The sequence below is a fragment of the Rattus rattus genome, chromosome 14 (genome assembly GCF_011064425.1).
Source record: "Rattus rattus isolate New Zealand chromosome 14, Rrattus_CSIRO_v1, whole genome shotgun sequence".
NCBI lineage: Eukaryota > Metazoa > Chordata > Mammalia > Rodentia > Muridae > Rattus > Rattus rattus.
In genome coordinates, this window is record NC_046167.1 from 18,193,604 (window position 1) to 18,264,758 (window position 71,155).

The 71,155-nt window shown below is 44.6% G+C and overlaps 3 protein-coding genes across 4 annotated transcripts; 1 reads left to right on the plus strand and 2 right to left on the minus strand.

Annotated features, from left to right (window-relative positions):
* Positions 1-7,326: 7,326 nt before the first annotated feature.
* On the minus strand, positions 7,327-36,581 carry Net1 (neuroepithelial cell transforming 1). 2 transcript variants are annotated; one of them, XM_032884628.1, is made up of 12 exons: positions 36,321-36,581; positions 31,333-31,399; positions 28,622-28,681; positions 13,361-13,468; positions 12,821-12,988; positions 12,427-12,489; positions 12,028-12,124; positions 11,824-11,900; positions 11,000-11,257; positions 10,501-10,671; positions 9,503-9,689; positions 7,327-9,156 (listed from the first exon to the last, which is right to left on the minus strand). In XM_032884628.1, the coding sequence occupies exons 1-12, from the start codon at positions 36,446-36,448 to the stop codon at positions 8,756-8,758; spliced, it is 1,785 nt and encodes a 594-aa protein (XP_032740519.1). In that variant the 5' UTR covers positions 36,449-36,581; the 3' UTR covers positions 7,327-8,755. The 2 variants fall into 2 exon arrangements, with proteins under 2 accessions (XP_032740519.1, XP_032740520.1); XM_032884629.1 differs by lacking the exons at positions 28,622-28,681; positions 31,333-31,399; positions 36,321-36,581 and adding an exon at positions 17,338-17,609.
* A 5,815-nt stretch (positions 36,582-42,396) lies between these two features.
* On the plus strand, positions 42,397-54,107 carry Tubal3 (tubulin alpha like 3). Its single transcript, XM_032885142.1, has 4 exons — positions 42,397-42,496; positions 45,406-45,649; positions 51,283-51,431; positions 52,995-54,107. Exons 1-4 carry the CDS (start codon positions 42,494-42,496, stop codon positions 53,937-53,939), a joined length of 1,341 nt encoding a protein of 446 aa, XP_032741033.1. The 5' UTR covers positions 42,397-42,493; the 3' UTR covers positions 53,940-54,107.
* A 7,832-nt stretch (positions 54,108-61,939) lies between these two features.
* On the minus strand, positions 61,940-62,856 carry Ucn3 (urocortin 3). Its single transcript, XM_032884970.1, has one exon. It carries the CDS (start codon positions 62,854-62,856, stop codon positions 62,362-62,364), a length of 495 nt encoding a protein of 164 aa, XP_032740861.1. The 3' UTR covers positions 61,940-62,361.
* Between the last annotated feature and the right edge of the window lie 8,299 nt (positions 62,857-71,155).

A 71,155-nucleotide genomic window follows, 5' to 3' on the forward strand; every position in this document is an offset into this window, starting at 1 on the left:
TGCATTGTTTTTGGGCATTGTGGGTTAGGAGGACCAGAGCGATTCACTTTTGGAGAGAGGTAGGCAGCAAAGAAGCAGAAAGGGGAGTTGGGGGGGGTGAGAGGAGGGCAGGGAAAAAGAGTCTCTCTCTAATAGGTAGCCAACTTGGCTTCAGTAGCTGACTTGACACACAACTGAGTTTATTGCGTTCACCAGATTGGCCTGTGAGGGTGTCAGAGGGCCATTTTCTTTATTGCTAATTGATGTGGGTGGGCCCAGCACACTTTGGGTAATACCATCTCTGGGCAGGTGGGTCTGGGATGTATAAGAAAGGTAGCCAGAGGGAGCAAGTCACGAAGCAACATTCCTCTCTCTCCCTTGCTTCAGTACCTGCTTCTAGGTTCCTGTCTTGAGTTCTTGCCCTGACTTCCTTTCGTGATGGACTGTAAACTATATGCTGAAATAGGCCCTCTCCTCTTTAAGTTGCCTTGGTCACAGCAACAGAAAATAAACCAGGGACATCCACTTGGCAGGACTCAGAGGCAGACCTCCTGCCTCTTAGGAGCTGTACGTTCAGGGACAAACTGACTCTCTTCAAGGTCTGCCCCCATTATAACATGAAAACAGAATGATTGGGAAATTTTAGCTCAGGTTAGTTGCCTGTGTTTCCTGAGACATAGGATTTGGCTACAGAGGATTTGGGCCTCAGGCTTTAGGCCATGAGCAACACCCAGCAGATATGTGGCCTGTTCCTCTGTTCCGTGTCTCAGGTGACTAGGCCTCTGTCTCATCCTGAATTTTACTTCTTATTCATTTCCTCTCATTCAGCCTGGGTATTAGGAGACTTTCTACAGTTCTGCCCCCACAGGTACCACAGTCTGGTATGGTCTTTAGGATGTATATCTAACCAACACCACGAAAGCTTGGTGGCTAAAAGTAATGGGAAACGCACTGTTTATCTAAGGCAATTTAGAGCGGTTCCATTCTGTCTTAGTTTGGGCATATTCAATCCAACACACATTTCAACAGCTTCCATAAGCAGCTGAGAAACCAGCACATGGGGTGACACTGGCCCCAAGGCTTGACTGGGCCTCCTCACGGACTCTCTGCTAAAGGCCTTGGCTTCTCCTAACACAGACCTGTCTATAAGGCAGCTCGAGTGTTTTCGGTGACACAAAGGTTTCCTTCAAAATAGAGAATTAAAACATTAAAACAAGAATATCAACTTTTTTTTTAATGATCTGGCTTCAGGAATCATACTGTCAGTTCACCATGTGCTACTGGCCTTATTCAAATGTGTTAGCCCCAGTGCATTGTGGGTATGCATACGTCTCTAGATACAGGATTCTTGGGGGTGGGGCATTGTGAAGGCTGGCTGTGCAGGGTCATCTCAGATATAAAAAGTTAAGTCTCTAATCAGCTTGCTATTTATGATATAAAGCCCTGTTGAAGCTACAGCTAAAAAGTCATACAGCCTTCGCCATTTGTTCAGGGAGCAACTCTGAATGCATTCGCTACGTCAGGAAAAATATGGAGTTGGAGATTCAGAAAGACTTGTAGGTCAGTAGAAGCAAAGCCTCACCTGAGAAGAAAGATCAATGGAGACCATGACAGGGTGAGACTGGACCAGCACAGGCAGTGACCAGCTCTGCAGAGCAAGCACTCAGGGAATGTTGTTTCAGAGAGAAAGGCTCAGCTGGGTGCTGAGGGATGGGCAGGAGCTCACTGGCCGGTGGGAAAACCACATAGATGGTTTTCCAGGCTGGAGCGACAGAAGGAGAAAAACGATAGGACCATTACCACCCTGTCCCGAGCCTTGCTAGAGTTACCCATCTCTAACTCTAGAATCATCTCAAACAATAAATTCCTCATCCCGTGAAGCAGGCAGCTGCCCTTGTCTGTTATGGCAAACGAGAAGTTCATCAGAAAGCCCTGGAGCGATTCCACGGTGTTGGGCCTGCCGCCTGTCATGTTAGCACAGTGGAGGATGACGGAAACAGTTTCCATGGTGGAAATGACTGTCTCATGCTCCTTGGCTCGAGGCAAATGTAGTTCCAGCATTTGGGACCCCTCCCCACTTGCCCTCAGAGAGGGAGTGCGTGCGTGTGTATTTATAGGCACAGGTATTATTTCCCTTTGTTTTGGAAGAGGCCTCTGCTGGCTGGGATCACTGGAGGTCTGAAAAGAACACGCGGCGACCACAGGCCCCCTGGGTCTAGAGAGTTGAAAAGCTGTTTTGGGTTTCAGCCACCTCAGAGATGCATTTCTACATGCCTTTGCTTGGATGGAAAAATGACATGTGCTCTCGTTCTAATGTTTAATCTGTGAGTCTCGCAAGGCTTGCCCTGTGGCCTGCTTCCTTGCTGCCTTAGCTTATATGTCCTGTCAGGGCAGTATCTCCAGTAAACATCTTCCTTCTGACCTGTGTACTGAGGGCCCTTACCACACATGTGAGACGAGACAGAGAAGGAGACGGAAATGCACGCCGTGGCCCAGCCCATGCCTGCTTCCCTAATGTCTGAAGCTCACCTGCTTCCTTCTCCCTCATGGTTTGCTTACGCTGCTCCTCTATCTCTTATTCTTTACCAAATATCCCCAGCATAGGGAGCTGAGTGCTGAGCTCACCCCTGGCAGTCCCCCAGGATAGACTTGCTCAGGCCTGAGACTTGGGTGGGGAGGAATGGGGACCAGCAGGCCCGCACTCCACGCTCGGCAGCAGTAAACAATGTCAGATAACAGAGGCCCCTTTTCCAGCCCCGAAGCACTCATTTCGCAGGTGTGCAGGGAGGCCTGATCCTGATGCCAACCTCCTGAGTCACATCCAACCGACAGATGAGGTTTGGAGTGCCGAGAGGCCTGGTGGGAAGAGAGAGAGACATTCAACCACAGACAAGAAGCTTGATGGCCGATGACATCACAGTGTAGGCCTTCTGTGGTGTGAGAGGCCTGAGTTGCTGATCTAGTCCAGTCCCAAAGGGTGCTTGAGGCCTCAGAGAGATGTCTGCTCCCCTCTCCCCTCACAAGCACGGAAGAGAAAGGAGACACAAAAGCAGACATAAAAGTTGAGAGAACAGGTCAGCCAGGAACAGACTAACTTCTGTCAGATTTGACTGGAGGAGGTTAAAGGGGGGTCACAAGGCTCCTCACCCGGATGGGGTGCTGTTCTGAGACTCAGAAAATCTATTGCCTCTCCTCCCCTGGTTGTTCTGTCCTCTTGCCTTGAAGAACAAGTCCAGGCAGATCTCTGTACATGGACGGAATCCAGCGCCCGCCGGCTGCTGTTCTTTCAAATGCTGTGTTTGGCCTGGGTTTGGCACCAGGGCCCCCGATCCTCTGGACAGAGAGTTCTCTTGGGAGCCATGGGAGAGCGAAGGCTGTGCCCCAGATATCCAGCAGGAGAAGCTCAGACCTTCTTGCTGAGAACTGACACTCAGTCTCTGCCTACAGACCAGCAAGCAAGTCAGTGAGCTTCAGGCTTAACGAATCGATCTTTTCTCAGAAAGATAGGTGGAATGACAGAAGGAAGACATTTAGCACCAGTCTCTGCACACACAGGCATACACATGTGCATGTGTGCGTGTGCACACACAGTTTGAAGGAATTGGTTTGTTCACTTCCGTCAGTCACTCTTGCCATGGCAGGATACCCATACGTAATCCCATGTGGAGACATCTTGAAAACCAGCCTAGGCATCAGATCTGACTGTACTTCGTGAACAGACTCCAGGGTGATAAGAAGCACATTGGTGTTCTCTGGAGTCTTGTGACGCAGTACAAATGAATTAAGTAAATGTATAAGCCATAGGGCGTCTAGACAATATTATTCAGCACTAGAGAGAAGTGATCTCGCAAGGTAAGACAGCACACACGGAAGCATGAATTGTGTGGCACCGGAGACCAAAGCCAACTGGGAAAAACTGCTGAGAGGTTTCAAACATATTGTATGGAAGAAGAGACGGAACTACGGAGGAAACAGATGAGTGATGGTTGGGAAAGGGAAGGGGACCAAGCAGAAAAGGGGTTGTTCTGGGACAGTGACAGTGCTCTACATGATTCTCGCACTTGTCAAAGCCCTTTACTGAGTAGCCTCTCCTGTAAACCATGGCCTCTAGGTAATGAAGTAAGTATAGCAATGAGGGAAAGCAAACCTACCTCCATGGTGCCCGAGGAGGCTGTGCCTGTGCGTGAAGAGGAGCATATGGGAATTCCCAGCACTGCTTGTGCGCGCCTGTGTGTAGGCCAGAGTCGGCTTCCAGCATTGTCTCTCGGGAATGGTCCACCTTTTTACAAAGTGGGACCCGGGGATCACCAGAGAGGCTAGGCTAGCATCATAGATCACTGTACACCACCACACCTGTCCTTTTGTGATATAAATGCAGATGTCCCTTGTGGGAGTGGGTTCTCTCCCGCCACGCCGGTCTCAGGGATCAAATTCAGGTCTTTAAGCTTGGCAGCTGAAGCCTTTGCCAACTGAGCCCACGAGCTTTTAACTAACGACCTGACTCACCTTATAAAGGCCTTTCCCCCGCTTTAGTGCTATCAAACTGGCAATTAAGTTTCAGCATACAAATGCCAGGAGATAAGTTCATAAAGGGGGCTAAGAAAAGGTGCTGAGGAGAATATGCAGGAACAAAAGACGAGAACGTTTTTCACAGCGGAGCAAGTACAGCTGCTGGGAGACTGCAGCCCAGGGTCTGGCCATGGAAGGTGTAAGCTTTGGCCATGGAAGGCATGTTAAGTTACCACTTAGCGGGAGCTGGAGAGTTGAGATGCAGGAGTCGGGGGACACCGACACGAGTGGGTTGGAAGTGTAGTTGAGAAAGCTCAACATGGCGGGGACTGAGGGAGACGGAAGAGAAGACAGGCAGCACCGAGTCCTGGGTGGCGGCAGCAGAGGCAGGAAGTAGGCTTGTTCTTTAGGGCTTGTGCCCAGGATGGGGCTCACTTAGGCCATTTGCTGGTTGTCTATTTGGATACCAGAGTAGGGTAGGGAGGAGACCCCACAATGAAAGGGAAAGTTGGCAAAGACCATAGGGCAGCACAGGCTATGGAGAAGACAGGGTCTGGAGGGGAGACAGGCGGCAGAACCCTGGGGTTTCTTCAGTTTGGTCTTCGCCAGTGGCCAGTGGGAACTGGGAACCTTACCTTACCAGGCTCGTTGACTGATAGTGAAAGACCCTCGAGCCAGCCAAATGGGAAAGGGCAGGGTCTTACTGAAACCCCTCGGTTTCATTTCAAGAGCTTGATTTAGTTCCAAATAAGGTTGGTTCAGGCACTGTAACTGTTGGATGGGTCTGAAGTCTTCCAGAGCCTGCCCATTTCCCTCTTACCTACCCACCTCCATCTTCTGCCTCAGAGTCAGCCCCCCGCCCCCCGCCCCCTCTTACCTGTGTCATGTCCTTTATTTATGATCTACATTGAGGTCCATCATCCATGGTTACTAGACGGTGGTACGTTACATCTTCACCTAACGAGGTAGGCTTCTGCTGGGCACAACCCTCCCTTCCTATCTTCCTTACCGAGCGATGGTTTGCACAGGAAACGGCAGGAGAGATGCTTGATTATTTTCTTTCACTAAACAGCTATGGAACCAATAAATCAGTCCACTGAAATATTTAATAGGGAATAAAATGTTTAACTAAGGCTTTGATTTACTTTTCTTGTATGTGTATGTATGTGCACATTCGTGTTTGAGCACACGTCCGCCATAGCGCGTGTGTGGAGATCAGGTGACAACTTGTGGAAGTCGGTTCTCTCCCCCATCACGTGCATCAGGTGGTTGGGCTTGGTAGCAGACGCCTCTCTATCCACGGAGCCATTTCCTTGGTCCAAAGTTCATTTTTAAAAGACTCAAGAAGCTATGGGCTTTGAAGTGTTGTAACTCATTGTAAGTTTATCCTGATAGGTGTTTCAAGATCTTTTAAATTGTCTTCTCCATGACAGTTACTACTCTCGGAAGTTACCAAACTGGCTCATAGGAGGCCAGGGAGAGAATTAGGCTCTCTTCAGATCCACATTTATCACCTCCAAGCAGCCCATCCTCTGTATAAAAGCAGAGGGAGGACATTTTGACAGGACTCAGAAAGCTACCATTTTGAATCCAGGACTTGGGGTCTCAAATTCAGTTTTACAAAATGAGAAAAGTATTATTTCTATTTTTCAAGGTTATCTTGGAGAAAATTTCATCTACAACACTCGAATGTGTCACAAATGTGTTAACAGTCACAGGTTTGACTGTGGAAGATGATATATTTGAAACAATTATTTGAAAGTGAGGTAGAACGATGCTTTGAGAACCCACAGGAAAAACAAATTCTTAGTTTCTAGGTTGCAGAACCCTACCAGGACAGACTTGGGCAGATCTGAACTTGAGATCAGAGGGATTTTGGAGAATGCCTAAGGCTCTGAAGTTGTGTAGATGTGTACATATGGCTACACTTCTTCCCGGAGAAATGGTCCAAGACTTTTACTAGAGTTTAGAAGGTGCTACGTGTGGGCTGGGTGTGGTGGCACACATCTGTAACCCTAGCACTTGGGAGGCAGAGCCAAGAGGGTCCATCATGAACTTGAAGGCAATATGAGTTAGAGTGAGTACTTAGCCAGCCAGGGCTACTTAAAAGAAAGACTGTCTTAGAAAACCATTTTGTACAGTTAAATAAAGTGGCCTGATGCGACCATAAAAATTCATGGTCAACTCTGTTCCCTTCCAACATCTGGACACAGTGAGATGGTGCAGGTGAGGCCCAGGAACTTTTACTTTTTAAGGCATCACAAATCGGTGGTGATGCCCAAACAGCCCAACAGAAACGCTGCTCCTGAGGATCGTTCACCTCACGGCACGACTGTTTTCTCCCCCGAGAAACCAAGCATCACTCCATTGCCACATCTAAACCACTTGCTTTTGTAACTCTGGAAGCTGAACAAAGCCACTGAGAGAAATTAAACTCCGCATGGGAACGTTAGGTAGACAGGACCACTGTCCTGTTTTCTGGTGTTGCAGATCACGATGCTGGGTAAGGCACACTTCTGAATCTGAATTTTCAAAGTGAGGAGGCTGAGATACCGACCTCCCAGTCTGGATTTAGCCACATTAATGAAGATGTTTGCTATTTGCTCTACTTCCGCATCCAGGAGACAGCCATATGGTCGGCTGTCTGCAATACAATGGTGACTTCTGATTACAGCACGTCCTTCAAAGATCACATGACTTGTAAGAATTAAACTACGGCCATTTCTTATGCACCAACCAATCTCAGAAGGGTAATTAAAGGTGTGCACTATTTCCCCCCTTAGCTAAGCCCTCATGTCCCAGTAGACGGCCCCCCAAAAAACCACCAGGCGAGAAGTGTTTTGGGTTATTATGTGTGTGCTTTTTTTTTAATTGTATAATTCGTTTATACAAAGAAATCATTTGATTGATTTATTTACAGCCTTTTCCAATTTTCAGTTCCACTGGAGATATATTTCACATAATGGTTAACAATGACTTGAACTGATCACCAGTACAACCCTGGGCTGACATGGGGCCTCTGTCCTCCCCCCTTTAAAGAGCATGACCCCATTTCTAATGCAAACATTTTGCAGTGACGAATCACGAGCTTTCTTGAATGAAGAAAACCAACCAGAATTAACCAAATTTCCAACACGCCGTGTGGCTTCTTCTCAAATTTAGCATTTGCAGGTATGAGAAACCAAAGCAAACAGAGTTCACATTCCCCCTGGCCTTCTCCAACTTCCTACATACCCTCAGGTCAGGCTGCTCCTAGCTCCGCTCCTCTGGTTCAGCCAGACAATTTTAGACAAGTTACTCTTCCCTTCCCTTTACTATCCCAGTCTCCTGCCTTCTCTCTTGCTTTTCAGACAACACAAAAACTTGCACCCACCCTTCCTGTGGTTGGTTTCAGTAGTCTAGAATACACTAAGTCATTCCGTGGGACTTTACCACCCTGACATGATACACTGTAAAAACTGCTCTTTTCTTAATTGGCTCAAACAATATGGCTTGGTTTCACTTGATAAAATTAATATCACACACACACACACACACACACACACACACAAAATCAGGAGGAAAAACTTCAAGGATATGCCAATTTAAAAAGGCATCAACGTAAAAAAATAAAAGCAAATACTAAAAACTACTTTACAATAAAAAAAAATTAAATAGTTGGCAGAATGAATGAATGGAGGAGGAGACCCGTGTGAGACTGACACGGTGTCCGTTCGTCCGTTCCAGTTGAGAAAAGGGGAAGACAACAGGCTTTACGCTTGTTCTCCAAGGAGGCAGCGCTCCCTGTAAATATGAAATATTTCAAACTCAGACCGCTCCCATGTAGACTGCAGGTGTCATTATTAAAATTCCGCACTCCACCTGAGCTTTAACAAAGAACGCTGACAGAATTTCAGCATTTGCAAGGTTTAAGCTTGGCAAACACTGGCATTTGGTGGAAAGTCACGGTCTACCCAGCATGGACGACACCGGCTCTGCCATATTTCTTCTGATAAAAGCCACCATCCATGAAAACACCCCTTCAAAGTCTTCACTCTAACAGTAACCTGTGTATCTTTAGCTGCCATTAACAACAACGACAATGACGACAACGCAGACGAGGACGTGGGGGTTGGGGGGGAGGAAGGGAGAGGGAGAAGGAGAGGATGAGAGAGAGACCCAATCCATGGACATATTACATCTGGTACAGAGTAGCCCTCGACGCTCCCGTTACAAGAAAACTGTACACATTTATAAATAAACAGCTCCCACCGGGGAATACACACACTCATACCAAAGTCTCTTTCTTTTTGCCACCCGACTGCGCCTTGTCCCTTGCTCTTCGCAGGCCATGCTGAGGCCGATGTGCCTTTGCGTTCCTGGTGTCCTCCGCGGTCTGTACACTCCCACACTGCAGCACACTTTCGTGGTCTACCTGCATAACACCAGGAAGCACGCATGACCGTCGCTGGGCTCTGAGGTTCCCAGCGGAAGGGTTGTTCTCCTCACACTCTTCGTGCAGGTCTGGCAAGCCCTGCAGCTCGAGGGGGCTGGCGGCCCGCTGGAAAGGGGCGATGGCCGAGCGAATGCAGTTGAACCACTGCTGCTTGTGGAACACATCGTTGGCTTGCAGTGTGTGGGACTGGCCTGGAGAAGGGTCCTGGAAGCGCACTCTAAAGATATTTTTAGCTGAAGGGAGGAAAGAAGAAATCAAGACTAAGGTGGTCATGAAGCCTTAAGCAGAGTTCCAGCACTTACGACTAGACATACACTGTCCAGACAGCTGCTGGCCAGAGTCCCTGACCAACTCATGCTGTGCCAGGCACGACTAGGGAACAGTTTGCTTTCCAAGTTCTAAGGGTTGACTCTAATCTCATTTAGGGATGTTTGTTTCTTCTCTTCAGTGTTGGTTTTCAAGATGGGGTCTCATTCTGAAGCCCAGGTTAGCTTCAAATGTGTGGCCACTCTGCTTCACCCCTTTCCTCCCGGGCTAATCTGGCTCCCTTGAGTAAACTACCCTAGAGTGCGCCCTTACCTTTGTCTGAGTTGCCGAAGGCCCCTCGGAAGGAGCCGCCCATGCGCACATCCCCGTCCTGCAGGTCTTCCAGCACCAGCTCCTGTACTGGGATGGGCTGGCGGTAAACCTGGTAGGAGTGGCGCTCATTTCGGGTGACGGGCCGAGTCAAAACCAAGATGTCTTGAAATAAGAAAATGTATAGTTTCTGCAGAAATGAAGGGGAAAAAAACCCAAAAGTTCTTAAATAAGGGGTTTAATTGCTGAAGTAGATTTGACATTAGACTTAGATTCTAAGTTCTTTATAAATGGCATAAAACGGTGATCTCATGGCTTTGACATGGAGCAGTGAAGCTCAGGCCACCCAAAGCTCTTCTCTCTCTCCTGTCCGGCCACAGGCCAGCGTTAGGCAACAGCTGAGTGAATGCCATGGATCCGGAAGACCCGGCGTCAGCAGGACTGCGCACTGCAGCTTCCACAGGGAGCACTGCGAGCTGCTACACAGGGCACAGTTCCGTTGTGTCTACAGGTCCAAGCCTTCACAGAACAGTTAGGCTCTGTGACAGAAATCAGATAGGCTGCATTTCAACTTTCTCTTAAACAACCCCGACTTACAAATGGAGCTGTTGGAAAGCGCACAGAAACCAGAAATAGCATTCCCGACTCCTTAATTCCAGAAGGTTCTTTTGTAATGAATATTTAAAAAAATAAAGTTGCTCTTATTTAACCCGCTGTAAAACATGAGTGGTACTGGAACCTCTGGCCCTGCTACCAGACACCATTCCCAAGGCAAGAGCTCATGAGACGGGAGCCAGCCACAGGCAGGCCTACGGATCGCGAGCAGAAAGGACGACTGCTAGTGGAGAGGTTTAAGTCTTCTTTGCTGGTCACACAGACAAGCATTAACCTGCTGCTGCAGGCTGCAGGCTCATTTTTAACAACTGCCTCATTGTTTATTCGCAGGACGTGAGATGGGAATGGGAAGCAGTGGTTTCCCTTCAGTTCGTGTGGAAACTCACATGGCCACTTTTATTCTTCAGCTCCCCATGACACAGCAGCACCTTGCTCGCCTCGATCCTGGGGTCCTTCTGCTTCTCATCCAGGTACTCCAGTTTGTCGATGTAATACTGACACTCGGATTCGCCTTTCTTCAAGTTGATATCAGAAAGAACTTCTTGTATTATCAAAATCTAGAAATGATAAAGACAGAAGGGTAAGGCCAGATGGAGCAGCTGCTGCCGATCTGCCCATCCTCCTTCCCCCTCCCCGCCTCCCTCCTGAGCGAACCTCACACAGAAGGACAGAATCTAAACCTCGAATGGACTCAGAGTCGCCCAGCCCGTCTCTTCACTATACCTGTGAACAGCCATACTGGGTGACTAGTTCAGGGCTGCCAGCCAGTGGAAAGAACTAGATAAAAACCCAGTCTTTTGATGACGTGAGGTTTAAAAGTACCACTGTATGCTTTTCTAAGGTCACCCATGATAAACTTGCAAGACCCTTTATGGGTTCACTTACTGCTTTCTCCAGAAGCTGAACATCGAGGTGGTCTTTGGGCGTATGTCTAAGGATTTCTTTTAACAGCAAGGGGTACTTGACGAGGCGACTTCGAGGAATATCTAGGAAACTCCAAAGATCTAGCTTTCGACTGAAGGGAGACTCCAGACAGCGCTGGAGGAAGTCTTGGACTCGTGGGTCCTGTTTCTTCTGATCCAGAAGAGCCTTGGCCGCCAGCTGGTTGCTACAGTAGCCTCTGTAGGCGTTCAGGCCTGGTAACTGGGGTGCAAAGACAGAGCATGACGCATCCTGACGTGACCGGGTGCACAGTAAGCCATGAGCACAAACCACAAAAGACAGCCTGACCCCACGTGTGTAACCGGCTGTGGAGTTCTCCTGGCTCAACTGAGGACTCGTGGCCTCACTAAGACGTTATTATCTGTGCTGCTTCTATCATATGTCACACCCTGATGCTGTGGGCCTGCGCGTTCTCTTGTCTGAGGTCATAAACACAGAAATGGCCTTCATTACCGAGTCCCCAGGAATCCTTCAACAGGGCCTGGCATACAGCAAGTCTTCAAGCATTTATTTACATGAAGACTGCATCAGATGCTAAGTACCATAGCACCATGGACAGTCTGCTGAAGCAGGGACATTATTTGCAAGCAGATCTGTAACACAATACAGTTCTGTATTTTTTTTACAAGACTGTAAGTTCTTATCATCATAACTTTGCTGGACTTTAATGTTTCATTGCTCTTAGAGACTGGTGGCAGACAAGGCTGGTGTGAGTGACACTGTAGGCCGCAGCACTGCTGGTTACACAGGATGACTTACTCACGTACCCAATTCACGAGAATGTGACCGATCTGTTCCACGGTCCCATCAGGCTTGGTTGCTTCTCCTATTCTTGCTAACAGATCTGAGGGCACAAGAGAGAGAGAGCAGTGACACACTGACAGGAGAGGACTGGCCAGAGTGATATCATCGTTAATGTAAAATGATTGTTCCTGCTTTTGAGACAAATGGAAAGGAAGGGTAAAACTGACCTTCGTGCAGGGGGATGTAAGCATCCAGGTCTCCAAATATATGTGTGAGCTCCTCTTCTGACATGATGGACAGCTTTAACATGGGGTCATGGTAGGCCTGTCAGAGGGAAGAGACACATCACGCAGAGAACGAGCAAGGGAAACACTTGGGCAAACTGTCCTTGAGCACACCCTAGTAAGTACACATCGAGGACACAGCTTTTGGAGAAATGCTGTAATTTATGCTCACTCCTAAAAGTTTACTAATGGTCACACTTGAAAAGCTGTGTTTCAGTCTCAAGCCTAAGATGTAGCCATCAGTAAACCTCTGCTGCTTTCTACTTCCAAGGTTAGGGAGGCTCCCTTTAGAAGCTGTGAGACGTCATCTGTAAGGCTGGCACATGGTGAGCGACTACTGACCTTTCTAGCGAGCTTGAGATCCTCGATTAAGTCCTGTTCTCCTCGGGACAATTCATATATTGCCTAAAACATCCAGTAACAACACAAGTCAGACATGAAGTTCATGTAATTGACATTTGCAGTGCCTAATTAAGAGACTTGGTCTGAAAATTCTAATTCAGGATGGAATCTAAAGTAAGCTTGAGTTGCTGAATCTGACGACCACCACCACCCATTATGAATTGTTATAGACTGGGTGGCTGGGAATAGTTGCTCAAATAAAAACAATCAAATAAAAACAATCACGTGTTAGTTTCCTATTCCTCTGGCAAGATATAAATTTTAAAACTTTTTTTTCTCTCTCAGTATAACTCAATAATACTGTTCGGGTACTTGGGAACCGAGTGCTGCGTACCTCCTGTCGTTTGATCTCTCGAGTGGTCAAGGACTCCTTCATACTGATGTCTAGCATCTCCGACCATAGTGCACTGCTTCTTCTCTTGGTGGGTGTGGGGACTGTGGCCCTGCTGAATGACTTCTGGGTAGAGGCTGGAGATCTGTGGTCACCACGAAGGGTAAAGGACTAGAGAGGCAAACCAAGGAGATGGTGAGATTTGGAGGCTGCAATAATTACCTACATTTAAACAATGCATCCTAAAAAATTAAGCCACATTTCTGAAGATTTCTCAATGTATAAAGCAATCATTTAAGTTTAATCTAACAGTAAAAATACTCAGTAACTCCAGTTAGCTGTGGGGAATGTAGATGAGAGGAGGAGCCTTTGACACAGGATCCGATGAACACGGCTTGTACAAACACTACCCGTAAAGCATTCCCCACTCAGATCCCCAAACCAAACACCATGTCTAACAACGCAAACATGTTTGTACAGCTCAAAGGAGACAAATCTCCAGCGTCTATAAAACATGCCCTAATGCATCCCTCCCGCTCTCACCTGTATGGTCTGACCAAAGCGCCTGACTGCTCCATTTCTTACGGGAGAGATTAAGTTTGCCAAGGATGTGACCCGACCTAGGGGCCGAACTCTTTTATTGCTTGGCTCCTGGGAAAACAAAACCAGATGATAATAAATATGGGTTGAGGTGTAACGATTTCATACAAGCCCAGACAACGTTAAACCTCTTACCAAACATGTTCGTAGCAGACAGGGAACTACAAAAATGATTGTTGTTCTTCATGCTAAACTGGAACAATAGCAAATAACAACAGCTTAAGAAAACCAATGTTTCGTCTCTGTCCCAGTATTGTGTATTTCCTTAACTACTTCAGTTGGAGAATAACCTTTAAGCATGTCCAATACTGAAATGGGTCAAGAAATGGGCAGAGGGGAGATTCAAAGGACTCCTTGGTTCTGACAGGCCTAGAACCCGGGCTCTACATCTTGTGATGGCACAGCCAGGGCCTCTCCTGTCAGGGCTCAGAACCAGTACAGCTTTGAAAACAGCAATAGCCCAGCAAAGGAGCACTTAGCATCCTTGGATCTCAGAGCTTCACAGAGCTGGTATGAGCTACACAGGACACACAGTTCCTGAAATGAAGAACTCCAAGTCAAGTGCATCCACAAGGGGAGTGCACACTGTGTGCACTTGGTGCACGTGATAAGATGTGAGGTAAATGATGAGGGTTGGAAGGATATATAACTTAATATTGCATTAGAGACCACCCAAGCTGGGTGGGGGTGCACACCTCTAATCCCAACACTTGGGAGACAGAGTCACGTAGATCTCTTTGAGTTCAAGGCAGAAGGCAAACCAGGATTACATAGAGAAACCCTATCTCAAAAAGAGATCACCATTAAATTAAAAAGTAACAGAAAAATATGCTTTCCCCTAAAAATTCTGACAAGACCAAAATTACTTTAAAAGAGAAGGGCAAGGGCACCAAATAAAAATAACCCTCATATAATTTAAGAACAAAGTGGGAAAAAAATGACAAAGTTAAGTAGAAGCTTCAATGAGTCCAACAGCCCAGGAAGCTTTTAAGCTCCTGATTGTGTGTGCGTGTGCACACACACCCACACACCCACCAGGAAGGAATGGTGATGACTGAAGACTTCAAAGAGAATCCAAAACTTTGGAGGCTTTAAGGACAGAGTTATAAACCACTCCCTCCATCCTCCAACTAACTAACTGGGAAGCAAAACTTCAACTATAAACCACAATGAGCTGTCCAAGAGGCCTGAGACACGCAGTAAAATGGCAGATGCTGTCTGACGAGGGCACGTGTGAGTGCCTCCAGCACACATCTGTGCAGACTGAGTGACACACCCGTGTGCAGGGGCAGCTTGGGGCATTCCTTTCCATTTAGTAAAGACAGCACAAAGCGTCTCCTGTGAATGGAGATAGAATTACCTCACGAAGCAAGCCTTGCAGCATGAACTAGACACAGAGCAGCTGCCTGACTCTCGTGTTCGGAAGCAGAGGTTGGCACCTCGTCCCTGTTCAAACACAAGTTTCACTTCCCAGTAAATCACCAAATATTTAATATCCATTTGAAGGTCTTTAGAAAGGTGCACCGCCCACGAGTTAGAAAGTAAAAGTCAGGGTACCTAATATAGTGTGTGCACTTGGCAGGTTAAACCGAGGCTTGGCAACAGTTCCAGGCCAGCCTGACCTAGCCTGGGCTACCCAGTGTGAGTTGAGAAAAGCAAAACCAAACCAAACCAAAAACTAAACTAAACCAAACCAAAATATACAAACAAAAATGGCTAACATGGTAGAACCACCGTTGGGAACTCCTTTTCAAATAATGAAAAAGGTAAAAATGGCCTACTGTCAGTTTCAGGATACAGACGATGTAGAAGAAAAGATCATACTTTTTTTTTTTTTTGGCGGAGAAGTGAAACGGATTAGGCACTCAAGAGTCAGCAAAAAGGTAGGAGCAAAATCTGTATCTTTGGGAATGTGGCTTACAATTTGAGCTATGTAAATTATAAGCAAGGGGTTGGGGATTTAGCTCAGTGGTAGAGCGCTTGCCTAGGAAGCGCAAAGCCCTGGGTTCGGTCCCCAGCTCCGAAAAAGAAAAAAAAAAAAAAAAATTATAAGCAAAAGTGGTCCTTCTACAGGTCCAAGCGAACCACCCAGCTATCTGATGTACTAAGGACACGAGCATCTGTATCACAAGGCTGTTGTTACACCCACATGCACCTCTCCGGGACAGGACTCAGCAGGGATATTTGGAGGTGATGAAAGCCCGCCCCACACTCCCCCGCAGGCTCAGACACCCTCCCCAGCCCCCGCCCCGCCAGGCCCAGCTTAATTCTGTAATGGTGGCAGGGGTGATTAGCTTAGAGTGCTGGAAGGCTGTTAGAGTCCCTCCTAAAGACAAGCAGCAGATCTGGGAGAATAAACAACGAGTGCTAACGAGGCTCACCCTCAAGGAGCGTCCACTGCAGGGTGATGAGGGTCAGGGTTCACTTGGAAGGGGAAAGCCGCTCAGGAGGCTCTGCTGTTTGCTGAGTTAATCTTTAATCAGACTACCTTAGTTCACTGGCCAGGGCGTCCATCACATGAGGGAATGAATCTGCCTAACCCTGGGCTTCTCATGGTTCACCCCCACTAACTCTGTGTCCTAGGACATTGCCAGAATATCTATAAGCAGAGAGTTAAGTCTACCTTAAAGCTTTACTGGGATGCATCTTATTGATAAACCCAGCAGCTGGATGAAACTCTTGGGGGAATTTAGCATTTTGTAGCTTTTTTCCCCTAATGATGTCATTCATTACAGGGCATTTTGTAGAGTCAATTGAATCATGATACTTTTTTTTTTATTCCTTTTGGATTGCTCATATATAATCTCTCACTTGGCAACAACTTTAAAAACAGGAAAACAAGAATAAAAAAAGTTTTTTTTTCCTTGAGAAAGATAAAGACAAGTTTTGATCACCAAGTATTCTCTTCTTTTACACTCAGGTCATTAGGGCTGTGTTACCAGTTCTGAAGCCAGGACTCCGTTCCTGGTTATTTGAATGCTCCAAGTAAAGGGACCAGGAAAACAGCCCATGTCTCATACTAACAAAAATGCACATCCTTGATGGCCTAAGAGATAGCTCCTTTGGGTATTTCACTCACAGAATTGTATGAAGAAGCATTCTCTACCCAGACAATGCTTATTCATTTTATAACATGTAAGAAAAAGCGAACCCAAACAAATAACAGAATTCAGTATCAACCCCCACACAAAGATGGCAGCCTATGTATGTAGAACAAACATTCCCTGAGGCATGTGATTAAACTGCTCATGGTTAATTAAAATGGACAATTACATATATCTCCCCTTCCCCCCCAAAATCACCACTATCAAAAGATCTGGTAGGCTGAAACCATAACCATTTCTACCACGGAAGCGACCAGGCACAGGACACACCTCAGCACCAAACAACTAACAAATTACATAAAATTTCATAAAATAATTTTTTCATAAATGTTTATAAAGATTTGAGAAAGCCAAAACGACTTCAAGCAAAGCCAGGCAGGCAGAGGGTGAGTGTTCTGAACTCAAATCCCCCTTCGGAAGAAAAGAGGGCAAGCTTAAGTACGGGGAAAGCAAAGTGAACACGTATCCCAGGTCGGACTTTACTCACTTGTTCTTACTTCTCCTTCCTCCCTTAAACAGTCCCCAAGACTTAGTAACACCAGTTAGAAAAAAACCACAACCATACCGAACACGAGAAACGTTTACTTAGAGACTCAAATATATTTAAAATCGCCTTTGTATGTAACTTTTCAAAATTTAGCTATGCTATATAAAAAAAATTTGCTTAAACTTAGACCACAGTTCCTAAACACATTTCAGCCTTGCTTATAATAGTTATACATTTTAGGACGTAATACGGTTAAAAGTTTAAAAGTGAAGTTGCAAAGTCTTAGAAGTTCTGCGGAGTTGGAAAACATTCCTTTGGTCTGCTCTTACCTCCTGCTCCCTGAAGGGCTGGTTATTAACATCTAAGACCCGGATCGTCCTTTTAATGGGCAGGAGACCTCCGATCTCATCATGCGCCACCATGCTTTACAAGTGTCCCTTCAAGTCTTTCGGGTTAGTCCACATGCGAGTCAGCCCTGCAGGGCAACACCGCCAAGACGCCGGGCTTTTCTTCTGAGTGCTCAGCCTGGCCCGGCAGCCATGCGCCCATGCCTCCCGCTCGCGGTGGAGCGCTGTGCTTCTGCAAAGGCAGCGAGCACGCACGCAGACCTCAGGAGCCCGGGGCGGGGCCAGGACCCACGTGACTCCCGATAACAGCCGAGGGGCGCACCTAGGCTGCTCCGTAGCTGTGAGCAGCGCCTGTCCCTCCCAATAAAAAAAGCACTGGAACTTGCACTGGAAGAGCTGAAGCCCACAGGAGGCCGAGTGAACGCCAGAGGAACACACCTCAGTTGCTTCTCTAGCACTTAGTTACAGATCCTTTTCTCTAAAATTAGTGCCTTGGAGAGGACTGAGTATGGGATAAAAACAGCAAAGACTTCTTCTGGGTTAAAAAATTATGTAGTAAAAAGAGCCCAGTTAAGCACATCGGCTTAAGCACAGCTGCAAAATTACCTACCTCTTAAAACAAGGTTCCTATCGGGGCAGAGGGTGGGGGACAGAGGAGTAACGGGGGAGAGGCATATGTGAAAATGTCACAGTAAATCTGTTACTTTGTGCACTGAAAAACTAAAGTAGTTACTGCTTCCCTCCCCACCTTTCACAAAAAATTCGAGGACTGACGGAAGCACAGTGGCATCTTCAGTTCACTCTATTCTGGACTGCCCTGTCTGGGCAAAGCTAGCCTGCGCTAGTTCAAATTTTTAGGCTCAGTATGCTGGTCACCAGACATTTCTGTTTTAAAAAATTAACAATTCACAATTTGGTGTGAGACATTTTATGCCATAAAAACACACATCAGGATCCTTCCCTAAACTTATCTTGATGTGGTCTTAACGGGGTCAACGACCTGCATACAAAACGTTGCATTTTATAGGGGAAGAACAAGCCCACCCCCCAGGGAAAGTCACCCAGCAGGTAAGTTGCAGACTTTGCAAAAACGGAACTCCCTCCTGTGTGTTCTGCACAGTAGGTCCATCTTAACAGTGTGCTGATATGAGATGCTGGTAAACTGCAAGGCTATTGTGAAGTATTTACAAGCATAAACTAAGCCCTGTATGGAAAAGGCACAACTGTAGATACTTGGCTGATAAAATGTAGGCTTATAGCCGAGATCCTAGTGTGTAATGGCAGGCTATATGGGGAGGCAGGGAAAAGGAAGCTTTTGCAAGTTCCAAGTAAGCTGTGCAGCTAGCTAGCAAGTGCCACTCGGGGCCACCCTCCCGCCTGACACAGGGACAAGTCTAAAGGCGTGATTCCCTGGGCCTCCGATGCCTCTTGCTTCACAGGATTGAGTAAGAAGCACAAGGATGAGGAGACGGACTCCTGCAAGGCCGCAGGCTGTGACAGTGCAGACGCCTGTTGCTAATGTGGGGTTGGAGGTATTGAAGGTGGTTAAAAGGTGACTGGGAAAACAGGCAAATCTCACAAGGCATAAAGTTTTGCCTCAGGTTGGGGCAGTGGGGAAGGAAAGGACACACGCAAGATGCCAAGGATTTTAAACATATAATAACTTTCACAAGCAGAACAATGATTTTGCAAGAAAATACTAAATTTCTTCTTGACACACTGCATTTGAAGCAACAAGAACACACAAGTGAAGTCATTTGGGAGGGGTATGGAGAAGACATTTGCATGGATTTTCTTAGGAAAAATCTGAATGAAAACACAGTTTAAGGGGTACAATTCTGGAGGAATGACCACCAGGGGAAAGAGAATTCTGCAAACTAAAGAGAGAGAAAGCAAGAAAGAGGGGAAGAGGGAAGGGAAAGATCTGCAGGTCTTTACTGAGCACCTCAAGATCTGTCAGTTGGACAGAGGCAAATCCTGGGAGGGGACAATCAGTGGCAAACAGTGAGATGAGACTAAAGCACGACTTACTAATGTACAGCCTAGTGCCACCTTGTCCAGGGAAGGCCACTGCTGTCTACTGTCTATGACTACCAGTGTGGTTTTCCTGAGAGGGGGGCCTGTAAGACACTATGTGGACCAGGCTCTGAGTCTGTCTTCTGAGTGCTGGGCCTCAGGCCTGTGCTAACCCATTCAGGCACCTGCGAGCATCTCACAGGAGGGAGCATCTTACTGTTTTGAACTTTGAACTTTTTGAGTTGCTATATTCTGTCAATCACCTGTTACTTGGTTACACCTAGGTGACATGTGATGTGCTTAGCCTTAAAGATGGATGACTCTTTGTATAAGAAGCCTCTTTACAGCACTACTCGGAGGAACCTGGACGCTGTGGACTTTCAGGTAAGATCAAAGGTCTGCTTAAGTTCTTCGAGATAATACGAGTAAATAGTGTACGCCAGGACCCATTGAGTCGTCTGGCACAGTTAACTTCCTCAGTTAAAAACCAACGCAAGTGAGGCCAGTACTATGGCCACACAGTCTCAGGGAAGAGAGGACGAAGTGCAGTAGGAGTTAGGAAAGAGGCTGGGTCTCTTACCCAATGTTTTCTCGAAATTGTTTTTCCACTTAGCTCTGTGTGAAGTATGGCCAAGATAAGGAGGGGAAGGGATAGTTTTCATTTCCTTCTTTCAGCTGGGACCCCAGGGGGAAAGGTGGAGTCTGTGTGAAGCAAATGGGAGCTAACAAACAAACAAACAAACAAACAAACAAACAAACAAACACAAAAACCTCTGGCTGACCACCACTGAACTCTTAGTTTCCTTTCAAATGTGTAGGCTTATGGTCCAACCACGAACTCACAACTCCTCAATGTCCTACAGGCACACTGTGGACAGGTACAGGGTCAGCTGGCACAGACCGTTGACCCAGCTCTTCAGTTTACTCAAAGGAAACTGAAAGGGAGAGGGGAAGAGCAGGAGAGCGACTACGGACCTACCCTGTGCTACAGCTCCATGCATGTGACTTTAATAATGTCACAAAATACTGCGCCCATCACCTTAAAGATGGAGAAAGACTGGAATTTAAGAAATGTATTTAAAGGAGAGAGCTCAATGTGTTTACCTTTGTTGTGGTGTATCTTTCAGACAAGGGACTAGGCAGGAAACCCTTCGCATATGTTTTGGCCCCTACACAGTACCTAGAAAGCAGTGTTCAGCAGAACTAGGTTTCAAGTCTAACCTCCTGAGTCCTGTGCTCATTTAGTTACTGACTGCCAGTGTCTGATAGTGAAGGAGACCAGGGCAGCGGCTGGGCCTTTAGGTGACTTCAGATAGGCACAGAGATAATTCCCATTGTTTAATGCTAGGGGAGGCCTTATTTCAACCAGTGGCCATGCCTGACGAGGCTCTCAACGGCAAGTCAGTCACAGCTCTTGACTGATGGCACCGTGGGGGTGATTAGCTGGTTGAATTTCCATTGTGTGGGGAATAAGATATGAAAAATTAAAACTTATCTTTCACTTATCTAAAAATAACACAGCGTGGCAAACTGGATCAAGTTTCTGATAAAACTGCTGGTTTTCAAGGTCAGATTTAGTTATTTATTCTTTGCTCTGCCTTGGTGGAGAGGGCAAGAGAAAGGTCACATTGTGTCCTCTGTCTACCAAAAGGGGACTGTTAGGTTATCCTTACATCATTCCCACATTTAATGCGAAAAACTCAACCTACATTTAACGTGAAGTAAACTCAACCTGAAAGTAACCACCACTTTTTGCTGTAGGTACTGTTTCCATTTTCTTTTATCAGGTAAGTTGGCAAGTAGGCTCAGGACTGTCAAAGACCAACTAAGTTCTCTGCTGCCCTCTACAGGAAATATTGTGGAATGCAGGGACAATCTACTCTCAACATGGTAATCATGTTTGTCTAGGTTGCTGTATAGATGATTACATAAACAAACTTTTCAGTTGAAGAAAAACATAGATGACAGTTAAAATTTATACCTCTGGCCCTCATGTAGCTAGTTAATAAACTAAATATATATTTAAATATTGTGTAGTGCATGAAATAGTTTCCACAGGTCACAAATACTTCAGGACCTTTTCTAAATGCAAGGAACTGTTCTATTTTTAAAACTCTAGAGTTAAAAATCACAAACATGTATTATTTGTCTAACTAAAATAGATAAGTTATAAATAACATTTAAAATGTTACTAAAAAGGGAAGTACCATTAAAGAAACGGGAACTTTTGAGAAACCAGCTCTTCAGAGGATGAATAAGCTACAAACAAAAAAGGGCAGATGCATTATGAAAGAATTAGTAACGAAGTTATTTGTGGATTTGTTTTCAAAAAGTTACTGGATTACAAGAGTGTGTGTACTCAAGCTTTAGTAAGCACTTTGGTTTAGAAAAGAGCTTAGCTGAGATCAATTAAGTGCTATGGAACAAGAGTCCAAAAGGTGACGTTTGCATCTTGTTCTCTGTAATAACAACAAATAATAATAATAAACCCAGATAAAATGGGTACTGCTGTCTGTGGTGACTTTGTCTCAAATACACAGGATAATAACAATTTCCGGTAAAATGTATTATTTGTCTTGAAATCTTTTATTATTGTTGTTGTTGTTATTATTATTATTATTGCATGTGTGATATTTATGTGTGTAGATATAACTCAGAGGATGACTTTAGGGCCTGGTTCTCTCCTTCCACTGTGGGTTCTCTGGTGCCTAGCTTGTATGGCCAAGGCCTTTACCTCCCGAGTCATCTTGCCGGCCCACATCGCTTCCAGTGTATGCGGATGCTGACTCCTCCCATTCCCTCTGAACCTGCACTGGCCCGGGCTGGGCTGCTGCGTCTTCGGCTCACTTCCCTCTCCCCTCACTGACTTCAGTCTCGGCTTCTGCACAGCGTCACGCCTCACCTCGCCTCACCCCCATGTATGGCTTGCCTCCCACTGTGCTCATTAGACGCTGCTGTGTGCAATTTGCGCTTAGGCTGTGAGAACAGGTGACTCCGAGGACATCCCTGACCGGAGCCCTCAGGAGCTGTGGTAATAAGCGGCCCTCTTTAGAGCTCTTGAGAAGACAACGTCACGGTGCATTTACATGGCTCTTCAGTGTGTCCCAGCAAGGGCAGCTCTGCCCAGGGTGGAAAGTGGCTTAATTACACACATCACATGTTCAGTCTCCTGGTTCACTGTCCCATCTATCACCTGAGGACACATCTCAAGATAGGCCATCTGTCCGTGAGAGCTCATTCCACGGAGGGGTCCCAGGCTAGGTCACCTCCACTATGCCTGGCCTTACCGACAGGACACACAGGTGGAAAGGACTCCAGGGCCGGACTGAGATGAGGGCTCTGCTAACGCAGAGGCAAGGCCACGGTTTTATAAACAGTGCTAACAAATGAGCAGTAGGGGAAACCGTGGTTTTTAAGAACTGCTTTACATTTTAAAAATTTAATTAATTTTTATTAATAGAATTAATTTTTACCATTAATTTTTAAAAGCCCTGAAAAAATATTCAGCGGATTCTTCTTAATGTTTTCTGAACTGTGGTGACAACAGCCAATTTCAGCATCCTTGTCGTCTGAATCCTTACGTTTAGGCTAAGATCAGAAGCAGTACTGCACACCAGGAACAGACACTGAGAACAGCCATCAGGCAAGGAGGACTGTGGGTGTGGTGGCCTCCACCATACACACTCAACCTAAGAGCTTCTTGTGGGGCTGTGGTGAATGACAGCAGAGCGCAGTAAACGGATGTGGTGTTTCTTACTCTGTCCACTGTACAGAATGCCCAATCTCCTTTGGCGCCCGGCCTATGACTATTAATCTGGTCTGTGTTCTTGGAACCTTCACTGGATGACCACAAGAAGCAGTCGGTTTTTTTATGAGGGAAGTCCATATTCTCTTTCATGTTCTGAGGTTGTTAACTGTTTGTTAATTGTTTTGTTGCTGGCCATAGCTCTGCAATGACCCCGACAGTCCATAAAACATTATGTTAGTCTACCATGCCAATGACATCAATATTAAAAAAGCTAAGTAAACAGGAAGTATTCTGGATGCCTTAGGAAATCAAATACAAGCCATAAAAATTCAGAGGTTACCACACTGGGGAGTTTTAATAGAGCTGATGGCCGGAGGCTTTCTGGACTCTCTCCTTTGAAGGACAGGCAGTCCTAAACTGCACCACGAGTACTAGAACACAGCAACAGGCAGGGCCCAACATTTTCTGAAGGGCGCATTCATTCTGCTGCATCTGGGAATTCTCTCATCTGATGAGACGGCCTGAAAGGCTGACTATCGAGTACTTTCAGAGTCTTGAGGTTTGAGTGGGACTCTGGGCAACAGAAATCTCTGTAGCAGGCCATGATTTAAGCTGCCTGCTGCGTGTAACCTTGCACAGCTGATCCAGTCTGATGTGCTAATGGCAGACAAGAATGCTGTGTGATACCTCTGGCAATGTCAGGACGTTTCAGAATGCAGAGCCCAAGGATGTTAGAGCAAGGTTAACGCCTCCCATGATAGAAAACTGCTGCTGAAAACAGCCCCTGGTGTGCTGGCGAACCAAATACGGACTCAAGAGCCTCTTACAAATAGCATGTCACGACATCAGAGCTGCCTCACATGAGCAGTGTCAGGCAGAGTCAAACTAGAGATTGGGCAAGTGTCAGAGCAATCTAAGGATCGATGGAACTGGGCCACTTGGAATCATGTTTAAGCAAGAGTACAGGACACCAATAAATTATATTAATTCATAATCCTGATGGCCACGTTACCTGATATACTGATATTTTAACTGTAATTGGTAGTAAGGCAGCCATTCTCTACAACGAATTGACAGAAGATAAATGGATTAGCTTCACGTGTTGCTGTGAGCAGACAATGGATCACTACCACATTATATACATTGAGAATGCTTCCTAAGAGATGGGTTAAAAAATATACTTCTGGGGTTGGGGATTTAGCTCAATGGTAGAGTGCTTGCCTAGCAAGCACAAGGCCCTGGGTTCGGTCCCCAGCTCCGAAAAAAAAAAAAAAAATATATATATATATATACTTCCAGGAGACAGGGCAGTAAGGTGCACACTCAGCTGTGGGGGGGTTGGGGAGGATGAGGCACAAGGGCAGACTTCCAGGCTCCTGAGTAGCAGCAAACACTTTAGTTAATTGTCAGTGGCTTGAAGAGCCTTAGTGAAAAGCTAGAAATAGGAATCTGTGAAGTAGGCGGATGGACGAATGCATGACAACAGTCACAAAATAAGAGGCCTTTGCTTCATGTTAATCAGAGCTGGGAAATAGGAGGAGTCTGTAACAGACAAATTTAGCTTTTATAGGTCCTAGGTCTGATGCAGTGATCTGATGCTAAACACTGGACATACAGCACCAGTCCAAGCAGTGGCATTAGCTTATTCCCTTAGGGAAATGTCTGCCAGGTTTGCCTGTGCTGGAGCATGTGCTGTAAGCTCCTTCGTTTTTAGTTTTGAATATGTTCTCCCGTGTGTGTATGTCATTTAGTCATCCTGTCTACTGCTCAGTAAGCGGTGGGACTTATGCTACTGGATCCACTCTGTTAGTGTCTTCTTGTTGAGATGCTGCAGATGATGTTTACAGGATACTGGTTTATTGTCTTTCTCGAGTCTTCTTTAGCTTTGGGATCAAGCTGTGCCTTCAGAGTGAGTTAGGGAGCAGTCCCTTTTGCTTTCGGTTGTTTTTGGTTTTTTCCTGGCGAGTTAGAGGTCATGGTAATTCTTGTTCAGGGCTTTGGTTCAGTTGTGTACTGGTCACAGGCATATCTAGCTTTCTCACGGCCCTTTGGGTTGGTCTGTCTCTAGGCATCTGCCACTGGTCTAGGTGGGGTTTCTTATGGTGCTGCTGTAACAATGCTTTACTTTTATATTGTTAATTGGAAGCCACATTCTTTTCTTATATTTATCATGTTAGTCATTTGAGCCTTCCTTTTTGCTTGCTCAGGCTATACAAAAGTTTGTCAGCTCCATTAAACTTTTCCAAGAAATGAATTTCGGATTCACTGATTTTCTCTGTGGCTTTTCACTTGCACTTTCATTCCTCTGCCACTTTTCTGCATCCTCCCTTCCTTCTGTTAGCGTTACACTGACACTGACTTTCTTTTGCTAGACCCTTGAAGTGAAGTTGGGTGGTAGCCCTAAATTTTCCACTCCCCTGCCTCTGTCTCTCTCAGTACTGGAAGCCAGGCTGTGCCACCACGGTCACTGTGCTTTCCTTCTCACGGGCCTCATGCACTTCACGTCCCCAGTGACCTGTCCTCCAGTGCACTGCTGGCTTTCGAGAACAGTGGACTCTTTCAGACACTTGTGCATTTTCTACTTCCCCCTGTTAACTGCTTTCTTGTTTTACTTTACTAAGACCAGAAAAAAACGGTTTGTGTTATTGCAGCCTTATGAAGTTTATTAAGGCTTATTCTCCAGTCTAACGCATGGGGACCTGAAAAATGTTCTCTGTGCGTTTGAGGAAGACGTGGATTCTGTTACCTTTGGATCAGATCCAAGTGGTTTACGTGCTGTTTAAGTATTTGATTTTTTTGGTTTGTTTGTTTGTTTGTTTGTGTACCTATGCCAAAGTTGGGAAAAATCTAAAAAGTCATAAAATACATGTAAATAAGAATGCAGGTATGTGCTTGTCATCACAAGCTGATGGCCACCTATGAAGTTATAATGTTTTTTGGAAGGTAAATATACAGAACTGGCAAACTGAACCTTGTAACTCTGTAATTATAGCTCCAGTGACCTACACTCCAGACTAAACACAGGCCTTCCTGACCTAGAGAAGTAAACTGACAGACAATGTTTAGTGTAGACATACATGCATGCATGCATATATACAGTGGCTACTCTGAAAGGGTTAGTTAGTGGATCATGATAGCCTATGTAATCCTACTGTACAGAGATTCATATGTTGTCAAATGTATACATGTAAAAAATTGCCTTGGTGACATTTAAATAGCTGGCTACTTTTTAAGTTTTTATGGTAAGAAAAATGTTCCTGTATGCTAAAAAGCACAAATATAATATATATCTAGCAATCTAAGCTAATCTTCACTTATAGACTGTGGGCTAGCAATGGTTTCTTAGAACCTTAGTCTTGGACTTAGCTTTTTGTTTCTGACCGAGAACCTTGATTTTCTGTGTCTATCTCCAGATTTTCTTTACTTCAGCACTGGCACCAGCAGCTGGCTTCACTTTATGGGACTGGTCACAGGGAAATAATATTTGATACTTTACAAGACAGCAGGTAAAGCTCAGGCTCGCAGGCAGATGGCGTGCACAAGCATTTACCAATGGGCTGGTTAACTCAGTAGCTTTCCCGTGTGGGTTACAGACAACCACCTTCAACCACTCACATGCGTGCCTAGGAATATCACCAAATTACCCACACGGTTCAAGACGCCACTGATCAAAAGAGGCATTTACAGTGCTAGGTCGAAAGCTGCCAACTCTTTATTTTCACTCCTGATACCTTAAAAATTTCTCATTTGTGTATTATTTCATTATGCTTAATCCAAAAATGGCAGAGGGCGCCAATACTCAGAATGTAGTCCCTGCTATACCTTTAAACTGGTAAAGAGCCGAGTGACGTTCTGAAGCCCTCTGTGTTTTTTGTAACCACCTCTTCTACTTACAGAACCCTTTCATGAAGACACAGTTCAGCATTGCTCACCCTGGAGCCTTTCTCAGTAACAAAGATCGAAGGCCACTTTCCACTTCACGTCAAAAGGCAAAGGCAAGTTTACAGCTGGGGAAATGTAGAGGTGAGACATGCCTTTGAAGGAACAAACATGCATCTATATGAACTGTTTACGTGTGATACAGAAGGCTCTTCACACACACACGCACACACACACGCACGCACACACACGCACACACACACAGACACACACAGGCACACACACAGGCACACACACAGGCACACACACGCACGCACACACTATAGACAGTGCTATGTTTTACTGAAAGAAGCATGTAATGAACAGTCAGTTATAGGACAAAACTGGCGACAATTTCTAATATGAAATTCTAAATATGAGACGTCCAAAACCACATCACATAACCCAGTGATCACACCATCCCACCATCTATTTAAGGACCCTGGTCTTCTTTCATTCATCTGACCTTTATTACTTCATACATTCGTCTGTCAAGTGTTTTTCTGATTACTTACACGTCAGGGTATGTGGCTAGCTTACTGAACATAAAGATAAATAAAGTAAAACAGTAAAATAGGACAAACATTATACACATTGATTACCTTTAGAAAGAGCAAAAGCAGGAGGCTGCTGGAAGAATACCATTTTTAGTGTTTTTCTTGAGAGATAATTTCGAGAATGTCAGACTCTAACCCAATGTTTTTCTGTTCTGGCTACTTAAACAAAATCATTTGACTAGAGAGAAAGAGACCACACCCTGCACAGGTCCCACACCACTGTCTGTTGCCCAGCATTTACCAACTGAGGAAAACTGCTAATCCAAGGACAGCAGCTTTGGACCCAAGAACAGCTTGAATAAGAGAGCACCTAGTATTTTATATAACTGTGAATGCTTTGCTGCAGGCCACGTATTTGAGGCCATCTGACTTGTAGGCTTGCTTAGTTTTTGTAATAAAGGAAATAAAACAAAACAAAACCCCAAGTGACCCGGTATTTAATGTTTGGGAGGTTTCACAGGGAAGTTTGGACTCTGGTGAATCTTGAGCGCACCGGTGGGCCAGAGCCAACAGAGCCTGGCCCTCTGGGAAGGGTGTGGTGCTCTTAGGACCGGCCCTGCAGCTACCAGCTTTTTGTTTGCATAGGTCAAGGCCTTGGCTCCTGCCTATCACAGCTCATCAGGGTTTTGAGAATGGTTCTCCTTTTATTCTCACAAGAAGCAGAACCACAAAAAGATACTATGACCAAGGCAAGCTGAGAGAGATGGAGGTGTGGGGGTGAGAGAGCGCACTACTGGGCCTGATATGGGAGGTGGTATACCTTAACAAGGCCACACCTCCTAATCCTTCCAAACTGTCCACTGGGGACCAAACATGGAAATCTGTGAACCTGTGGGGGCCATTCTCATTCAAGCCACCACAGAGGGCATCTGGAGCCCGTTTTATACATCTCTGCTCAGTTTTATACTTAAAAAACAAACAAACAAACACCTGGAATGAACCTCTCTGCCTCCTGAACCCCAGATTCCTTGCTCCCACAGCATAGGAATAAGATGTTGTTTGTATTTAATACGGTAGCAGGGCTCACCTTCAAATCAAGGCTGCTAAGGCTTACAACATCATCATCTTTCTCTCGTCGTTTTCTTTTCTGTAAGAAAAAAAAAAAGATTGGCTCATCCATAAGCTATGTTACTGCATCAAACAAAGATTCCCTTCAACTGGCAAACCACTCTGAGGAGCTGGGGCACTTAGACTGATGGCTGCTCTCATTGGACGGGGTTCTGGTCCCAGCACCTAGGTCAGCAGCTCACAATCTCCTGGGCATCCAGTGCCTTCTTCTCCCCTCTGTGGGCACATGGATACGCATAGGCGCACACATAATTAAGATAACTATTTTTAAAAAAATCACTTCACAAATTATTTTGAATAGGGAGATTTACAAATTGCCTCTGGAATATGTGTGGCCTAAACGGTCCCTCTGACTGACTGCTCTCCCGCTAAAAACCTTACTCATGTGACATTTGCAGATTATGTTATGAAGCCAAGAAGAAAATGTTTTATACAGAAACACAGCAGGTTTCTAAAAAGGAACGTTTATCAAGGGGTGAGGGAAGTCTTTCTTCGGGGAAAAATCCTTTTCTCATAGCCTAAACTCAGGTTTATTGCCTAAAGCAGGATTTATCAAATGCAAGAGGACCCACCATGTCCTGGAATAATACTGAGTAATCAATCAGTTCTGCTCGGGGCCAGTGCTGGCAGAACTACTGGATAGACACCCTCAATAGCACCTTATCTTTCCGCACCTTAAAATTACACATTCTACTGTTGCAAATACCCAAAACTGACCATCTAAGGCTCTTTCCTAGTTCTTGACCCCAGGAGAAGGGCTTGGAGTGCAATTAGAATTGAGCAGAGTAGTTAAGAGAGAAAAGAAAAAGGCCTCGATAGATGGAGGGGGAATGACAGAGCCAGGCAGCACAGAAAACAGAGCAAGCCAGAGCAGACAAAGCAAGCCACCGTGAAAACGAGAGGAACTCTGTGAAGGTACGAAAGCTATCTAACCCCCCTGCACAAAGGAGAAGCAAAAGGTAATGTAAGTGGAAAAACAAAAAAATCTCAAGTTCAAATCCTACAAAAATCACCCCTTAGGAGCTGGAGAGGCAGCTCGGCTGTAAAGAGCACTTGTTGCTCCTGCAGGGACCCAGGTTTGATTCCCAGCAGCCACAAAATGATTTGTAACTACCCATAACTCCAGTTCCAGTGAATCCATAAATACCCTCCTCTGACCTCCATGGGCACCGAGCAGGAATGTGGTACATATACACATGCAAACAAAACACACGTAAAACAAAATGAATAAACATAATTAAAAAATTATAAACAATCCCTCAAATCTAAAATTATTCTAAGAAAAAAACAAAACAAAACCAAAAAACAAAGAAACAAAAACCCTCTACTAGGGAATGGGCAAACCAGAAGGAAACATTCAAGCAGCAAAAAGTGAAACACAGAATTCCCAACTGCGAAGACGATATAGTAATAACAGAACACTCTAAGTCGGGACTGAGAAGACACTCCATAACTCAAGTCACAGAGGTAAGCAACCTTCACTGATTGGGAGGTCATGTTAACCGGACGATGGTGGTGCGCTTGGGAGGCAGAGGCATATCTGTGGGTTTGAGGCCAGCCTGGTGTAATGGTTTGTATATGCTTGGCCCAGGAAGTGGCACTACTGAGACAGAAGTTGGTACCATGGACTGGGGTACTGCTGTGATAGGCCTGACCACGCTTTTGTTTGGAGGAATGTGGATTTGGGATTTTGGAAAGCAGTAGAATGCTTTAAGCTGGGCTTAATGGGATTCCTAGTAGGAATATGGAAGGCTTTGTTGCTGAGAGTGATTAGAAGTGTGCAGACCTGGAGATGCAGAGTTTGGAGTTTGCCCAGCTGGTTTCTTGTCTTGCTTTGGGGATTACAGTTAAGTGACTGGATGGGGGCCAGAAACTTCTATAGAACTATGGGGACTTTGAAAGTAGAACTAAATGTATTTTGCATTTTACTATGTTTAGGTATGGCCCCCATTGACTCATGTTTGAACAAGCCTATGGGGGCCAGGAAGTGAAATGTGATGGTTTGTATATGCTCTGCCCAGGGGGTGGGACTACTACAAGGTTTGGTCCTGTTGGAGTAGGTGTGGCCTTGTTGGAGTAGGTGTGTCACTGTGGGTGTGGGCTTTAAGACCCCCATCCTAGCTGCCTGGAAGTGAGTATTCCGCTAGCAGCCTTCAGATGAAGATGTAGAACTCTCAGCTCCTCCTGCACCATGTCTGCCTGGATGCTGCCCTGCTTCCCCCTTGATGATAATGGAATGAACCTCTGAACCTGTAAGCCAGCCCCAATTAAATGTTGTCCTTATAAGAGTTGCCTTGGTCATGGTGTCTGTTCACAGCAGTAAAACCCTAACTAAGACACCTGATCTGCAGAGCGAGATCCAGGGCAGCCAGTGCTACACAGAGGAAACCCTACCTTGAAAAACCAGAGGAAAAAAAAGGCCATGTTAAAAAAGATACAGAAAAGAATGAACACGGTGATCATGACTTTGCAAAGCCAGCTAACCCCAACCCCTAAATATTTCCATCTGGGGAACCTGCAAACAACTTGTACGGAATCTAGAGCAACACATATGGAGTTCTCACATGGGTTGGGAGAGTCTGCAGATGGACACACCTGCATAGGAAGGAGAGAACTTATAAACAAGGGTTGACCTAAGGATTGCAGATGAAAACCCAGGCGACCACTCACCAAAGTGAAGTCCCAGTGCGGGCCAGGGGTTAGAAATGTGAAGGAGCTGCCTCTCCGAAGGGAGCATCTATGGACAGAAGAGTCAGACAAAGAGATTGACTTCAAAATAGTAAGAGAATTGACAGGTAAAAGCCATAATTTTTACAGTCTTAGTCTCAAAACTAGTTAAAATAGTGACCCGATGTCAGCACCTAGAGAGAGCAAGGTCTTTCCTGATAAACCAAAATATAACAGGGTACACGCCATCCCCGAATCTTTATACCGAAGAGAGACTATATATATAAAATTAGTGAAGAGATCACTATTAAAAAACACAGTTCATCTTATGAGTATATACATAACTCAACAATATAAAATCTATTAATGTATATAGTAGCCTTGATAATTATTAATAATAAAAAACTAATGAACTTGGTATAACTCAAAACTTACAGCTAATATTTAAAATAAGTAAAAAAGACATTAATTCAATAAAACCCAGATTCTGTTATTTACATTAATGTAAATCAGTTAAAAATCAGTTCGTCTGATTTTTAAAAACTGGAGTTAACCCAACCTCTTGTGTTAACCTTTGTTAACCTTTCTAAAATATAGGCCTGTATATTTACAAAAATATAAATGTCTGCATTTACAAAATATGTAAAAAAAAATCGAAACGGCATAGGTTATAACCATGCGCTCTACGGTTAACCCCTTAGGCGTATAGAATGTGGAACGGTTTTTTCCCAACGTGGATAAACGACAGCCAAAGGAAAGCAGAAACAGCGGGAGCACGCTGAGGCTGGGAGGTAGTTACCAGCACTGGCCTGTTGGCAGGTTCAGCGGTAAAGGGAGGAGGAGCTGTATAATGGGACGGAAGTGAGGAGGCGCCAGTATAACCGGGTGGAGCTGTCGGAAGCTAATGGTGGGTTGACTAGAAGAGAACATGAAGCGATATCCACTGTGGCTAGAGATAAAGTGTGTATCTGGCTTTTTCTGGTTGATTCTAAGATGCTAGGGTGGGGTTGGAGATCTAGCACATCAGTTAAGACCACTTCCTACTCTTTTAGGAACTTGGGCGCCACCTGGTGGCTCACAACAACCTTAACTCTAACTTTAGGGATCTGATGCCCGGTTTTTGGCCTTCATGGGCACTAGTCACACATATAGTGTATATACATACATGCAAGAAAAATACTCACAAATTTCATTAAAAATAAATCTTAAACAATTTAATATTCAGGACAAAAATGTAAAGTAGACAGTTGCTAATAAAATTCTAGCTATTTTACATCAACTTTTATACAAGTTATTATTTAGCTTCTTGGCCAGGTCCATGGTCCATATGTAAGTCTGACCCTTACCTTGGCCTTCATGCATGATCTTCCTTTACCATACATTACATTACAGATGTATGTATATATCATAACACTACAGATGGCAAAATTACAAGCTTTTCGAAGTTGAAGAGAAAGCAGAAGTGTGTATTTCAACAAAGACAATAAAGAAAAACTGGCTATGAGAAAGGCCTCATCAAAAACAGTAGAACTGGTTGTTAAGACAGCTGTATAAAACACCCGCCACCAAATCTGCCACCGTCTGATTTCTAGGGTCCACATGGTGAAAGAAACACACACATGCCTGTACCTGCTCCCCCAAAACCGACCAAATAAACGTGAAATAGAAATTTTTCTTTCAGAGAATATACTTTGGTCATATTCTTTCCCCTTTCGCAGTTCCTCCTAGATCCTTCCCACCTCCCCACCCACCCATTCCTGATCTCCCCCCACCTCAAACAAATGGGAAAAACAACAAACCCAAAAATCAAAAACAAATTAAAAAAAAAAAAAGACAGTAAGGCAAAAAATACTAAAACAAACTCATTTATGTGCAGGATACACACATCAAAACAACCAATCAAGCAGACAAAAGCATGGTGTCTAGTTTTGTGTGGACCAGCTACTTCTGGTGTGGAGGTCTGAGTAAGAGCGGTCTCTATCTGAAGTAGAAATTGCTGGGCTCTTTGGAGACTCATTGCGTCATGTGATATTTTCTGGAAACTGTCTTATGAGAGGATGTTTTTGCCGAAGCATACATTCGAGACGATGTTTCGCTGAGAATAGGACACATGGTGTTTTTCTGGAAGCTGCCTGGGAAAAGGGCATGTGATGTGCTGGAGCAGACGCTAGAGAGGACACATGATGTTTGGAAAGTGTAATTATAACCCAAAAACTGACGCTCTGGCATTGGTTCACCTTGCCTTCTTCACTGATTGTCATGACTTCAGAGAGAAACGCAACAAAGAACTTCTCACGATATTCCTGGCCTTGGGCTGATTGGTGACTGGCAAAGCCTCATGTTTTTTTTTTCTGGATCAAACTGCCCTTGTTGATTCGTGAGGGGCATTTGCCAGTGGATCGGGCTACCACTGCTGATTCATATGAACTGAGATGCTCATATCCTGACAACGAAGACTGGAATTGCCCCTTCTGAACAGGTCCACATCTCCCTTTGCCTTATTAACCTTTCCTTTCCATTACCTCTGGTGGGTGGTGGGCTAGAAGGGAGGTTGAAGCATTTAAGAACCCTTATTAAAGTAGGCTTTGAAAAAAACCTAAGTCAACACCTATAGTCTTATATATATATATGAGTGCAAACTCTGTGAAAGGATTAGAAGGATTAAGGGGTATGGCCTTGTTGGAGGAAGTGTGTCACTGCGGATGAGTTTGGAGGTTTCAAAAGCCCATGCCAGGCCCGGTCAGACTGTCTTTGGCCTCCAGATGAGGATACAGAACCCTAGCTACTTCTCTAGCACCGTGTCTGCCTACATGCTTCCCATCATGATAATGGACTAGCCTCTGGACCTGTATAAGCCAGCTTCAGTTAAATCTTTCTTTTATAAGAGTTACCTCAATTATGGTGTCTCTTCACAGAAACAGAACAGTCACTAAGATACCTGGGCATGGTCCTTGCTCTGGAGTGTGGCTGATATACCAATAATACCCCATTGGAAACAAAACAACTTTCCTTTTTCCAGCAGGCATCAATTGCAAATAGCTTCTTGGTTCTGGGTGGGACAGTGTGTCCACTCTCCCATTCTCAGTGCTAGGATTATGTCTGGTTTGAACCTGTTTGCAGGTCTTGTGCATTCCGTCTGGAAGATAGTGTTTCCTTGGAGTCATCTACCAACTCCGGGTCCTAGAATCTTTCCTCTTCTGCACAGAACCAAAAAGGCTTTAATTCACTACATGATGTGACTAACTCCTCTCAAGAGAATGTAAGCCTCCCAAGAGCAAGAGCTCCATCTGCTTTTGTCCATCCCCACTGTCCTCAACAGTGTCTGATATTAGGGCAGGGGCAACAGTATTACAGACGAGGGTAGAATGAAGCACTGCTTCCATTCATCTTCTGGAAGCCCTCCTTCTCTGCTCTTTGACCAGTCCATCCTAATTCTTGTAATTCTCAGTCTCAGAGATGACTTCTTTCTGCACCCTGACTTCTTAAACACACGGTCTTTTTGGAAGACAGGAAGTTTCAGAAAGCAAGAATTTTGGCAAATATTGCCTTAAACTTCAAACTAATAAAAAATTAGTGCCAAGTGAAAGAACCCAGTTCTTTATAGAGTTACTTAATACAATGGGTTTACCCATGCCTTATTAATTAAAGTGTTTGCTTTTTCCTTAAAACCATTGGGCATGATTGCACTATAAGTTATATAAAAGATTAGTTTAACATCGTATCAAATGACCTGGGTAGGGAGGTACATACTGCAATCTGAGAATGGGGTGGAGCTAAGGAAGAAACACCAGTTTTTAGGCAGAATGGTTTGGAGCCTGCTAGGTGACAATTCCTCTCCTCACAATTCTATGGATTTTGGTCTGAGCACCTGCAGTCTACCAGATTTGGTGGAAAACAGCTCTGGTACAGAAGCACAGTGAGTTTGTGGCCAGTGTCTCTATGTAGTGAATTCTGGGATGACCAAGTCACATAGTGAGAACTTGTCTCAGAAACAAAACCAGAAAAACTGAAATCATGTCAAGTGGACCATGGGGATGTCTGACAAGATGATGCAGACACAAAGCTATTACTTTTACAGATTTAAAACTGACAGACAAGATTTCTCTGTCTGTGGAATTCTCTGCACAGACCCACGGTAGGTACTGAAGTTCACAATGCCTTAGATGACGCAGACACTCACTACCAGAATCTCACTGCATAGACACAGAATTTGAACAAAAGTTATACGCTTTGTAACGTCAATGTCTAACATTATCCTGGGAAACCACTATATTCAGTACTTTGAGACTATTCTTCATATTTTGAAGCTCAAAAGAATGACAGAGTAGTCCAGACAACTGCCATTTCCATTTCCTATTTAATAAAAATATTGTGACTTCCACAGCCTCTCTTCCAGACACAGATTTCTGAAATTAATTTAGGGTCCGCCTTTTCTAGACACACAGAAATGAAGACACAACACAGACTGTGAAAATGTGTTAATAACAGAAAAGCCAGAAAGTGTCTTTTCTCTCTGATCTCTTCACTCCGGAAGCCTGACCTGTTCTGGTCTGTAAAAAACATTTCATTTGAATAGCTGCTTTTAAAAGGCTGAAAGGGCTGGTGTCTGTCTGCTCAGGTGACAATTCCTCTTCTCACCACAGGGTCCATGACAGTCTGGATATGAGCGCCTGCATGGAGAGAACAGCTCTGGTGCAGAAGTATGGCTCCCCAGGGAGTGGGTTAAAGAAGATTGTCAACAAGTCCATCGAGTCCGCCCCTTCAAGGCAGGACCGAGCAGTGGCTGTTTGGGGCCTCGGCTCAAGGCTAGCACTCGGTGCGTCCCGCCGGGCTAGCGTACTCTCCTCCCGCGGCATTTCTGTCCAGGCATCCCCAGCCTCCCCTGCCCCATTACCAGTCCTTGCTCACCTCCCGGTTCTCCCGTCCATCCCGGTCCTGAGTCTCCAGACTCCGTCCCCCGCTCTCCCCCACCCACTTCTGGCCACCCTCACCTCTCGTTCGCCGCCGGCCCGGGTGTGTCGGCCGGAAGCCCCGCGGCTTGGTCCTCGCTGAGCACTGAGGCCCTGCGGCTTCTCCTCCGCGGCCGGGGTTGCTTAGGAGCCGCCGGCTCTGGCTCCATGTCCGGAGAGGGGGGTGGGTGGGGCGGTGGCCCAGTGCCCAGCAGACCGATCGTGGCGGGCACAGTGCCCGCCAGCTTCTGCGAGGCAGCAAGTTGCCTTCTAGCAGAGAGCGGCTGCGGCCATCATCCGGGGATTTGAAAATGGCGGCTGCCCAGAGATCGACCAATCAGAGAACGGGAAGCGGTTGCTAGGCTACGTGGAGTCCCGCCCCAGTGGGAAGACCTCTCACCACACTTTTAGGTGTCTGAAGGACAAACGCAAAGTAAAAAGTAGGGTAAAAGTTAGCTGTTTGGGGATTTATTCTAACTACACCCCTTATTCTTTCAAAGGCGGTCTCTACTCACTAGAACTTTCACGGCAGGCCAGGAAAAAGGATTGGAAGCTGTTTACCATTTGATGTTAGATGGGTTGAAGGTATTGACCCCAAAGTAAGGCGCAGTTGGGCATATAAACGCCAAATTATTCATGTGGGATATATGCCCAATTGCCAAAGACAATACCTGTGTTCTCCCGGTGTCTCTACATAACCAGTGAAATCTAGTTATGTCCCCATCTTTCTCTGCTTGCAAGACTACAAAAGGTGCAGCATGAAACAAGGGACCTTTTCAGGTTTGTATACGAAGATTGGCAAATAAAAACGTTCTTTGATCTTTAAATATTGCTCATGGTCTTAAATGTAGTCTCTCTCGTATACAGGAAGATATTAATGACTTTGTGTATAATAGAAAAATTAAAGGCAATCCGTATGAATGATTGGGATATATCTAAAAACAATTCATTAGCTGGGAACACTGATAAAGAAACTCTACCCAGAGTTTAATGGAATGCAGATATTTTGGTGGAACCACACACCTTTATCAACGGAAGCAAGGTGGTTTGTCTCTATCCCTGCAGATACAGAAGCTGGTTTTGGTGTTGTCACCACTGGTCCTTAGAGAACATTTACTGTCAGTATGATAGCTATTAAAAGATAGATGCTGGTGTGGGGACTTCGTGGGAGCAGTGCAGGAAAACTCAAGTTTCATTCTTGGGAAATTGTTCCTTTTTTTTTTTTTTTAACTACTCACCCATATCTATTGAGTATCTACAATAAAATACTAGGCTTTCAGCTAGGTCGTAGCATAAGAAAAGGAACTCAAGACACATCTTTGTCAGAGAACTGCCATGGTATATTGAAGCAAGTGGAAGGAAGCTGGCCTGTTGTATCAGTTGCTGTTCTGCTGTGATAAAATACAACGACCCAAGAAGAGTACGGAAGGATGAGTTTATTTGGGCTTACGGTTCCAGAGGGACGAGTGTCTGTCATGGTTGGCAGAGGCGGCAGCAAGCTGCAGGGACAGGGTTAGGAACACACGTGGTCACATCTTTGACTGCAAAGATAAAGGTAAAGAGCATGAACTGGATGTAGAGTGCCCTATGACCTCCAAAAGCCAGCCCCCGGTGACATACTTTCTCCATGTAAGGGACCTTCTCATAAACATTCCTAAACAGCTGGGCACCAGGTGTTCAAAGACCTGAGCCTGTGAAGGACATTCGCCTTCACATCATCAGAACCACACATCAAGAGTTGGTCCTAAAACCCTGGAAAAGCCAGTGGATCCCTACAAATGCACATGTCTAAATGTCCCATCCCCCTGCTCTCTGGATTCAGTAATTTTCTCTGCCTAGGAGAGCACTAAGTGTATGAATCACTGAGTCTTCAACTCTGGGCAAACGGTTCCTCTGTTTTAACGTATTTTTTTCAGGTTAGAGTGGAGAAAATTGGTGGTATTTAACCTTTTATTTGTTTATGTAAAATTGGATGCTAGGTCTCTCCCCCTGAGTAGATAATCTCACTAACTTGACTGGGGCTAAGTGTTATCTACCTTCAAGTGTAGATTGATTTTTTTTATTCCCCTGCAAAAGTCTTCAGACATATGTACTGACACCAATCACTCTAAAAAGTTGGGAAGAAAGATTTATGAGCTGAGACAATTAATTGGATGTGTAGTAATTGTTTTAGATTTTATTTCTCTCTCTCTCTCTCTTTCTCTCTCTCTCTCTCTCTGTATGTATGCATGTATGTGTGTATGCATGTCTGTGTGTATGCATGTATGTACAGAGGCCAGAAGAGGGCATTGGATGTCCTAGGAGGGAGTTACAGATGATTATGAACTACCCACTACAGATGCTCAGAGCTAAAACTGGGGCTTGAGAAGCCAGCAAGTACCCTTAAGCCTTAACCCAAGTAATCTCTTCAGCCTCTGTGTCTGGATAGTTTTATGTTAACTGGACACAAACTAAGTCATCAGAGAGAAGAGAAACCTCATTTAAAATAAATCTCCATAAGATTGGGCTGTAGGCAGGCCTGTAGGGCGTTTTTCTTAATTAGTGATTGATGGGGAAGGGATGACCCCATCATAGGTGGTGCCATCCCTGGGCTAGTTCTATAAGAAAGAAGACTGAGCAAGCCATGAGTAAGCAGCACTCTTGTGTGACCTCTGCATCAGCTCCTGCCTCCAGGTTCCTGTACTGCTGAGTTCCTGTCCTGACTTCCTTTGATGATGAACTGTGATATGGAAGCATAAAACAAACAAACAAACAAACAAACAAACAAACAAACCTACCTTATTTTTCTCCAAGTTGCTTTTTGGCATGGTGTTTCATTGCAGCAATAGAAACTTTGACAAAAACATTGTGCGTGTGCGTGTGTGTGTGTGTGTATGTGTGTGTGTGTGTGTGCGTGCGCGCGCGCGTGTGCGTGCGTGTGTGTGCGTGCGCGCGCGCGTGTGCGTGCGTGTGTATGTGTACGCGTGTGCTTGACTATCTCAGGAAAAGACACTGAAGGCTTAAAAGGCTGAGTTATGCTCCTAATGGGTGAGGATGGAGGGAGAGGAGAGTGATTTAGGTGTAATGAGGGCAGAATGACAATGGCCAGTGATTTTTAGAGCCCACCAATGGAGGGTCATCAAACACCATTTCAAAAATGTCAGAATTATTTTTTCATAGTTGAGTGATTTAAACAACAACAACAAAAAAATCAAAACCACTGGCTTGTTGCTGAGAGTATTTTCCTTTGCCAAACAACGTTTCACAGGTTTGTAACCTCAGGACTTGGAAGGTAGAGGCAGGAAGACCGGAAGTTCAGGGTAGTTTGGTAAACACGATAAGACTTTGTCTCAAAAAGCCAAAACCAGGGCTGGAGAGGCAGCTCAGCAGTGAGTAGAACTACACGATAGTTGTCGACCGTGTAGAATGTACAAGTTTGGATTTCAGTATCCACATTGAGCAGCCCACAATTGCCCGTAACTCCAGTGTAATCCAATGCCTTCTTCTTACCTCCATGGGTGCCCACACACATGGGGCCCATGCCCACACCCACCCACACACATAAAATAAACATAAATCTTAAAAACAATGAGCTCAACAACAACAAAACCCAAAGCCACAGAAATTCAAGGCCTCTCTTTTGGTTTGCTGTATGTGGAGAGCTGGTCACTGAAACCACATTCATTAAAAACTGCTTAAGAACAAATGGAAATGAAAGGGAATCCTAATAGCAAGCACCATGCTTTTATCAGTTTAGTTTTCTTCATTCTTTCAAAACCTAAGCATAGCTACCAACTGTGTCCAAACTAATACTGTATTTATATATGATTTATTCCAAGGACTTGCTGTATATGATGATAGGAGCTGTGAGATCTGCCATCAGTAGGTACCCTGTGAGCTTGAACTCTTGACTAGGAACTGTTGAAGACACAGATGCTGTTATCTACATCACAATTTTCTTTTTTCTCTGGAGAGCCTCAATTTTGGTCCTACGGCCTTTTGGACTAATTGTATAAGGAAGGCACACATTACAGAGAATTGCTGTAGTTTATATGAGGAGATGCTCCCGTAAAGGTTTATGAATTTAAACTTGCTTCCCTAAGAAAATAAATTTAACAAATTAAAGTACTGTATTAACAAAGTAATAGCACAAATCTAGAAAATCCCCTCCCCCCTCATGTCTGGGAGTGCTGTTGTACCAAGTGCAGGTGCTGGTAGGAAGGGTGCACCTGACCAAGCAATAGCGACACACGGCTGTAGTGGTAAATTTGGGCTACACCGCTTCGTGCATCCAGTGGGTCTCGCGCTTCCAGTCACCTGCCCAGGAACTCTCTGGATTTGAGAATGGAAGACGCACGCACGCACGTGAGTGAGCTGGTTAATTTTAAAATGTCTTGGTTACCTCAAAGGCTGGGGCACTTCTAAACCTTCCCCTGCTACCCCAGGCCCAATCGGGGAAGTGGCCAGTGACCACCCACCCGAATTCTCCAATGGCTGATTGGCTTTCTTTCCTGCAGCTCCTGCGTCCATCTATCTCCCACGGCTTTGTGGTGATCTCTCTGTCTCTTCCGCCCTGCGTCCTAGCCCACAACTCTAAGGGTCCCACCATGTCTCCTTTTGCCCAGCCATTGGCTGTGGGCATCTTTATTGATCGATCGAAAACCAGTTGGGGACAAGGATCTTTAGCGCTTGGGCATGCAGATTCACAATTGAGTCAAAAGCATTAGAACCAATCTCCAACACATGGTTTTAATCTCAGCATGAAGAGGCCAGTCAGCGTAGGCTGACTGTGAATTTGAGTTTCATACAGTCTATATACTAAGAGCCTGCCTCAGAAAGAGAGAAAAGAAAACAAAGAGAAATGATACTTTGTTCTCCCTAAGTATTTAGGACTGATCTATGTTTATACAGCACTGAATGTGTCTGGTCTTGTTTGTATTTAGAATGGTCTATACCTTATTCAAAGACAAGATACTTATGAAAAGCACATGGAATAAACAGAAAGGGTTGATTTGGGGCTGGAGAGACAGCTCCGTGGTTAAGAGCTCTTGCTGCTCTTGCAGAAGACTGAAGTTTGACTCCCAACACTTCTAGGCTGATTTGCAAGTGTAGCGAGTGTTATCCACATGCTTTCATTTTCCTCGTAAATGTCGACTCAAGTCTTAATACCAAAGGGAAAATTTTGGAGGATATTTGTGAGCTGAGAAGATAGTCAGGAAAGGGCTTGCTGCACAAATATGAAAACCTTAGTTGTATCCCTGTTGTATCAGTTACATCAGTATGGTGGTTTGAATAAGAATACCCCTATAGGCTCACAGATTTGAATAGTTGATCATCAGCGAGTGGAACTATCTGAAAGGATTAAGAGGTATGGCCTTCTTTTGGAGGAAGTGTGTCATTCTCTCTCTCTCTCTCTCTCTCTCTCTCTCTCTCTCTCTCTCTCTCTCTCTGCCTTATGCCTGTGGATGGCTATAGAACTTCTGGCTACTCTTCTAGCACCCTATACACCTGCATGCTATAGTTCTTTCCACCATGATAATGGACTGAACCTTTGAAGCTGTAAGCAAGCCCCGGTTAAATGCTTTCTTCTAGAAGAGTCACCTTGGTCCCTGGTGTCTCTCTCTTTTTTTTTTTTTTTTTGAGCTGGGGACCGAACCCAGGGCCTTGCGCTTGCTAGGCAAACGCTCTACCACTGAGCTAAATCCCCAACCCCAGGTCCTGGTGTCTCTTCACACCAAGAGAACAGTGACTAAGACAATCAGTGATGTAGAGGTGGGGGCCAATGGATCCCAAGGGCTCACCAGCCAACCAGCCTGGCTTAATCAGCAAGTGCCAGGCCAGTGAGAGACCCTGCAACATAAACCAAGGTGGGTGGCTTCTGAGGACCCACACTAGAGTGGCTGTCCTCTGGTCTCCAAAGGCATGCACATCCTCCCCCAAGCATGCACAAAGTAATTTATTATATTCAACCTATACATAGTTTAGAAGCAGTGGGAGGGTAAATTGTCACTAGTTTAGTAGACTAAGCTGTAATTAAGAAAACGTCATTACAGCTTGTTTAATTTAATAAGGCTTGGTTGCCATCAGAGAACTGAAAACTCAAAAACTGGGCGTGTTGCTTTAAGGGAAGAATGTTTACAGCCCTCAGGTGGAGTCATTCCCTGTGATAAGGCTGAGCTAGAAATGACTGCTCCTCAATTGTCACCAGAGGGCTGTAGGGGCACTTTCAGATCAGCATGGTAAGTGGGCATGGGATGCAATTAACAGTGTTGGGATGGCGGCAGATTTTGTACGTTGTATTTAGACATGGTCCTTCAACCTAAATCCTTAGTACATCGCTAACGTGAGGCAGGGTAAAGACAGAACGTTTTCTTTACCCTCGCTTTAGTTCTGTGTGAGAGTGAATATAGTTACTCCTGTTAGTTCTGTTTTGGGATTACATTTAGAGAACCACTTCCTCTCTCACAGTAGTTATTAGCACCTCAGAATTTTGAATTTTTCAGTGGAAGCAACCTTTCAAACTGCTCTTCTCTGTCTTGCCCCAGTGTGGGCTTTCTCTCCCTCATTAAGTTGGCTTAAGTTGTTTTCACTCGTAAGGAATCATGGCTTCCAACACGAAAGATACTTGTAGCAGTAGAATGTTCTGTGTCATGACTGGATCAATGTCAGCGTTCTGGCTGTGATGTTGAGAGCAGATGAATGACAGGTATAGGAGGACTTTTGTCGTATTTCTTAGGGTTGCAGCTGAATCTACAGCTATCTTGGCATTAAAGGCTTAATTGATAATTAGGTTTTCTCAGAAACTCAAGATCGGTTTTGGAGTGGCATTTATTAATGTGCTGGGACTTGTTGATGTTGATATTTAATGGATAGTTGCGTCCTTAGACTCTTCAGTACTGCGATGAATATTCTAAGAGAGAGCTTAGAAAGGTGACAGAGGTTGAGAGAGAAATAAAGTCGGTCTAGTCCTCTCTACCCTTGGATGCTTCTGAAGCCAGGAACAGGGCTTGCCAGGTCAACTTGTTTGTGCTGTGTTGAGAAAGAACCATGTTACTTATCATGTTGTCTGAGCACCCAAAGGACAGCAATTTATCTCCGTTGGTGATTGTTTTTTACTGTGGCTTACTGTCAGCAAATGTGCCTCTCAACAGAGTTCCTGAGGGGGCAGCTGGCAGCTGGAGAAGGGAGTTCCTCAGAGCTGTCTGCATGGGAATTTCATAGGTGAAGAGGTTCTGCGAGGTGCAGACATGGTGAACAGCCAACCCCTCCTTGTGAAATCGTTCTTAAACTTAGAGGACAAAGGTCTGGTTTGGCTAATGCGTTTACAGCTTTTAAAGTCCAAGAGGAAGGGAGAGGGATGAAATTATTCTTTGCAGATAAGGATTTACGGACCTTGTTCGTGATGGAATGCACTGTTTTGATTGTTCACATACCAATAGCTGGAAAGGCTATTCGTTCATTCTAAGTGAAGTTGAGTTGATGTTATGTTGACAGCTGTTGATGCTAGAAACAGAGTTGCACAAAGAAGAAACAAGGATGAAATTCAAACTATTGAACCTGAAATTCTCTTGAGGCAGAGAAGTCTATGGTATGCCATGCCAGTGGAGACAAAGTGCAAGGTTTTGAGGAGCACCACAGAGTCCACATCAGATTGCTGGGGTGTGCCAGGTCAGAGCCCTTGACCTCTGCCTTCTCACCCACACTGGGGGCCTGTGGATTCCATAGGCCAGTGATTGGTGGGAAGTCTGAGGTCTGTAGTTGAGTTCAGACTTTGAGACAGTGCAAGTGGCATTGCCCCTGGGCTTCAAGGCCAAGCCAAGCTGCTTGAGCACCTGAGAATGTAGAAGACAATGCAGCCAGGGGCAGACTCGGTCCAGGACCACGGGCAAACAAAATGCAGCTGCTTAATTAACATCAGATATTGCCGTAGATTTCTACGACTTACGTTTTCCTTCTCTCTCCTAAAAACAATAGTCAATATAGCCCAGCTCAAATACTCAAAGGATTGTTTTCCTTTAAGAAACATAATGGATGCTGATGAAGGCAGACTTCAAAAAAAACAGTAACTGTTACGTAAGAAAAAAAAACTTATTCAGAAGTAACTAGAGTTTGTTTTGTATAATCATGATTTCTTTTCTTTTTACTTGTGTGTGTGTGTGTGTGTGTGTGTGTGTGTGTGTATGTGCGAGCGCTGACATGTGTATATGAGAGTTCATGCATCTGGAGGCCCAAGGTTGATGTGAGGAATCATTCTCAATTTTTCTTGCATTTTATTCACTCAACTATGGTCTCCCAGTCAAGCCTAGAGTTCACTGATGCAGTTACTCTTGCAAATAGTTTGCTTTCTGGGTCTTCTATCCCTGTCTTCCCAGTCTAGAATTATAGGCAAGTTGCCTCACACTGTGTTTATCTGGGTTATGGGGATCTGAATTCCTATGCACCTAGACACACAAAATAATAATAATGTGTGTATGCATGCATCTGTATGTATGATGTGACTATATGAACATTGCACGTCACCACCCATTTGTAGAGTCTGTTCTCTCTTTCTAGCTTTACCTTGGTTCCAGGGATCTAACTCAGGGCATCTGGCTGTCAAGTCAACACACAGACTCACCAGTATGAAATAATGTAAGCACCATGTTAGTCCTCAGTTCGGGTTTCTATGAACCTTGGATGCTCCTTGGAACCTGTTTCTCCTGGGACACTGTTGTGGAGATGGTTATCTCCTTCTACTGTACGTGTGTTCCATGGATTAAATTTGGAGTGTCAGGTTAAAGGGCTGGCCATTGCTTTTACCTGCTGGGCCACCTAACCCCTTTCCTAGAACACTTTAGAGCAATGATTCTCAACCTGGGCATCACAGGGGTTGCCTAGGACCATCATACAACACAGATAGTTACAATATGATTCATAACAGTAGCAAAATTGCAGTAACAACAAACACAATTTTATGGTTGAGTGTCAACACAACAGGAGGAACTCTATTCAAGGGTCTCAACAGTAGAAGGGTTGAGAACCACTCAGCTAGATTACAATGCACTTCCTCTGTGATTTCTAAGCTGGTTTGGTCTTTGACATTTGTAATCAGTAGTGCTTATGCTGTCTCAGCTCCTACTCTGTTCTAACTCACTGTGGCTTATTGCAGAGGGAGTGTCTCTCCATTCACATTGGTCAAGCTGGTGTCCAGATTGGTGATGCTTGCTGGGAACTGTATTGCCTGGAACATGGAATCCAGCCAGATGGCTTTATCCTGGATGGTCAACACAATCATTTGGAAAATCCTAATATGGATCACAGGACTGCATCTTTAGATACCTTCTTTCATGAGACAAGCGCTGGGAAGCATGTGCCCAGAACACTTTTCATGGACCTAGAACCAACCGTTATAGGTAAACTAAATTTGACTTGCTAGTGCTTTTGACCAAGATCACAGTCAAATAAACCAAGTGGGTAAGATTATGAGATTGGGTTAGTCTATATGAACAGGATCATGTAGACCTTCCTCAAACCTCAATCTGTATGATAAACATACTCAAATGGGGGACTTAGGTTGGCCTTCTTTCCTGCGGGGTGAAACTATGTAAAACTCCTAGTTTACCCATACACACACTTCGGCCCAACATTGAATTTTTTTCCTGGCTCTGAGAGCAAAACTAGAAGCTATTGGCAAAGAAGCTGAAACTTTGTCATTATCTTCCATAAGAGAGTAGTAATCTGTTGTGGAGCTCAGAAGGCACAAATTCTCACTATTCTACTTGATTCTAGATTTAAAGATTCAGACAGGAGCCAGGGCACTCACCTGGATGGGGGTTCACTCACCTATGTGTCAAGTTGATGTTCTGAGTCCCGAGGCATAGATGTTGGTGGGGCTTTTAGTCCTTGTCACGTGGCCTGTCTCTAAAATGCCTAGATCCTTGTCGTCAGGTCTCAAGAACAATTATCCCATGGGTACAAGGCAGATAGATGTTCATGGTGTCTGCCACCCAGCTCTGAAGGTCACCTAGTGCCCTTTCTTCTGTTCTCAATAAGCCAAGGTAGTTATGAAGACACCAGGGAAGGGATATAGACCCCACTCTATCTTTTTATGCAAGAGTAGAAAGTGTTAGAAGCAAATGTATGATGGGAAGTATATTTTTTCTTTTTAATTTTTTTATTAGATATATTTCTTTACTTACATATCAAATGTTATTCCCCTTCCCCGTTTCCTGTCCATGAGCCCCCATTAGCTCCCCTCCCCCTCCCATACAGGTATCCCCCCATACATCCCCCTTACTGCCCCCCATATTCCCCTGCACTGGGGGTCCAACCTTGGCAGGACCAAGGGCTTCCACTTCCCCTGGTGCCCCAACAACGCTATTCTCTCCTACATATGCAGTTGGAGTCCCGGGTCAGTCCATGTAGAGTCTTTCAGTAGTGGTTCAACCTGGGAGCTCTGGTTGGTTGGCATTGTTGTTTTTATGGGGTTACAAACTCCTTCAACTCATTCACTCCTTCCTCTAATTCCCCCCAAGGGGTCCTGTTCTCAGTTCAGTGGTTTGCTGCTAGCATTTACCTCTGTATTGGACATGCTCTGGATGTGTCTCTCAGGAGAGATCTATATCTGGTCCCTATCAGCATGCATTTTTAAGCTTCATCAATCTTATCTAGTTTTGGTGACTATATATATATATGGGCTGCATGTGGGCAGGCTCTGAATGGCCTTTCCTTGAGTCATTGCTCTAAACTTTGTTTCCATATCCCCTCCCATGGATATTTTTGTCCCCTTCTCAGAAGGAGTGGGAACATCTGCATTTTAGTCATCCTTCTTCTTGAGCTTCCTGTGGTCTGTGGATTGCATCTTGGGTAATTTGAGCTTTTTGGCTAATACCCACTTATCAATGAGTGCATACCAAGTGTGTTTTTCTGTGATTGAGTTACTCAGGATGATAGTTTAAGTAGTTCTCTGGTGGAACTTTTGGGGTCACTCAAGTATACTATCATATCATCCTCACTCAGGATGATATTTTCTAGTTCATTCCATTTGCCTATGAATTTCATGAAATCATTGCTTTTGATAGCTGAGTAGTACTCCATTGTGTAGATGTACCACATTTTCTGTGTCCATTCCTCTGTTGAAGGGCATCTGGGTTCTTTCCAGCTTCTGGCTATTATAAATAAGGCTGCTATGAACATAGTGGAGCATGTGTCTTTGTTATATGTTGGGGCATCTTTTGGGTATATGCCCAAGAGAGGTATAGCTGGGTCCTTAGGGAGTACAATGTCCAATTTTCTGAGGAACCTCCAGATTGATTTCCAGAGTGGTTGTACCAGTTTGCAATCCCACCAACAATGGAGGAGTGTTCCTCTTTCTCCATATCCTAGCCAGCATCTGCTGTCACCTGAGTTTTTTATCTTAGCCATTCTGACTGGTGTGAGGTGGAATCTCAGGGTTGTTTTGATTTGCATTTCCCTGATGACTAAGGATGTTGAACATTTCTTTAGGTGCTTTTTGGCCATTTGATAATTCTCAGCTAAGAATGTCTTGTTTAGCTCTGTACCCCATTTTTTAAATAGGGTTATTTGGCTTTCTGGAGTCTAACTTCTTGAGTTCTTTGTATATTTTGGATATTAGCCCTCTATCAGTTGTAGGATTGGTAAAGATCTTTTCCCAATCTGTTGGTTGCCATTTTGTCCTAATGACAGTGTCTTTTGCCTTACAGAAGCTTTGTAGTTTTATGAGGTCCCATTTGTCGATTCTTGATCCTAGAGCATAAGCCATTGATGTTTTGTTCAGGAAAATTTCCCCAGTGCCATGTGTTTGAGACTCTTTCCCACTTTTTCTTCTATTAGTTTGAGTGTGTCTGGTTTGATGTGGAGGTCCTTGATCCACTTGGACTTAAGCTTTGTACATTACCATGAGAATGGATTGATTTGCATTCTTCTACATGCTGACCTCCAGTTGAACCAGCACCATTTGTTGAAATTGCTACCTTTCTTCCATCAGATGTTTTAGCTCCTTTGTCAAAGATCAAGTGACCATAGGTGTGTGTATGTTCATTTCTGGGTCTTCAATTCTGTTCCACTTATCGATCTGCCTGTCTCTGTCAATACCATACAGTTTTTATGACTATTACTCTGTAATACTGCTTGAAGTCAGGGATGGTGATTCCCCCAGAAGTTCTCTTATTGTTGAGTACAGTTTTCGCTATCCTGTATTCTTTGTTATTCCAAATGAATTTGCAAATTGCTTTCTCTATGTCTATAAAGAATTGAGCAGGAATTTTGATGGGGATTGCATTGAATCTGTAGATTGCTTTTGACAAAATGGCCATCTTTACTATATTAATCCTGCCAATCCATGAGCATGGGAGATCTTTCCATCTTCTGAATCTTCCTCAATTTCTTTCTTCAGAGACTTGAAGTTCTTGTCATACAGATCTTTCACATGCTTGCTTAAAGTCACACCAAGATATTTTATACTATTTGGGACTATTGTGAACGGTGTCATTTCCATAATTTCTTTCTCAGCCTGTTTATCCTTTGAGTAGAGGAAGGCTACTCATTTGTTTGAGTTAATTTTATACCCTGACACTTTGCTGAAGTTGTTTATCAGATTAAGTAGTTCTCTGGTGGAACTTCTGGGGTCACTCAAGTATACTATCATATCATCTGCAAATAGTGATATTTTGATTTCTTCCCTTCCAATTTGTATCCCTTTGACCTCCTTTCCCTGTCTGATTGCTCTGGCTAGGACTTCGAGTACTATATTGAACAAGTAGGGAGAGAGTGGGCAGCCTTGCCTAGTCCCTGATTTTAGTGGGATTGCTTCAAGTTTCTCTCCATTTAGTTTGATGTTAGCTACTGGTTTGCTGTATATTGCTTTTACTATGTTTAGATATGGGCCTTGAATTCCTGACCTTTCCAGGACTTTTATCATGAAGGGGTGTTGAATTTTGTCAAATGCTTTCTCAGCATCTAATGAAATGATCATGCGGTTCTTATCTTTGAGTTTGTTTATATAGTGGATTACATTGATGGATTTTCATATATTAAACCATCCCTGCATCTCTGGGATGAAGCCTACTTGATCATGATGGATGATCATTTTGATGTGTTCTGGGATTCAGTTTGCAAGAATTTTATTGAGCATTTTTGCATCAATATTCATAAGGGAAATTTGTCTGAAGTTCTCTTTCTTTGTTGGGTCTTTGTGTGGTTTCGCTATAAGAGTCATTGTGGCTTCATAGAAGGAATTTGGTAGTGCTCTGGGTGTTTCAATTTTGTGGAATAGTTTGGACAGTGTTGGTATGAGGTCTTCTATGAAGGTCTGATAGAATTCTGCACTGAATCCATCTGGACCTGGGCTCTTTTTGGTTAGGAGACTTTTAATAACTGCTTCTATTTCTTTAGGAGTTGTGGGGTTGTTTTGATGGTTTATCTGTTCCTGATTTAACTTCAGTACCTGGTGTCTGTCTAGAAAATTGTCCATTTCTCGCAGATTTTCAAGTTTTTTTGAATATAGGCTTTGGTAGTAGGATCTGATGATTTGTTTAATTTCTTCAGATTCTGTTGTTATGTCTCATTTTTGATTTTGTTAATTTGGATACATGCTCTGTGACCTCTGGTTAGTCTGGCTAAGGGTTTACCTTGTTGATTTTTTCAAAGAGCCAGCTCCTGGTTTTGTTGATTCTTTGTATAGTTTTTTTCATTTCTACTTGGTTGATTTCAGCCTTTAGTTTGATTATTTCCTGCCTTCTACTCCTCTTGGGTTTATTTATTTCTTTTTGTTCTAGAGCTTTTAGGTGTGCTGTCAAGCTGCTGACATCTTGTTTCTTTTTGCAGTCACTCAGAGCTATGAGTTTTCCTCTTAGCACTGCTTTCATTGTGTCCCATGTTTGGAAATGTTGCAACTTCATTTTCATTAAATTCTAAGAAGTCTTTAATTTCTTTCTTTATTTCTTCCTTGACCAAATTATCACCGAATAGAGCATTGTTCAATTTCCATGTGTATATGTGGTTTTCTGTCATTATTGTTGTTATTGAAAACCAGTCTTAACGCGTGGATGCATGGGATTATTTCTATCTTCCAGTATCTGTTGAGGTCTGTTTTGTGACCAATTATATGGTCAGTTTTGGAGAAGATTCCATGAGGTGCTGAGAAGAAGGTATATTCTTTTGATTTAGGATGGGATGTCTTACAAATATCTATTAAGTCCATTTGGTTCATAACTTCTACTAGTCTGACTATGTCTCTGTTTAATTTGTGTTTCCATGATCTGTCCATTGATGAGAGTGGGGTGTTGAAATCTCCTACTATTATTGTGTGAGGTGCAGTGTGTGCTTTGAGCTTTAGTAAGGTTTCTTTTATGAATGTAGGTGCCCTTTCATTTGGAGCATAGATATTTAGGATTGAGAGTTCATCTTGATGGGAAGTGTTTTTATGGCCATCTTTGGAAACTAGTCTGCCCTACTAGAGAAATACAATCTTTCTATATTAGATGAGAGTTGTTGCCTTTATTAGAATAGAGTTAGAACATATAACAAATTGATGGGTCAAAGAATGTTAATGTAATGCAAAGATTAAAAATTTTACTAAGGTCAAAAAGGGTAAGGCCAAAGATACTTATATCCGGGCTATGTATTGTTCTGCTGGGTGTTACGAAGAAATAAAACTAAGAAACTACTGTGGAGTTGTAGTTGGTAGAGTGCTTGCCTAACATGCAAGAATCTTGTAATTAATTTTTTAGTTCGATGTTAAAGAAGATATGGCAGTGCACACCTGTAATTCCAGACCTCAGAGAGCAGAGGCAGGAGGATAAAAAGTTCTAGGTCTATTTTAAAATACCAAATACCTTGCCTACCAACACCAACCAGAAGAATTTGTTTTTCTAGACTAAGAAAGACCATTTCCGCAGGATAAATTCCAGTCCTTGGCCACACCATGGGAAAAGGATGGAGACCAGAGTATAGAATTCTGTGAGAGTTAGAAAGAGGCCAGCAGCTAAAGTGAATGTAAGCACTGACCACTCCTCCGTCTCTGCAGATGGGATCCGTGTGGGGAAGTACCACTCACTCTTCCACCCAGAACAACTTGTGAATGGAAAGGAGGATGCTGCAAACAACTATGCACGAGGTCGCTACTCTGTGGGTTCAGAGGTCATCGAGCTTGTTCTAGAAAGGATCCGAAAGCTGGCAAGTGGCTCTTCTCTGTTTCCGGATAGGTTATGCTGGATACTTGTGGTCTTGTAGCAGCATCCACCGGCCTTGCTTGCTGCCCTCTTCCCGTCATAAGCCTTTCACCCTGGGCCTCCTGTAGATGCTTAAGGGGCGGCTTTAGCTACATGGTTACATGGGAAGCCTTTACAACTACCAGGTAGCTTCCCTTTATGTTCCTACTATTGGATGACTTATGCTGTGTGCGTTAGCAGACACGTTCAAAGCTCTCTCAAATGTATTCTTTTCCAATTGTTGCCACTACTTGTGAAGATGACCTGGGGCAGAGATTTTGTGAAGATTATTTGCTGACTTGTCTAATAGTTCTGTAAGGGTAGGAATCTGCAGGTCCTTTGTTAGGTAAGCGGTTTGGTGTAACCTCTGGTAGCATATTGCCTATCATAGTATCCTGGATGCAGTGTGTAACTTGAGAGGCACATTATCTATCATGGAGGGGACTCTACTTTGCCCTGTATTTTGCTGATTTCCTTTTCTTTACTATTGACAAAACCTTCACATCATATGTAGATAAATTCATGGGAAATAATGAAAAGTAGCCACATATTTAGGCTTCGCATTTATACGCCGAGTCTCCCTTATCTGTCATGATTAGGACCAGAACTACTGGGTGGGTATTTTTCTCTAGGCTTTAGAGTATTTACACACACATATGAATTTTTAGGGAACCCAAGTGAAATGTAAAATTTATTTAAATTTCAAATACCACTTATAGTCATGGGCTTCAGACAATTTTATTCAGTACTTTTAGTGTGCCTGTGTGCTGTGTTGCCTGCCACCCGTTTCTATGAGCTGTGATACGGAATTTCTATCAGTGGCATCATGTAAGTACTCAAAAGGAAAGAAAAGAGAGGATTTGGAACATTTTGGAGTTTGGGATTAGGACCACGTAGGCAGTCGTCAAACCCAAACTTTCCCAACTCCAGGCTTTCCCAACTCAGGTATATTTTAGAGTAGCTATGGTTGCTGTATAGCTGATGTGGCAAAGAAACCATTCTGAGTCCTTTTAAAGGACGTATTTTCTTCTGTGTATTTGTATTCACAGGTGCATGTGGGGACCAGGGGACAAACTTGCCTGTCATCCTTCAGATAACATCTATTTTGTGGTCTGTTTGAGACAGGGTCTCTTATTGATGTGGGACTGGCCAACCAAGATAACACAGATATCCTGGCCAACAGGTTATCATCAAACCCTGGTGATCCGTCTGCCCCCCACCTCTCCAGTCCTGGGATTATAACCATTTGGCACTATGACCAGTTCTTTCCCCTCTTCTCTCTCCTCTCCCTCCTCCTTCTCCTCCTCCTCTCCTTCTTCCTCCTTCCCTCCCTCTCCCTCCTCTTACCTCCCTCTTTCTAAAACTGTGTAGGTAGCTTCCGGAAGATCAGACCTGCATGCTTGTAAGGCAAGCACTCTCCTGATGGAGCCTTTGCCCTCCCCTCCTTTCTGAGTCTTTTGTTCTTGGGAAGTTATATTCCACCATCATCATCTAGTTAACTGCCTGTTCCCCCCTCCCGCCCCCCCAGGCAGAGCAATGCAGTGGACTTCAGGGATTTCTGATTTACCGAAGCTTTGGAGGAGGCACGGGGTCAGGATTTACATCTCTCTTGATGGAGCGACTCTCTGTAGAGTATTGCAAGAAGACAAAATTGGAGTTCTCTGTCTATCCATCTCCTCGAATCTCCACTGCGGTGGTAGAACCGTACAATGCCATCCTCACCACTCACTCCACCATAGAATACTCAGACTGTACCTTCATGGTGGACAATGAGGCTGTGTACGACATCTGCCACCGCAAACTTGGTGTCGAGCGTCCTTCCTATGCGAGTATCAACAGGCTGATTGCTCAGGTGTTGTCTTCCATTACTGCATCCCTGCGATTTGAAGGACCTTTGAATGTGGACTTAATTGAATTCCAGACCAACCTAGTACCTTATCCACGAATACATTTCCCCACCACCACCCTCGCCCCCATCATCTCTGCTGAAAAGGCGTACCAAGAGCACTTCTCTGTGCCGGACATCACTGCTTCTTGCTTCGAGCTCTCCAACCAGTTGGTCAAGTGTGATCCCCGGCTTGGGAAGTACATGGCTTGCTGCTTACTATACAGAGGAGACGTGGTCCCCAAGGATGTCAATGAAGCAATTGCAGCCATGAAGTCGAGGACCTCTGTTCAGTTTGTAGATTGGTGTCCAACTGGTTTCAAGGTGGGCATCAATTGTCAGCCACCCACAGTGGTACCAGGAGGGGATCTAGCCAGGGTTCAGCGTGCTGTGTGTATGTTGAGCAATACCACAGCGATTGTGGAAGCCTGGGCCCGCCTAGACCACAAATTTGACCTCATGTATGCCAAGAAGGCATTTCTGCACTGGTACATCACAGAAGGCATGGAGCTTGGGGAGTTTGAAGAGGCCAGGGAAGACCTGGCTGCTCTGGAAAAAGATTATGAAGAAGTGGGTCTAAGTTTCTGACGAAAAGGTAATCAGGCAAATGAACGCTGAGTTAAAATTCTCATGCTTTGTTTTCTATATACCTAGTGGATAAGAGGAGAGCAAAAATCAAATCAGTAAGATCCAAAGTTCTGCATTAAATTAAATAAATGTATTAATGTCAACAATAAAGTAATATTTTCTTGTGTACAGTAGAATTCACCTCTGCTACCTGAGAAGCTTCTGGGGATTAGAATCATTTGAACTACGGGGTCTCTTCTAGGTAGAGTTATTTTATGTTAGTTCTTATGTCATAGTAAAAGTCCAGCTTTATTCTTTGCCAAACAAAATGAAATGCAGCATCGGGGGAGTGTGGAACTGTAATGTTTCTGCTTTCCTTTGTCTGTTCTGAGGTGGAAAATGCACAGATTATGAATGTTATTTCTCCATTATCTATGCATTGCACATCATTAAATCATAAACGCTTTCAGAATATTTCTTTTTCCAAGTGTGAGCTTTAAGTCCTCAGTTTGCTTTTCAAACAAAACAAACAAGCAAGCAAACAAGAGTACTGTTGGGCACTTTTAGAATTTGGGTGTGAGTATCCTGCAGGTAAGAAAGTACCTACTGCCTCTTCAGGTGCCCTGTCTGAAGGAAGCTGTATTTGTTTGTATGTGTGTGCATGTGTCTGTGTCTGTGTCTCTCTGTGTGTATATGTATGTGTGTGTGCGCGTGCACGCGCACGTGTTTGTATGTCTGCAGGAGTATGGCATATGCCATTTCAAATGGCAGCCAGAAACTGATGACAAGTGTCTCTCTCAATCTCTTACCACTTTATTTGCCGAGGCAGGGTCTCTCCATCACGAGCTTATCTAGGCCCAGGCTCTCAGGCACTGGGATTAGAGGTGGGCAACCATGCCTTCTTTGAATTTCTGTGGGTACTGGAGGTCTGGACTCTGATCCTTATACTTGTTCAGCAAGCACTTTGTCCCCTGGACTATTTCTCCCACTTCACAAGGCTATTGGCAGTTACTTTTATTCTTGCTATGAGAATGGATCAGACAAAAACAACTTAACAAAGGGAGTGGTGTTTTTCTTTTGTTGTCGTTTGTTTTCTTTTTTCTTTCTTTTCTTTTCTACGCTCATGGTTTGAGGGAATTAAGTCTACCATAGTGCGAGTGGGTTGGGGATAGGGGAGGTTGGAGGGTTGAACAGTAGGAGCATTAAGCAGCTGGTCACATCACAGCCACAGTCAGCAAGCAGGGAGACATAAGTGACAGTGTTTATCAAGATTTCCTTCTCCCTTTTCTCCCTCTTCTCTTGTTGTGGGTACACAGCCCCCCATTTAGGATGGACTTTCTTTCCTCAGCTAAATCTCTTTGGAAATACCATTATAGACACACCTGACGTATGTCTCTGAGGTGATCCTAAGATCCGGTCAAGTTGACAGAGGAGTTCATGAATGTGGCCAGCAGGCTTGGCTCTGAACCACTTCAGAGGTCTGATGATGACGATGTAAATTCTGAACTGGAGTAAAGAAAACCTGGGGAACCGGGAGAGACGTAAAGAGAGGGTGGGGTATTTAAAAACCACTTCACACATGAGTTCATGAGAGGGGAGGGGAGAGGAAGGAAGAAGGGCAAAGAGGGAGATGGAGAGGGGGAGATCTCAATGCTGATGCCTGGCTGACATTTTTCTTTTTACTCCAGGGCTGCAGCCCATGGAGTGGGGCTGTCCGTATTTTCAGATGGGTCTTCCAGTGTTAATTAACCCTATCTAGAAAATGCCTCATAGAATTAGACATACTTGGAAGTTTGTCTCCTAGGCGACTGTAAGTCTTGTCAACTTGACAATATTTACCATCAAGAACATCTCCCCACTGTCCTAGTTACTGGTCTACTTCTGTGAAGAGACACCAAGGCAGCTTTTAGAAACAAAGAAAGCATTTAATTGGAGACTTTTCTTACAGTTTCAGAGGGCTAGCCCATTATTCTCATGGCCAGTAACAGATAGACATGCTGCTTGCCACGGATTGAATATGCTCGGCCCAGAGAGCAGCACTATGAGGAGGGGAGATCCTGTTGGAGTAGGTGTGTCACGGTGGGGTGGGCTTTAATACCCCAATTCTAGCTGCCTGGAGTCAGTATTCTGCTAGCAGCCTTCAGATATAGAACTCTCAGCTCCTCCTGCTCCATGCCTGCCTGGATGCTGCCATGCTTCTGTCTTGATGATAATGGACTGAACTTCTGAACCTGTAAGCCAGCCCCTTGTCCTTTATAAAACTTGCATTGGTCATGGTGTCTGTTCACAGCAATAAGACCCTAAGACAATGCTGTAACGGTAGCTGAGGCAGAGAGATAGAGACACTATGCCTGGAGTTGGCTTTTGAAACATCAAAGCCCACCCCGTAGTGACACATGTCTTCCACAAGGCCACACCTCGTTTTGAATATCCTATACAGTGCTTTACAGTTCTGTTGGGCCTTTTTTTTTTAAGGCTAAAATTCATTACATTCTTTATTACACCTTTGTTACCTTTTTTTCTTTAGCCACTAGAGGGCATCAGTGAAGCACGTCTTCTTGCTCACACACAAACCACTTGTAGATTTTATTTTAAAAATTAACTACATAATAAACGGTTCTCAAGTAAGAACCGTTTCTTGAGTTTTAAAATAAACCTAGTGAATCCCACTATTTGAAAGTCCAGGTTTTCCTTTTTTCCATGTGTATACGTGAGAGGTGGTGTGTGTGTGTGTGTGTGTGTGTGTGCTTATATACATGTGTGCACTCATGTGTGGGAAGCATGTGTGTACACAAGTGTATGTGCCCATGTGTGCACAGGTGTGTGGGGGTCGGAGGCTGAACTGGGCGTGTGCCTCTCTCGATCACTCTCTTCGTTGTTTGCTGAGGTAAGGTCTCTGAGATGAGTTCAGAGCTTTCCGATTCAGCGGAACTAACACCCAGCTTGCTCTGCAATCCCCATCTTCCTTTTCTGAATGCCAAGATTACAGGCAGCTGCTACACCTGCCCAGCGTTTCAGGGAGGCGAACCTACACACTTGCCTTTACAGGATCCACTCACATTTTTGGTATTGTTTTTTTATACTTCAATAAATGGTATTAAATATTCGAGGTCAGGTATGAATTGAATATATCCCATTTCCATTTAAGGACAGCCATAGTATGACAAACTTTTCCACAAGCTCTTAGTAATAATTTTAAAATTTAAACTATAAGTTTAAACTCAGACAGTTACCCTCAACTGTCTGAAGAGCATTCATAAACTAGAAAAATCATTACTTGACACTACAGGCTTTAAATTTATTTATGAAAAGTTCAGAATTCAATTGCGAGTGAAAGGGTTTAATATAATTCTTCTATGCTAGATGCTCTTAGATTTTTGTAAACAGTGTAGTTTAAAGTCAAGCGTGTACAACCTCTTTATACCTCCAGAAGCTTGAGACGTCTTCATTTAATTTGTCAATCACTCATGCATGGTAGGTTTATCCTTAGTCTAGCTACTGGGGACACAACACTGAACAACACAATCCTTGTTCTCACAGAGAGTAGCCTGTAGTGAACGTGGAGAGTGAAAGTAATAAACTGAATATAAGTCTGTTAGAAGGGCCAGCAAGATGGCTCAGCTGGTCAGGGTGTTTGCTGCCAAGCCTGATGAGCTGAGTTCAAACCATGGGAACTTCATAGGAGGAGAAGAGAATGGCTCTTGTACATTGTCCTCGAATGTCCCCATTTGTGCTGTGGCATCGAACGCTTGCGTGTGCACATGCACGCAATCAATAAAACGTAATTTACACGCGAGTTAAGAGGCATAATAAATGGATTCCACTCAACTGGCTGTTCTTGACACCTTCTCATTTGTCCAGGCCACCATTGCAGGGTTCTGAGTCAGACATGGTCCTCTAATATTCCCTAAGACATGATCAGCCAAAACCTGCTCACAGAGGCGAGGCCCCAAACCTTTGTACACTTCCACATTGATCAGTAATTTCCTCCCACTTGATTGAAGAAAACCTAAGTGACCCCATCGAAACTGTTAATCCCAAGAGGTTGAGTGGCCATCATTAGAGAGTGCCACAGTTTCTGAGCGTTCTCAAACACTGATTATAGGAGGCTCCCTCACCAGGTCATTGAATTGTTCCTTCACAACTGTCTTACAGAATAATTCAAAACAGCGTCCTAGGAAAATGGCAACATTATTATCTGTCTAGAACTCATGGAAGTTCCCTGAACAGTGCTTAATTCCTGTGTGTTCAAAGCTCCCTTTGTGTCAGGTACTGATTGCCATGACTGCTAGAGTAGTTAACACCAGCTCATCACTGAGCTGAATTGCTATGCCCTTGTGCTTGGCGAGGAGACTTCTCACCTGTGCATTAGTCCCCATCTGACAGGGGAGAAACCAGGAGGACCAGGGGACTTCCTCAGGCAGTGACTGATGGCTCTCCTCCAAAGTTACCAACACGAAAGTGAACTGGGTCTGTTAGATAGAAATGATGGTGCTCTTTGGATGTGGCCAACTATCCCTCCCGTGTGTTGAAGGGATTATGATTAATTTATATAGAGGTACTGTTTAATCTCAAGTCAGGGTTTGTATGTGCAGACAAACAGAACTGTTGGATGGGGCTCGCTGAAAGGAAACCTTGTGTTCTACCTACTCTCAGTGATGAGTTTCAGATTTGGACAGCCATCCCAGTTCATGTGTTATCCCACATTTTCATCATCTGTAAACTCACATGCTGGGGACCATACTATTAACTCCCTGATTTATGTGAGCTTTTTTTTTTTTTTTTTTTTTTTTAATGCTTTCACATTTGCAGCTCGTTAAGCTCATAGCTCTTAGAGGTAGAGGATGGCAGTGTTTCTAGTGCTTGCAATACTGACTAAGAGAGAATTCACCAGCGGATGAATGTGACTCTGCCATCCACAGCAGAGGCACCTCCGGTATCATTTTAACTTCTCTGGTCTTCAATCTCTGTCTCCAAAACTGAAAAAAAAAAAAAAACAAAAAACTTACAGACCTTGGAATATACTCATTAAAATTAAGTAAGATAATATTCATAGATACTTATCAGGCCTGGTTTCTGGAACACTAGTGACTTTACAATATTTTCTCATGCACGTGTAATATGCAGAAAAATTAATTTCTCTGAGATTGGAGTATCAATGTAAGGAGAGCATTTAATGTATAGAGCATTTAACATTTAAAAATGTTTAAGGTTTATAATTTTCCGTAATGCTTATATAAGAACGGTTATTAAATCAAAGAATGTGAAACTTTATAATTTCACTGTATATTGCCAACTCGTCTCTCCCTGACTTGCAGGAATGTTGGCGAATAATTCTGGAGAGTGGCCGTTAAAATCATCAGTGTAGTGAAACTCACAGACATTTGCCCATATGAGAGATGAGAGCGTCACATGTGGTAGTGAAAGGAAAATTATACAGATTTAAGGGTTAAAAATATGAAGTTAAAAGAGTATGTTTCCAAATTCACAACCTCAGGACTAAACACTGTGAAAAGCAAGTCCAGGCAGCCCCGCCCTGCCGCTAGAACTAACAGACCATAAAAGGAAAGGAATGCAGAACAGACCAGGAGTACCAGATCTGACTCACAGGCCACCTGGCAGGAAGAGATAAGCCCCCAGCCCCCGACATCCAGGACGCCCCAAACCTGCCAATGTGTGTAGCTATACCTTATTACTTCATCATGTGAAATAGCCAATCATATATGAACATGTCTATGTGCCTCGTTTGAATCCACCAATCCCCGTAACTATGCATCTGCTTCTGTACGCCCGCTTCTGCTTCCCCAATCCCTATAAAAGCCCCATGCTGGAGCTGCTGGGCGTGCAAGTCCTCCGAAGAGACTGTGTGCCCGCAGGTACCTGTGTTTCCAATAAACCCTCTTGCTGATTGCATCCGAGTGGACTCGGCTCGGTCATTGGGCGCTTGGGACTCCTCCTGAGGGAAAGGTCCTCTCCGGGGGTCTTTCAGTAGTCGTAGCAGTGTAGCTGTTACAAAGTTTGCACATGTCTATGTGCTCATATGATCTGCCACGTCCTTGTTTGCTTCTCTCTTGGATTTGTTCTTATTAAGTTTATTTTTTTAAGTACCTCCTCACACATATTTGGTCTGAAAGCTGTGCACTTTTGCACAAGTGGCAGAACATTTTCCAAATTCATTTCCATCTTTCTCTCTTTCCCGTGTATTGGACTTTTTTTTTCTTTTTTTCGGAGCTAGGGACCGAACCCAGGGCCTTGTGCTTGCTAGGCAAGCGCTCTACCACTGAGCTAAATCCCCAACCCCTGTATTGGACTTTAACCAAGGGCCTTGCCAACAACTAGGCAAATGTCTACCATTGAACTATGCCCCAGCTTCATTTTTTTTTAAATGCCTTTTATAAGACTGGGTTTCTCCGTGTAACAGCTGTGGTTGTCCTGGAACATGCTTTGTAGTCCAGGCTGGCCTCGAACTCTCTGCCTCGCAAGTGCTGGGATTACAGGTGTGTGCTACCACACCTGACTGCCTAACTTCAGTTTTATTTTGACTTTATCTTTGGTTGTGATACTGATGCTCCTGGTGTGTGTGTGTGTGTGTGTGTGTGTGTGTGTGTGTGTGTGTGTGTGTCTTTTCTGGGAATCTGGCCACTGAGTCTTGCTACCAGGAGGCCACCCGAGAGTTGTTAGTGTGGTCCAGTTTTAGAAGAATTTTGTTCATATTAAATATTCTTATCTTTGGATTCTTTATATGTATCTATGAACATGTTTGTACTTTTACACAACCGTCCACACTCTCAAGTTTGTCATTGGCTTCTTTCCAGATTTGCCTCTGTTCATTCACTTAGTTTATTGGCTTTCAGACAGCAGAGCACCCCCTTGTATCAGAGAGACATCAGGATCTTCCACAGTGCCCTGCACTGTATTGGGTAGGTATGTGGGTTCAAAGAGATTGCAGGGAAGGGGTCAGGGAGATGGTTCAGCGGGTAGAGCACTGGCCATGTGTGGTGGTTGGAATTAGAATGGCTCACATGCTCATTTGTTTGAATACTTGGTTTCTAGTTGGCAGAACTGTTTGGGAAGGATTAGGAGGCGTGTCCTTAATGGAAAAGCTTTGTCGCTGGAGGGCAAGCTTTGAGGTTTCAAAACGTGCCATTTTGCCATTGTCCTCTCTGCCTCCTGGCCGTGTCTCAAGATGTTAGCTCTCAGCTACTGTTCCAGTACCATGTTTCCCTGCCCGTTTGCTGGCATGCTCCCCACCACGGTGGTTTTGGACTTTAATTCTCCAAAACTGTAAGCACAAAATAAACACTTTCTTTCATAATTTGCCATGGCCATAGTGTCTTATCGCAGCAACAGAAAGAAATTAAGACATCATGCAAGCTTTCCAGTATCTCTATAAAAAGGCTGGGGTTTGGGGGGCTGTGGTTGGTGGGTTTTCTATAATCCTACATTCTGGGAGGGGGAGACAGAGGATCCTCAGAGCAATCTAGATAACTATGGTATCTGAATCGGTGAGCTATGGGTTCAAGTAAGAGATCCCGCCTCCATGTATAAGGATGTGGGCTTAGTCAGGAAGACAACGACGTCAGCCTCTACCTTCAACATGCATACACACAAGCAGCCACATCCATCAACACAATGCTATTACACATATGCATGCATCTATACACACATGTACACACACACACACACACACACACACACACACACCCCATGGGGGGAAAAAAACCCGTGGCTCCATGCCTAGGGAGGTTTGGAACGTTACAGCTTACTGCCCTTCCATAGCCCTGATGCTCTCTCAGAAACAAATCCGAAATTATGCTCCTTTTGTAGGACCTATTTACAGAGACGCATTGAGATGGAGACAGGAAAGCCAACTGACTGACGCTCAATCTTTCCTTTCCACTTTAGCAGATGCTGCTCCTTGGAGGGACTGGGGATTGTTCCACCCGCATTAACATCCCTCATTAGCCTTTCCTGTTCTAAACTCAGAGTTTGATGGAAGAAAAAGCAGAGACAAGCACAAGTTCAAGAAGCCACTGACTTTAATCCGGAAGAGGAAGTAGGGGAGGTATTTGGTATCAAGAGGGTGAGCTGTGCTTCTCCGTGTCTCTGCCGAGGCACAGACCAACATAGAACAAAGAGGGAGCCCGAGTGCTCTCTCTTCAGACATGGGACATCAGGGAGGAACTTGGAAAGGAGGGGCACTGTGTGAACTTGTCTGTTGCCACAGGGAACTAGAAAGCAAACACAAGATACGGGGAGAGACGTTAACCTCCGTTGTGGGCACAGGCTGGAAGCAGGAGAGGGTCAGAGGGGCACAGCAGTGGAGCAGCCTGTGAAAACGGACCGTCCGTCCTTTGCAATTCGAGGGCACGTCCTCAGTTTCCCTCACCCTTTATTCTGGGGCTCTTGTCTCGATGGGGCGCCCTCCTGCCTGGCTTTTGCTTTATTTCTTTTTCCCAATCTGTGCCATGAGTTGAGCATTGGCCGCTGCCTTGGCTCGCAAATTCTTGGCCTTGTCAATGTTGAAGAGGATATTCATGATGTTAGTGGGAACGTCGAGGGACAGAGTGAACTTGGTGCCCCGGTCGTTTTTGACCTTGTCCGGGTACAGCTTTCCTTTGGGCTGTGCTTGGGATTGGTATCTGTACCGGATGCTTCTAGCTCCATTCCCACCCGCAGCGTCTGAGAAAGTTCTTTTGTTCTTGATGTGTTTTTGTTCATCCTCTTCTTCTCCCGAAGGGTCTTGTGTGGGCAGGTAGCCAAAGTTCTTCTTGCTCAGCACTGGCACATCCTCCAGCTTGTTCTTCTTGACCTCAGACAGGGCTGTGTTGAGGCAGCTGAAGACTGGTCCTGTGTTGTAGAACTTGTGGGAGAGGCTTGTCCTTGGGCCCCCTAGGAGCAGCAGCAGAAGCAGCAGGAAGTAAGTGGGCATCAGCATCGCTCCCTGTACTAGGAAAGAAGGATGCGGAAATAGGTGTGAGAGGGACTTAGGTCTGGGGAGGACATGGGGTATATAGACCAATAGAGTATTTTCTAATGGTCTTCTGGGAGGTTTCTCAAGGTTGATCCTCAGACAAGCAACATCAGCATGTTCTGGAAATTTGTTTCAATGGCAAACAACTCTCAGATCTTTCTCTACAACCAGCGAAAATCAAAACACAGAGACCAGCAATCCGTGTTTTAACGCACCCTTCGGATATTTCTGGATATGTAGTGGCTTCTGTAGGCTTTCAGGTCTGAATACTTGGTCTCTGGATAGAGGTACTTTTGGAAAGTTCTGGAAACCCAGAAGGTAGAGAGAGAGTAACTCACTGGGGTATGGGGGGTGTTTCTAGGAGGTATATCACCCCTGGCTGTTTCTTGTCTGAATTCCCTTTATCATGATGGAAGCGCTATATTCTGCTGTACCATGATGGACTGAGACGTCTGGGACCAAGAGCCAAAATAACCCTTTCTTCCCTGAAGTTGCCCATGCCTGGTATTTTATTAGAGCAATGCAGAACAGTTAACCGTCCATTAATTCTGATGATCTCTACAGTCTGAGAGTTTGCCACTCTGGCATTTCTAGCTTGTTTAATTTAGCTTTGCTACTGGCCTAAAAAGCCAATAACACGTGTACTAAGTAAATATGTGGCCACCTTCCTGGTCTTCAGAACTAGTTGTCTGTGCTTGTCCTTTAGAATGATTGGCAGAAGTGTGTGGGGGTCTGGGGGAAGGAGGAGGTGTGTATGGAAAAGCTTGGAGGAGTGGATGGGGGAGGGGAAGCTGTGGTTGGCATATATTGTACGAAAGAAGAATCTATTTGCAATAATAGATTCTTAAGTAAGAGATATTCTTAAGTAAACCAACACAGGGATTCTGCTGAGTATTTAGCAGTAAGAAAGGATGTCTTGTGATCTGCAGGCATAGTGTATAGTGACAGGGCACATGTAATCAGAAGGCTGTGTTCTAAACTCCCCTTAATGCCTATGTGACCTAGGCCATGCCCTTTCCCAGTAGATGAACAGGGGTGGTCTCAAGGCAATCTCAGACGTCCTTAGGCTGTAAACAGGAACCCTTCTCTTTAGCTCAGGCCAGTATGGAACTGATCAGGATGTAGCCTGGGCTAGCCTCAAGCTCCTGCTATAAACCTCCTGCCTCAGACTCCCAAGTACTGGGAAACTATGCAAATGCCACCAGACCCAGCTCAGACTGCATGTATGCCTGAGTTCAGTTCTCTGAAACAACCTCTATGTCCTACACGCATTCCACACACACACACACACACACACACACACACACACACACACACACGTGCATTTATATAATACACACAGATACATGCAGTCACACATATATGCATATACACACATGCACATTCAAGCCCCCTGCACTGGTTGTAGTTTCCTGTAAAAGTTTCTTCTTTCCTGGATGCACATCGTAGCTACCACCTTTCTTTCCTTTTAAAGCAATTTATTTATGTCTAGCATCATAAGCATTTGATAAAAATATGAAATATTTTTATCGAAAATATTTTATAGTATTTTGTGACAAAATGAACCTTGCTTTAAAGAAACTGAATGCATATACACAGGCCAGCTGTGAGTGTGCCACAGGCTTTAGTGACAGCACACACTTCGGAATTAGACAGAATTTGCTCAGGGTCCATCTGGTCCTTTGAAAGCCTCAGGCAGATTCCTTAGCCCTGTGACATTCAATGTCCTCATTGGGCAATCAGGGTGACAATACTGTCTCACAAAGGCTAAGTGATGAATTAAAGTCAAACGGCCAATGTGCGAACCTGTGTGCTCTAACCCCACTCCCTAGGCTGCTTCATCCTGGAGCTGGTTGGACTCTAAGTGAGGGGATTCTCAGGCACACGCAGCCTAGACATCCAGATCCTACACTCACTCCACTTCCTCTCCTGAAACCCGCTGTGGCACAGCAGCAGGGACCAGCTTAGATTTTTATACGAGAAGCACAAATATTGTAATTTGCACCCAAGTCCATCTTGGGACTAACCCTACCCCTCCTGGCTGCTCCTCCAGTGTGAACTAAGCCCAAGCCGGCCCCTTAAAGACCTGGGCCACTCTGAACTCTGTGTTCTTTGGTGTTTCCAGTTCTTCTTCGATGTGCCAGGCTCTGTGATGAGGAGATTTTTTTCTCCCTGTGGCCCCCCGGGGCTCTTGAGAACCTGGGTAGCAGCAGATACAGCCAACAGAGCCCTATACTAAATCGCATCTTCAATAAATACTTGCTATATAAACTGACATTCAGATTAGCCTTCAGGCACTTAAGGAAACTTATTTCCCTTAAGGCAGGAAAACCTAGTTTCCATTCTCCTTTTAGAGATATTTTCTCTGTGCAGATACATGCTATTATTATGTGTCACTGAGGGGACAAGCATGCTCTCCGAGGCACAGGGCTTTGGTTGTCCTTCTTTTGTTGAAATCACGCATATGCGTTTCTGCACACATATGTGTAGAAAACAGTTCTGCAAAATTAGTCTACGGTTTTCCCAGGAATTTTTTTTTTTAAAGTTTCCTCTCTTGCTTTGACCTGGCCTCCCTGGAGCCCCCCATATTTACCTCAGGATATTTGTGTCCTGTCTATCTCAAGTCCACAAGTAACTGACTGACCCTGGGCTGAGAGTTGAGATCCCTTTTCATCTATTTATCTGTGTGTGTGTGTGTGTGTGTGTGTGTGTGTGTGTGTGTGTGTGTGAGTGAGAGAGAGAGAGAGAGAGAGAGAGAGAGAGACAGAGACAGAGACAGAGACAGAGACAGAGAGACAGAGAAACAGAGAGAGACAGAGACAGAGACACACAGAGAGGAATATGTTGTTTTCTTACTCTTTAGGCCACGTGATTCCATCAGATAAGAAAGTCATCATGGGAAGGAAGCAAATGATGTCTAAATGATACATAGTAAGTGTCTGTGGGAAAATGTCTTGTGTGGGACTTTGTTTGTGGACCCTAAGTTCTATGAGACTGTGGGTGTTTCGGGTGAGAAAGGAACACCAGCTTTGATACCAATAAAAAGATGTAAAGCAAAGGCCATTACCCAGACCCACTGTCCCTCTAGAGAAGCCCTGGCTCTGGGGTATCTTGAGTATAAGGATTCTGTACCACGCTGGGTATTTTCACCATCAAAACCATGGTTAGGGTTGGGAGACAGAGTCACATTTCTCTTCAGGATGTTTCTTGTAATAGTTCATCTGTATCTCTCCGAGGGTTATAAAATCAGAGGAAAGATACTCATTTTCAGGTACAGTGCCACATAACTATAATGTCAGTACTGGGAGGCAGGGATAGGGCAGTCGGAGTTGAAGGCCATATTGGTTACACGGGGAGTAGCAGGCAACCCAAGACAATGTGTGAGTGCCTTGAAAAGCCGAAATAAACAAATGAAGTAAAGCAAAACTACACAAAAAGATGCCAAGGTTCCCTAGGCGATTCATGGCTCTTGAACGGACTTCTCTGTTAACGTTTTCATTTTACCCCAACTGAAACAGCATCAAGGCATCCTTGTTACTTCCTATAGAAACACCATATTTAGTTAAGGTTGGGAAGCCAATCTGTGAACCTATATTTTTCTTGTCAGGTGTCTGACCTCTTGTAGGCTGTTTGAGCAGTGCTTTCCTACAGGGTCTTTAAAGGGATCCACTCACTTCCGACAACGGTTAACAGAATCAAGCTTAAAATATGAGGCCATGAACGATCCAGCCAGACACATAGGGGAAAAAAAAAAAAAAAAAAAAAAAAAAAAAAAAAAAAGCACAGGACACAGAAACCATGGGTTTCTCAGCTTCCCAAGTGTAGCAGCAAAGACAGAGCCAGACCTCTGGGGCCCACGTCTGTAAACATAGATAAGAAACTCAACTAAGAAGTGCACCTAAAAAAGCTAAAACCTTTTAGTGAGTCCACGCTGCAGAACTTAGGGGACACTAAACACTTCGAGTATTGTAAGATGAAGCTTTTCGAAATATTTTACTTTTGGGAGAGTTTTGTGGAACACTCCCCAGACTAGACCTAGACCCGAGACACTCCCCCTGAGTGTACAAAGTGAGGGCTTGTGCAAGACAGGCTCTGCTCTTCCCTGGAAGATGGAGGATAGGCTAGTTATGGTTATATCCTAACTATTCCATCCCCAGAAGAGGTAGGTTTGTTTATTATTTATTTATTTATCTTTCTATTTATTTATTCATTTTTATATAGCCATGTTTAGAAAGGATACAGCAAATAGAATTCCCCGGAAACTTGAACATAGACGGTGGATGTGAGACACCCCTCAATGTGCTCCCGATCACTGGCTCTCACAGGTGGAAGCCATTGTAGCCATTGAACCGCCCCCCCTTTTCAGCATTAGAACAGATTCAGGGCTGGGGGAATTCTTCACCTTTCCCGTTGCATTGGGTTAGCACCAGGGGTCATTGTGGGACCTGCTCCCCTGCCCTCCCCCCAACCATGCCAGGGAAGGAAAGGAGACGCCACAGGTGAGAAGAACACACAAGTACCGGACAGCAAGGCATTCTTGCTGCTCTGAGGCAGTGTGGAATTTGGGCCTCTAGTGTCTGAGGCTCTGGGATCCCTAAGCAGTTGTAAAGTATCACCAAGGACGGTTTTTCATAGACAGACTGTACTCAGAGACAAGAGGTGTGTGTGTGTGTGTGTGTGTGTGTGTGTGTGTGTGAGAGAGAGAGAGAGAGAGAGAGAGAGAGAGAGAGAGAGAGAGAGAGAGCGCACACACACATGAATGCATGCATGCTTTCTAGCGTGTGTGCGTGTACAAACTGCATTGAATATGCAAGCAGGTCTCTTCCAAGCAGGTCTCTGTATACCAACACAGGAATGATCATTCTGCCCCTGAATAATTTCTCCCTGGTGTCTCTGGTACCAATCCCTGCTGATTTAAAACAAGCCTGGCGGTGGAGTTCAGCACTCCCTTCCCAGGAGTTCCCACCGAGGGGCTGCTGCCAGCTCTCAGCTGTCTAATAGCCAGCCCTTGTTGAGAGAAAATACATTTACACTTCATAAGTCAGTCCCCGAGGACAACCTTACCTGTAAGCAGACTTTGCTCTAGTGTGGAAGTGCTCAGGGCTAGGGGCACAGCTTCTGGGCCGGGAGGGCTGCTCCCTGCAGGTCCTCTGAACTCCTGGCCGTTCGGGGTCGCAGCTTCGTCTTCTCTGGTATTGTTCGTAGTGAGCTGTGGTAGTTCCTCTCTATGGAAACCGCTCCACTCCCCTGTGCATGTATGTAAAAGTGACAGATCACAGGGTGGATCGTAATTCCAGACGTAGTGTCTACTTTAGGATGAGATTTCATTTAAAATACAACTAGAGCCAGCTGTGCACGTCACAGAGATGACAGGTACTCAGGAGACTGGAACCTCCCGCCTCTCCCTCTTCTAGTCACCTCCTTCTTCCCCTCCTGCCCTTGCAACTTGCTTGTTTAATTAAAGGCAAAAAAAAAAAAAAAAGATAACAACAGAACCCAAACCACAGGTAAGCTGAGAAGCCTTGTCTTTGGACAGTTTCATTACTGGTTTTAATTCAGGCTAATTCTAGCCTCTCCTAACCTCTCTCTCCCGCTCACCCTCCCATTGGTAATCTGGGGCTCCAAACTGCTTTGCAAGCAGAGAAGGTGGTTTGCAGTTCATCTATTGCCTTGTCCTTTTGTGGCTTCTGACAGCGGTGTTAGCCGGCTACTCACACAGCTCATTGTCACTGTTTGTCAAATACTTCTGTGTCCAGAGATTTTTAGTAGGAAATCACTTGAAATTTACTAATCTGTGAACCCAGTATTTACTGGATACTTACTGTAAGTCAGGCGTTTTTTTTTTTTTCAGACTCTGGGGGAATTCATTGATAAGGAAGTTGGGGCTGGTATAGAGAAGAGCTTGAGAGAGAGAGGGAGGGAGGGAGGGAGGGAGGGGGGAAGGAGAGGGAGAGAGAAGGCACACTCAATTACCAAGGGCAAATACCCTAGTTTAGAATGGAGCAGACCTAAGCGAGTGAGAGGTCCCTGTGTTCAGTGAGAGGAGAGCAGGAGGCGAGCTCACAGTGGTCTGGTGTGGACGGAGCTGAGGGACAGAGGAAGCTGGGAAGGAGCCAGGCAAAAGGAAGCTAGGTCTGGCCTACACTTACAAGTGCTTTAAGACCTGTTTAAAGAGCACACATTGTTTTAATAAGTCTTAGAAGATTCGAAGGGGGCAGAGTCCATGCAGGTGACCCTTAGTTCATAGATGAAAAGACTGAGGCTCTGGGAAATCTTGCTGGGACAACATAGGCTCAGGGTCACGGAGTAAGGTTAGACCCAGCCTTACAGTAGGCACGATGCCATTCCTAATCCATGTTAGACTTTGGGCTGAGTAGAATTTTTAAAGAGCCATGGAACGGGCTGGGTCTTCATGGTCTTCATATCAAAATCAAAGACCCCAGCCTAGACGACTGTTCCTTTCTTGAAATTCTAGGTGAAGAACTAGCTAGGTGGACTTCTAAGACAATTAAGACTCTTCAGTGTCCATAAATCTTTCTAGGGATAAGTGGAGAAGGGGTCTAAGGTACCCAGTCTCTTCAAACCTAACCTTCTTTATAAGATAGGAAACTATAGCTCAGTGATAGAGCACAGAGCCTGGGACCCTACCCTCCAGTAGCACAAGTTTTAGAGAGATATGAAAAGTAAGCCCCTTCCCTCAGAGATGAGATTCTCAGGATGTCAGAGGTAAAGTGCAACTAGATTTATGTTCAGATCCACCAGCTCTGTCATCAATTAATTAATTAGTGTATACTAGTCTTTGAGAAGATTCTTTTTGTTGTTGTTGCTGTTGTTGTTTTTTGTTTGTTTTGTTTTGTTTTTTTATTAGGCATCCAGGGGCCTCAGGTAGATAGAGGAGGGTAGGTGGTAGGAAACTTGAACTTGACTCATTTCTCTTTTATGAGCTCTGATGTGGAAGGGAGGCAGACCTAGGATGATCAAAAACACGGGCTCATGCAAATCAGGGTCTCTCTACCTTGGTTGTACTGACATTTTGGTCAGACAGTCCCTCGATGTGGCAGTCTTTATGGAGCCCTGTAGGATATTCAGCAACATCTGTCTGTTCTGTTCTCAGTGGTAACAAAACCACCTGTCCACACACCATTTGTGGTAACCAAAACAGCCTAGGGTGAGGCACTAAACCTTGGTTACTTTTCTTTTTCTTTTTCCTTCTTAACTTTTTATTGATTCTCTGTGAATTTCACATCATGCACCCCAATCCCACTCAGCTCCCCATCCCATTGATTTTGCCCTTGCTACCTTCTCCCTAAAAAGAAAATACAAAACGAAACAAAGATAAATAATAATAAACAAAATAAAACAACCACCAAAACAAAACAAAAAAAACCCCAAAAAACAAAAAACAAAAAACAAACCCATCTCACCATGGAAACTTTAGTGTGTCACAAAGTATATCCATTTGCCCTTGCAACTTTACTTGCAAATGTGTGTTGCAACAAGTCATTGGTCTGGTTCAAGGCTTCTGGCTTCTGCTACACTATCAATACTGGATCCTCACTGGGACCCCGCTCACATATGCTGTTTTTGCTCTGTATCATGGAGATCCTGCAGTTTTGGTCTGCAGGGCCTGCCCTTTCACATGCTCCAGCAGCTCATAGATAGGGTAGACGTTGGAGTGGGCCAACTCAAAGCCCTGGATCTGGGTCTGGTTGGTAGCTGAGTCGGTCAGTCTGCCAGCTTCCTCACACCCACACACCAGGGTGAGCTCTCTGGCACTGCCCTGGCTAGCTCACTCGATGCCACAGTCAGAAAAGGGCGGAGCCAGCTCTACTGTGCTGCCCAGGTGAGGTGCAGGGTCTGCTCCCCCAGTATTGCAGCCAGTAAGTGGTGGGGCCAATTCTCCTGCTCTCATGACCCTGTGGTTAGCTCTCCTGCCTACTTCAGGTAGAGCAGGGGTGGGGGTGGGTGGGGGAGGGGGACTTCTTTTCTTACGAATTTGCTCTGCTGCCTCTGGACTTCCCAGAAACCCTCCTTCCCAGAAGCCAGTCCCCTGTGAAGAATTCAGGCATCTTTGTGGCTGTGACTGTCTCTGGAACCTAGGGTTTTGACAATGAGAACAAGCATATTCGTTTCCGTGGGTTGATGGGAATTGACCTTCAAATCCACCACTAACAGAGTTCAGCACCAACCGGTACAAAGACCTGGGTGCATGGCACATGCAGTCTTGGTATAAACTTCTGTTGATGAAAGTGGTGAGGAAAAC

What these genes read in the sequence shown, in the direction of transcription:
- Net1 (XM_032884628.1), bottom strand. Translation starts at nt 36,448, where the DNA reads ATGGAGCCAGAGCCGGCGGCTCCTAAGCAACCCCGGCCGCGGAGGAGA. An exon ending in TTACATCCCCCTGCACGAAG is followed by an intron (nt 11,901 to 12,027) that starts GTCAGTTTTACC and finishes TTGTGCCCTCAG; the next exon opens with ATCTGTTAGCAAGAATAGGA. An exon ending in TGAAGAATAAAAGTGGCCAT is followed by an intron (nt 9,690 to 10,500) that starts GTGAGTTTCCAC and finishes TCATTTCTGCAG; the next exon opens with AAACTATACATTTTCTTATT.
- Tubal3 (XM_032885142.1), top strand. An exon ending in CCTAGAACCAACCGTTATAG is followed by an intron (nt 45,650 to 51,282) that starts GTAAACTAAATT and finishes CCGTCTCTGCAG; the next exon opens with ATGGGATCCGTGTGGGGAAG. An exon ending in TAGAAAGGATCCGAAAGCTG is followed by an intron (nt 51,432 to 52,994) that starts GCAAGTGGCTCT and finishes CCGCCCCCCCAG; the next exon opens with GCAGAGCAATGCAGTGGACT.
- Ucn3 (XM_032884970.1), bottom strand. Translation starts at nt 62,856, where the DNA reads ATGCTGATGCCCACTTACTTCCTGCTGCTTCTGCTGCTGCTCCTAGGG.